This window comes from Zingiber officinale, chromosome 8A (assembly GCF_018446385.1).
Source record: "Zingiber officinale cultivar Zhangliang chromosome 8A, Zo_v1.1, whole genome shotgun sequence".
Taxonomy (NCBI): Eukaryota; Viridiplantae; Streptophyta; class Magnoliopsida; order Zingiberales; family Zingiberaceae; genus Zingiber; species Zingiber officinale.
In genome coordinates this window covers 137,902,474-137,974,562 of record NC_056000.1, presented here as the reverse complement: position 1 = coordinate 137,974,562, position 72,089 = coordinate 137,902,474, and the positions used below count along the sequence as shown (strand labels likewise).

At 38.7% G+C, this 72,089-nt stretch overlaps 3 protein-coding genes across 3 annotated transcripts; 1 reads left to right on the top strand and 2 right to left on the bottom strand.

The window, feature by feature from the left end:
* Nucleotides 1-14,821: 14,821 nt before the first annotated feature.
* Nucleotides 14,822-19,733, top strand: LOC122010399 (EKC/KEOPS complex subunit bud32-like). The gene is made up of 7 exons (XM_042566916.1): nt 14,822-14,959; nt 16,557-16,644; nt 16,718-16,831; nt 17,079-17,357; nt 17,523-17,636; nt 19,280-19,352; nt 19,432-19,733. The coding sequence occupies exons 2-7, from the start codon at nt 16,576-16,578 to the stop codon at nt 19,467-19,469; spliced, it is 687 nt and encodes a 228-aa protein (XP_042422850.1). The 5' UTR covers nt 14,822-14,959; nt 16,557-16,575; the 3' UTR covers nt 19,470-19,733.
* Nucleotides 19,734-24,482: 4,749 nt separating this feature from the next.
* On the bottom strand, nt 24,483-28,926 carry LOC122010397 (probable metal-nicotianamine transporter YSL12). Its single transcript, XM_042566915.1, has 6 exons — nt 28,353-28,926; nt 26,450-26,613; nt 26,276-26,373; nt 26,051-26,185; nt 25,769-25,958; nt 24,483-25,671 (listed from the first exon to the last, which is right to left on the bottom strand). The coding sequence occupies exons 1-6, from the start codon at nt 28,816-28,818 to the stop codon at nt 24,565-24,567; spliced, it is 2,160 nt and encodes a 719-aa protein (XP_042422849.1). The 5' UTR covers nt 28,819-28,926; the 3' UTR covers nt 24,483-24,564.
* A 3,120-nt stretch (nt 28,927-32,046) lies between these two features.
* LOC122010396 (L-galactono-1,4-lactone dehydrogenase, mitochondrial-like) lies at nt 32,047-51,319 on the bottom strand. The gene is made up of 6 exons (XM_042566914.1): nt 50,624-51,319; nt 39,105-39,355; nt 38,810-38,992; nt 38,194-38,596; nt 37,802-37,942; nt 32,047-32,465 (listed from the first exon to the last, which is right to left on the bottom strand). The coding sequence occupies exons 1-6, from the start codon at nt 51,266-51,268 to the stop codon at nt 32,298-32,300; spliced, it is 1,791 nt and encodes a 596-aa protein (XP_042422848.1). The 5' UTR covers nt 51,269-51,319; the 3' UTR covers nt 32,047-32,297.
* Between the last annotated feature and the right edge of the window lie 20,770 nt (nt 51,320-72,089).

Genomic DNA, 72,089 nt, shown 5'->3' with positions numbered 1-72,089 from the left:
AAGCTTCCACTCTGGCTTCTCTTCCCTTAGAAACTCTGCGCTTCTTTCTCATCTGCCAGCGTACTCTTCTGCAGCACCTTGTTCCTTGGACACACCGAGCCCGTCGAATATCTCTCCCGTGTCATCCTTTTAACTAGCTGCATCTTTCGCTCGACCTCTTGTGCTCCTAAGTTCTTGCACACTTAGACACAAGGCATCAAAACACAACAGGATCTAACTTAACTCGGTTGACCACATCAAAACTACCCAAGGTACTTACAGTCTAGTCCACATATCCAACTAGACTTCAGCCAATTGCCAGATCCTGCAGACCCAACTGGACTTCCTACTAGATATCCGGTATATGGTCACACCTTGACCTATCTAGACTTTGTGCTAGTTATCAATTCTTCAGGCCTAACTGGGCTTTAGCCTGATGTCAGGTCCTCTAGACCCATCAAGTTCTGCATACTTGGTAAAAATAGTAGATCTCACAGAATCTAACTTTGACAATTTATCATTAATCAAAACTAAAGTTTAATTATTAGTGCCAACTGCACTAATACCAAGTAGCTTCTACATTTTTTTGACTAAATCCTAATCTTAAAATCTTGAACCCTAAATTTTAAATTCTAACACTATTATATTAAAATACTCTTTACCAACTTGATCAAAATTATTTAAACTTCATCAAAATCATTTTAAATTTATCAAAAGCACTTTAAAACGGTTGTTACAGCTGCATAGTAGCTTCTACATATTATAACAGCAATTAGTAACTACTATAATAATATTGAAAGTAAGGAACAATGTTGTAGAAGCTACTCAGTATTTGTTATATATTGTGGCATCTACTAATAGTTAGTACAACAACATTGAATAAATGATATTTTGGAGATAAACTATCTGATAGGTGCCTTTTTTATTTTTTAATATCTTTTATTTTATGATTTAAATATTAATAGGTGTCATTTGTTGGTAATATGATTCTATGGATCGAGACAACTGGTGGACCGAAAGGAGGAAGAATATTTAGACTGGGTTCTTTGAGTAAAAGCTGTAGAGTCACTAGTATATATTCTTCCACCCCATCGGCAGTAAGGGCAGAAATAAATCAACTGAAAGAAGAGGTTAGTCATTTGAAGGAGTTACTAGTGCAAAGGGACAATGAACATCAAGAGTTTCACACATTACAAAGGCAAAGGGATAAGAAATTCAACGAACTTCACGCAAAACACATGCAAGAAATGAACGAGTTCTGCCAACAATAGATGTTAATCATGCAACATCTTCAGTTAACCACCCCTCCAAGTCATATTCCTTATTCTCTATCTTCTCCCGGTGATGCTCGTGACAGTGATGATTTCTTTGATGATGATGGTGTTAATGATTGTACTTGAAATTGTTGTGTATGAATGTAATTTGACTGTTACATTTGATACTCTTTACATTGATTTTCTTGGTTCTCTATGGTTGATAATATGAACATTAGTAACTTGTTGATGTTTTGCTTTTGTTTATCACTATTATGATGATTTATTATTGAAATTGTAACATGATCTTATTGAACAGTTAGTTTTATTGATTGTACATACAATCAATAAGATTTTGAGTGTATTTAGAAAGAATTGTGATAATTTTTTTTATGGGTGTATTTAGAAAATGGGGTTTATTTAGTAATCGATGGGGTGTAAATAGCGGCCCCCAATTTATGTATTGGTGTTCTTATGAAGTGTTTGCTGGGACATTAACACACTTAATTACTAGTTTAGTTTCATATTCAACATTTCAGTAAACTCTTCTAACTAGAAATTTGTAATCTTGTTTGTTATATCATTCCCGGTATTTACTGATCAGTTTAAATTTTCTTTAGCTTTGCAATATTAATCGTCTACTTGACTTTCTATTGGCTGGATACCATGCAGTTGGAGAATTATCAAGAAGAGCTTGAAGAAATGAAGAACATGAGCAGGCAAGAACATGTTGCACACTTAAGAAGGTAAATCTCCTTTTATCCTTTCACTACTCGTTGTTAGCTGGTGTTTCCTGAAAATTGCTTTGCCTCGACTTATTTATAGGAAAGCAGTGGGTTTTCTCGCGAGGGGTTTCAATGTACCGTGAAGTCACCAGGTTGCTTCAACTCGGAGTGATCTACTGCCATAAACCCCTACCTTCACATTCTATTTGCTGATTAATTTTATATTTCTTTACATGAACTGTGGCAAGCTCGAATTGGTAGGGTTGCTACCTTTTGATCTACTGCTAGTTCTTGGGTTCCACGGAGGACGGAGCGGTCGCGGTCCAGATATATATATATCACTTAATAAAAATTTTTAATTTATGTTTAATTTGTTAGTAATTTCTCATACTAAATATTTAATGATATACTGATCATTTTAAGTTGTGTCTACAATACTAAACAATAATAATAAAAATAAATAATAAACAAATTATATATGATCCTGTCCGAACCAAGAGTCAGCGGACGCTGGGCACGTGGCGCTCTCTGCTGGATCTTCGAGTGCTCCGGCGAACCTGCAACAAACCGGGCCGGGAGAGGTTCCCGGCGACGGTCCTCCGACGCTCAAGTCAGGTATGCTATAGAGAAAGTGGCTGCCAAATCTGTATCATGCGTACCTTTGGCGAAGTAATAGCCTCTTTATATAGGACGGAGAAAGAATTGATGCACGCCCATCGAGATGCGTACGTGTCAGCAACCCATACCACGGTATGCACTTGTCAGAGAGCTTACCTGATCCCATACTGCTACAGTGAGAGAATGTTCTTTGATGGGACGGCAGGACCCCCGTTGTCAGGCTAGAGGTATGGCATAGCTATACGACTTGACGGCTGTCAGAAAATGTTCCCATCTTTTACCCACCACCTGTCTGGGGAGCCCGGCCCACCGGGCGGGCGGTGAAAGTCCGGACGCGGTGAAAGTCGTCCGGACGGCCCTGATTCTTTGCGCCGTCCGGGGGGTGCTTCCTTCCGCTCGGTTATTGTGCACTGCTTCATTTGAGCGTCGGAACCCTGGTCCCTACCAGGGTGTCTTTTTACTATCAGATTTCCCTTTTTTCCGAGTCCGGTCGGCTCGCCCCTTTCGGGTGAGCCACTGGACCCTTTGACCTCCCCTCAGCATTGACTCCTTGTGGGGTTCCGGCTTTTTACCGCCGGATCACTTGCCTTCCTCTCGAGTCTAGTCGAAGGAGGCAAAGTCCGACTGACTGGACTGCCGATCTGCCGAACAATGATTATCGCATTAGGCCGCTCGGCGCGACATACGGCTGCTCATTCATGCGGCGATATCTGTCCGTTCGGCGATACTTTGTCCATGCCTTGTATTTTCTTGGAATCGACGTCCGTTGTTCTCCCACACCTCCCATCACGTGCTCTGCGCACGGTAAGGGGAGTTCATTAAATGCGGCTAGTAACCGGCTGACACGTGGCGATCGTGCATTTGTCAGAGTATGGCGGTTGCGTCACTTCCGATGGGACAGCCGCCGTTTGAAACGGACGATCAGATGACAACCTCGATATCGACGACCTGGATCGGACGGTGGAGATCGCTTCCGGGCGGCGATATAAAGCCCTTGACTTCGTTTCCGCCGCATTTCATCTTCTTCATTTCCAGATTCCTGTCGCTCCTCCTTTCGCCGGCGACCTTGTGCTCAGACTTCCCGACGATCACACGGCAACTTCCGATCATCTCCCTCGATTGTAAGATCCTTTTTCTCGCTCGAGACGCGTTCTTCTTTCTGTTAATCATCCTCGTCAGTCGGTTTTCTTCCTTTGCTTGAACCATCCTCTTCTATCCCGCATTCTGGCCTTTCGATCATGACCAGTACCTCGCAGTCAACCGGCGGTGCTCCGGGTCTTTGGTACTCGAACATGGAAAGTCGGTTCGACGAGGAAGATGCCATGCGCCTTATTCGAGCATATGACCTACCGACCGACCACGAAATAGTGTTAGCCATGCCTTCCGATCGGCCTAACGATCCTCCGTCCGGCACTGTTGTCTTCTTCCGTGATCAATTCCTGGCCGGCCTACGTTTTCCTCCTCACAAGTTTTTCTTAGAAGTTTGCAACTATTTCTGCATTCCGCTCGGCCAAGTAGTTCCCAATTCTATTAGATTGCTGAGCGGAGTGATAGTTTTGTTCAAACTGAACGGCATTCCCTTAAACCCGAAAATCTTCCACTACTTCTACTATCCCAAGCAAGCCGAGTGGGGTACCTTTGTTTTCCAATCTAGGATAGGCTTCGTCCTTTTCGATAATATGCCGAGCTCCAACAAACACTGGAAGGAGCATTTTTTCTATATTCGTTTTCCCGAGCGGCCCACTTTCCGCACTAAGTGGCAGACAGCTATGCCTGCGCAACCGGAGCTCGGCAAGTTTAGAGGTGACGCAGACTATCTCCATGCAGCCGAACAGCTAGTCGGTCAGCGCTACCACATTGACAAGATGCTTCTCCCAGGAGTAATGCATATATTCGGCTTGTCTTCTACACCAGCCGATCTGCCTTGTAGCATGAGTAAGCTTCCCTATCTTCCCCTTTATTTTGTTCTAACTGATTTATTCTCTGCTTCTGCAGCTGAGGTCATGTGGCGGGCCAGAGCCACCGAGAAGCTCAAACTGAAGGCCGCTCGGATTGAGGCGGTGACGAGCCAGGAGGCCGCCGAACGGGGCATTGCTCCGGCTGATCCGGCCGGCGAAGAAGGTGAGGGGACGCCAACGGTCCCAGAAGCCCCGGACGCCCCTGCCCCTCCTGATGAGGCCACGGGCAATATAGAACCTGCGAGTGAAGCTGAAGTGGAGGGCCGTTCGGCCAATGATGTGCCGCTGCGCACTCGGACCGCACCTGCCTCTACACTTGATGAGCCACAACCCGGCAGGTGTAGGTGCGGTCAGTCCCAGCTCACGAGAGTACCCTACCCTCAGATTCTCCGAGGGCTGAAGTTCCGCCGTCCACCCCTTCGAGGACTCGACGACGTCTGCGTTTAGGCGAGCTACCCTCCTCTTCTGGGCCATCTCGGAGCGGCCGAGCGCGAATCTACTTAAATCGCCCGCGCCTCCCTTCGAGGCGACATGGCCGCCGATCGCCAGTATTTCCGAGCAGATGATCACTCGACGGGTCCTCTCGCACAAGCTTGGATAGATGCTCGGAGTCGATAGCCAAATTGACTCAGCTCGGCGACAGCAACCTTCAATCAGCCACTGGGGTATGGCCTCTTCCTTCTTTTCTCTCCTATTTGAAGTTTTTAACCTGCTCGTGTTTGCTAGCGAACTGGGTGGAGCAGATCGCCATTAGCGATCGATTGGCCGAGCTGGAGGAGGAGAAACAAAAAGCAGCGGAGACCAGGCAGTCACGGCCGCTCTGAGAAGGCCAAAAAATCACTGGAAGCGAGCTAATGATCTGGCGAGCAAGGTCGTTCGGCTTGAAACCATGATTAAACAACGAGACAAGGAGATCCAGACGGCGACCACTCAAGCAACAGCCATCAATGATATGGACCACATGAAGGTGGAGATCCGGGTGGAGCAACGCATTAAGGACCTGGATGCTCTGCTGGCCACCGAAAAGAGAGCCGCTCGGTGATCTCATTCGATGGAGACTTGAAGGATCTCCAAGCCGCTAGCGACACTGCCCATGCCGCGCTCAAGGAATATCAAGAGGGAGAGTCGACCCGCTCGGAGGAAGTGAGGAAGGCGTTCCTCCGCTCGGAAGGCTTCGGAGAGAAGTTTACCGACAAGATATCCCTCACGTTCGAGGAGGCAATCAAGGCGGCGGTGGGCTACTTGAAGACCAAAGGTCACCTGTCTGCCGAGCTGACCATCCCCCCCGAGGACTTAGCGAGCGTGATGGATGCCATTCCCGACGCTCTTTTTGATTTTGATGTGTGAAGAGCGTTTTTGTAAGCTTTTTTGAATTCCCGCCGTTCGGCCCGGCTTATGTAATGACTTTTTTGACTTGCATATTAGATAATCTTCTGTTCCTCTCTATTTTAGCTTCTATTTGAGCTAGAAATCCTCGTCTCCAAAGGGGTTTTCGCTGGATTTTCGCAAGACCTCCAGCTCAGGCGTTTATAGACGCGGAGCTCGACGGCGCGATTTTATCGACGGAGCTCGACGGCGCGGTTTTTAAAGACGGTCGGCTCGCTCTCGATATTTATCGTCGGAGCTCGACGGCGCGGTTTTTATAGCCGGTCGGGGCGACGGAGCTCGTCGGCGCGTCCGCTCGGATTATTTAAAGACGCCGGCTCGTCTCGATTGGTTCGGCTCTCGATTTTAACGACGGAGCTCGTCGCTCGGATTATTTAAAGACGCCGGTCTCTCGATATTTATCGCCGGAGCTCGACGGCGGTTTTTATAGCCGGCGCGGCTCTTGATTTTAACGACGGAGTTCGCCGTCCGCCGATTATTTAAAGACGCCTTGCCTCTCGATATTTATCGTCGGAGCTCGACGGTTTTCCGGCCGGCACGGCTCTTGATTTTAACGACGGAGCTCGTCGGCGTGTCCGCTCGGATTATTTAAAGACGCCGGCTCGTCTCTCGATATTTATCGTCGGAGCTCGACGGCGCGGTTTTTATAGTCGGCGCGGCTCTTGATTTTAACGACGGAGCTCGTCGGCGTGTCCGCTTCGGATTATTTAAAGACGCCGGCTCGTCTCTCGATAGTTATCGTCGGCGCGGTTTTTATAGCCGGTCGGCTCTTGATTTTTAACGACGGAGCGCGTCGGTCTTTTCCGATCTGTCTCTCGATATTTATCGTCGGAGCTCGACGCGCGGTTTTTATAGCTGGTCGGCGCTCTCGATTTTAACGACGGAGCTCGTCCGCGGGATTATTTAAAGGCGGCGCGGCTCTCGATATTTATCGCCGGAGCTCGAGCGGTTTTATAGCTCGACGGATTATTTAAAGCGGCTCGTCTCGATATTTATCGTCGGAGCTCGACGGTTTTCGACCGTCTCTCGATTTTAACGACGGAGCTCGTCGGCGTGTCCGCTCGGATTATTCCGACTCGTCTCTCGATATTTATCGTCGAAGCTCGCCGGTTTTATAGCCGGCGCGGCTCTTGATTTTTAACGACGGAGCTCGTCCGCCTTTCAGACGCCGGCTCGTCTCGATATTTATCGTCGGAGCTCGACGGCGGGTTTATCGGCCGGCTCTTGATTTTTAACGACGGAGCTCGTCGGCGCGCTTATGATTTAAAGACCCGGCTCGTCTCTCGATATTTATCGTCGGAGCTCGACCGTCTTCCGCGCGGAGGGTTTATAGTCGTCGGGTGTCTCTCGATATTTATCGCCGGAGCTCGACGGCGCGGTTTCCGGTCGGTGCGGCTCTTGATTTTTAACGACGGAGCTCGTCGTGCTTTTCGCCTTATTTAGACGCTCGTCTCTCGATATTTATCGTCGGAGCTCGACGGCGCGGTTTTATAGCCGTAGCGGCTCTTGATTTTAACGACGGAGCTCGGCGTGTCCGCTCGGATTATTTAAAGACGCCGGCCTCTCGATATTTATCGTCGGAGCTCGACGGCGCGGTTTTATAGCCGGTCGGGCGGCTCTTGATTTTAACGACGGAGCTCGTCGGCGCGGGATTATTTAAAGACGCCTCGTCTCTCGATATTTATCGTCGGAGCTCGACTGCGGGTTTTATAGCTGGCGCGGCTCTTGATTTTAACGACGGAGCTCGTCGGCGTCCGACGGATTATAAAAGACGGCTCGTCCCTCGATATTTATCGTCGGAGCTCGACGGCGGGTTTTATAGCCGGCGCGGCTCTTGATTTTAACGACGGAGCTCGTCGGCGTGTCCGCTCGGATTATTTAAAGACGGTCTCTCGATATTTATCGTCGGAGCTCGACGGCGCGGTTTTTATAGCCGGTTTTGATTTTTAACGACGGAGCTCGTCGGCCGTTTCGGATTATTTAAACGCCGGCTCGTCTCGATATTTATCGTCGGAGCTCGGCGCGGTTTTTATAGCCGGCCGGCGCTTAACGACGGTCTTCTGCTCGGCGGATTATTTAAACGCCGGCTCGTCTCGATATTTATCGTCGGAGCTCGAGGCATGGACGCCGGCCCGTCTCTTGATTTTAACGACGGAGCTCGTCGGTCTGCTCGGATTATTTAAAGACGCCGGCTCGCCTCTCGATATTTATCGTCGGAGCTCGACGGTTTTTATCTCTCGATTTTATCGCCGGAGCTCGATTTTTAACGATTTCGCCGGGCCGTCCGCCGATTATTTAAAGACGCTCGTCTCTCGATATTTATCGTCGGAGCTCGACGCTCTTCACGGCTCTCGATTTTAACGACGGAGCTCGTCGGCCCGCTCGGATTATTTAAAGACGCCTCGTCTCTCGATATTTATCGTCGGAGCTCGACGGCGCGGTTTTTGGCGCGGCTCTCGATTTTAACGACGGAGCTCGGGCGTGTCCATAGGAGATCGCACACCGGCGAACGCGTCGTCGCCGCCGAGCTGGCTTGTATATAATCATCCCCGAGGTAGTCTCGCTAAAATGTACCTAGCCGAACGGCTCAGGCCTTCCTCCAGCGATAATCTCCCTCTATCATCCTGATCAGCGCAGGGTTTTGGTTTCCTTCCTGCCACACTAGTATGCAGCCCGGCTGAACAGCTCGGGGTCTTCGAGTTCGAGCTCCCGGTTCGGACATAAACCTCCCGGCCGATCGGCTCGGGGGCCTTCGGGTCACGATGATAATGCCTTATATTCGCTCTTTTGACTTTTCATCTCTGCATTTCAAGTATTTAGTCGAAAAATGAAGTACACAGGGTGATTTACAGTGATACACCTTTCACCCCGACCGATAAGGTTGGAGGTGGTTCGCGCTCCACGGTCTATCTAGCTGCCTACCGTCCTCGTCTTCCAAATAATACGCGCCCGAGCGGAGCTTTTCGATGACTTTGAAGGGACCTGCCCATGGAGCTTCAAGCTTGCCGACATCGCCGACCGGCTTCACTTTCTTCCAGACAAGATCGCCGACCTGGAACGATCTGGGAATGACGCGCCGGTTGTAGTTTTGCCTCATCCGCTGACGGTATGCCATCAGCCGAACGGACGCCTTTGCCCTCTCCTCTTCTACCAAGTCCAGCTCCATGTTTCTTCGTTCGGCATTGCCATCACCATAGCTCTGGATCCGGGCTGACTCAATGCCGACTTCGACCGGAATGACAGCCTCACCGCCATATACTAAATGGAACGGTGTGACTCCTGTCCCTTCTTTTGGCGTCGTTCGGATGGCCCACAAGACGCTCGGCACTTCATCCGGCCAACTTCCTCCCATATGGTCGAGCCGAGCGCGCAAAATACGAAGAATTTCCCGGTTGGCGACTTCAGCTTGACCGTTGCTCTGAGGATAGGCCACGGACGTGAAATGTTGCTCAATGCCGTAGCTTTTGCACCAATCCTCTTAACATCTTCCCTATGAACTGCCGTCCGTTGTCGGACACTAGTCAGCGAGGGATGCCGAACCGACAAATGATGTGTTGCCAGATGAATTTTTTAACCATTTGTTCAGTGATCTTTGCCAACGGCTCGGCCTCCACCCACTTGGAGAAATAGTCTACTGCCACTAGTAAAAACTTTCTCTGCCCGGTCGCCATCGGAAATGGACCCACAATATCCATTCCCCATTGATCGAACGGACATGAGATGGTTGATGCCTTCATCTCCTCTGCCGGTCGGTGGGAGTGTACTTCTGGCACGAAAGGCATGTAGATACCGTCCGAGGGGCATCTGTTTGTAAAGTTGGCCAAAAGTATCCGCCAAGAGAATCTTCTTGGCCAACGCCAGGATGACCTCCGCATGATCCTTGATGTACTTCCTGAGGATGTAAGTCGAGTCCTCCGAGCTTACACATTTCAAAAGCGCGAGAAAGCTTTCTTGTAAAGTTGATCTCCGATTAGTGTAAACCGACCGGCTCTTCTTCTGAGGAGCCGGGCTGCATATTCATCTGATGGTGTGGTGCCCGAACGGAGGAATTCTATAATAGGTGTCCTCCAGTCATTTGAAAACGCGAGGCCTTGCATCCGGTCGACATGCGCCACCAGCAGCGTTTTTTCAATTGGTTACCAGCGTTATTGAGCTCGCGAGTTTGGCTAACTCATCGGCCTCCTGGTTCTCCGTTCGGGGAATCTTCTGAATAAGCACCTCTCGGAAAGCAGCTTTGAGTTTTTCAAAAGCCTCAGCGTAGAGTTTGAGCCGAACACTGTTGATTTCAAAGGTGCCGGAAAGTTGCTGAGCGGCCAACTGTGAATCAGAATAGAGTGCCACCCGACCGGCTCCCACATGCCGTGCTGCCTGCAATCCGGCTATGAGGGCCTCATACTCTGCTTCATTGTTAGTAGCTTTGTAGTCTAGCCTGACGGATAGGTGCATCTTTTCTTCCTGAGGTGAGAGTAGTAATATTCCGATCCCACTTCCGAGCCGAGTGGAGGATCCATCCACATATATTCTCCACATAGCTTCCGGCTCTGGTCTTTGCACTTCGGTCACAAAATCAGCCAAAGATTGGGCTTTAATCGCCGAGCGGGGCTGATATTGGATGTCAAATTCACTTGATAAGCCGTCCTGACGCTTCTGGATTCAACAGCACTCTTCCGAGTGGACTGTTCGTCCGGACAATGATGGTGTGAGCCAAGAAATACGGTCGAAGGCGCCGAGCGGCTAAAACCAAAGCTAAAGCCAACTTCTCGAGCCCAGTGTAACGAAATTCAGCATCTTTTAAAATGTGGCTTAGAAAATACACCGGCTGCTCTTCGCCGCTCGCCCTCACAAGTGCTGAGCCTACAGCATGCTCAGTTGACGACAGATACATATACAGTGACTCACCCCCGATCGGCTTGGCCAGCACAGGCAGAGAATTTAGATATGTCTTCAATTCTTCAAATGCTCGGTCACACTCTTCATCCCACTGGAACTTAGTAGCCTTGCGCAGGATCTTGAAGAATGGCAGGCTCCGGTCGGCGGTTCTGGAGATGAATCTGGATAAAGCAATTATCCGACCGGTCAACCTTTGCACTTCTCTTGTATTTCTTGGGGGCGGCATGTCTTGCAGTGCTTTCACCTTGCTGGGATTTGCTTCGATTCCCCGCTCGGTCACTATGTACCCCAAGAAACGCCCTCCTTTAGCTCCGAACAGGCACTTCTGGGGATTTAGCTTGACTCCATATTTGCGCAGCGTTCGGAAGGTTTCTTCCACATCTTTGAAAAGATCGGCCGCTCGGACGGATTTGATAAGAATGTCGTCCACATAAACTTCCAGATTCCGCCCGATCTGCTCCTTGAACACTTTGTTCATCAAGCGTTGATAGGTGGCCCCGGCATTCTTCAATCCGAACGGCATCACATTGTAGCAATATGTGCCGTCGGCCGTTACGAAGCTTACTTTTTCTTGATCTTCCCGGGCGAGCGGGACTTGATGATATCCTTGGTAGGCGTCAAGCATGCAAATTAATTCGCAGCCGGCCGTAGAGTCCACCAGCTGATCTATCCGGGGCAGAGGATAAAAATCCTTGGGGCATGCTTTGTTTAAGTCTCGAAAGTCGATGCAGACCCTCCACTTGCCGCCCGGCTTGGAGACCAAGACTACGTTGGCCAGCCAGCTTGGGAACTGCACCTCGCGTATGTGGCCGGCCTTCAGAAGTTTTTCTACTTCTGCCCGGATAATAGCATTCTACTCGGCGCTGAAATCCCTTTTTCTCTGCTTCACCGGCCGAGCGTCCGGTCGGACATGCAATTCATGCTGCGCCAGGCTCGGCGAAATTCCAGGTAACTCATGTGTCGACCAGACGAAGACATCATAATTTCGTTGGAGGCACTGGATCAGCTTCTCCTTCTGTTCTTTCCCCAGATCTGAGGCGATGAAAGTGGTGGCCTCCGATCGAGTCGGATGGATCTGAACTTCCTCCTTTTCATCATAAATTAAAGCCGGAGGTTTCTCGGTTATGGCGTGTACCTCGATTCGGGGGGTCTTCCGAGCGGAAGAAGCTTCTGCTCGGATCATCTCTATATAGCATCGCCGAGCTGCTAGCTGATCTCCACGCACTTCTCCTACTTTGTCTTCCACGGGGAACTTTATCTTCTGGTGGAAGGTTGAAACAACCGCTCGGAATTCGCCGAGCGCCGGTCGTCCCAAAATGACATTGTAGGAAGATGGGGAGTCTACCACCACGAAATTTATTGTTCTGGTCCTCCTGAGCGGCTCTTCTCCCAGCGAGGTAGCTAGCCGGATCTGTCCGACCGGCTGAACTTCGTTGCCCGTAAACCCGTAGAGCGGGGTCGTCATGGGCAGCAGCTCGGCTCGATCGATTTGTAGTTGATCGAATGCCTTCTTGAAGATGATGTTGACTGAGCTCCCTGTGTCAACAAATATGCGGTGAATGGTATAATTTGCTATTACCGCTTTAATGAGTAGTGCATCGTCGTGGGGCACTTCTACCCCTTCTAAGTCTCCGGGCCCGAAAGTAATTTCCGGTCCACTCGCCCGCTCTTGGCTACAGCCGACCGCATGGATCTGCAGCTGCCGGACGGCCGCCTTTCTTGCTCGGTTGGAGTCTCCTCCGGTCGGCCCGCCAGCAATAACGTTGATCTCGCCCCGGGCAGTATTGCTCCGGTTTTCCTCCTCCCGAGCAGACGGTCGTGACCGTTCTCTGGACGCCCGGCGATTCTCCTGCCTCGGAGATCAGTGCCGATCGGATGTCTGCTGATGTCGCCTCTCGGTGTGGGTCCGGTCAGCTTCATGAGTCCTATGTCTCCTGTCGATGGGAGGAGACCGTCGTTCGGCTTTCCTGGGAACGGGATTGGACAATAAGGGAATGCTTCGGCAATCCCTCGTGTTGTGTGTATCCGTCTGGTGGAAGGTGCAGAACATAGGGGTCCACCTCCTCTTTGGCTTGGGCCGAGCGGCAGCCACCTCTTGTACGTGAGATCTGGCCTGGGGGGGTCGGATTGCATCGGCCCTCGGTCCTCTGGGCGGCTGCTGAGCGGCTTGCTGTTTCCGCTCGGCGAGCTGGAGCTTCCTTTTTCCGAGCGGCTTGCGCTTCTTCCACATTTATATATTCGTTGGCTCGATGTAGCATGTGATCATAATCTCGGGGCGGTTTTCGGATGAGCGACCGGAAGAAGTCTCCATCCGCTAGGCCTTGCGTGAAGGCGTTCATCATCGTCTCCGAGGTGGCCGTTGGGATGTCCATCGCCACTTGGTTGAACCGCTGAATGTAAGCTCGAAGCGATTCTCTCGGCTCTTGCTTGATGGCGAACAAGCTGACACTTGTCTTTTGATAACGCCGACTACTGGCGAAGTGGTGGAGGAAGGCCGTTCGGAATTCCTTGAAGCTCGTGATGGATCCGTCCGGCAACCTCCGGAACCACCGTTGAGCAGATCCCGAGAGAGTGGTAAGAAAGACTCGGCACTTCACTCCATCGGTGTATTGATGGAGCGTGGCTGTGTTATCAAACTTACCCAGATGATCATCCGGGTCCGTTGTTCCATTGTACTCGCCGATTGTCGGAGGCACGTAGTGCTTGGGCAGAGGGTCCCGTAGTATAGCCTCCGAGAATTGGCGATTGATCTGCTCGGGGGAGGAGTCCGCTCGGGGAGCTTTCCCCTTCCTGTCATCCCGCCTTGGCATTTCATCTGAGGAAGATCCTATATCTCTTCGGGCCGGCGTGGCTCCAGGGGTGCGAAATAAGGCCCGATGGAATGCGACGGTGGCTGGAGGTGCTTCCGCTCGGCCACCTGACGCAGATGTTGCTTGCTGCTCCGCCCGCTCGACGGATGCTTTTTGTTTTTGCTCCACGAGTTTGGCGGCCCTTATCTCGACCAGAGCGTCGAGTTCCTCCCTTGAAAGCGTCACCGTGTGCTGTCGTCCAGCCTCGTCCATTGTCTCTGCTCGGATGCAGGAGTGTTCCCACAGACGGCGCCAATTTGATCCTGTCCGAACCGCTGGGCACGTGGCGCTCTCTGCTGGATCTTCGAGTGCTCCGGCGAACCTGCAACAAACCGGGCCGGGAGAGGTTCCCGGCGACGGTCCTCCGACGCTCAAGTCAGGTATGCTATAGAGAAAGTGGCTGCCAAATCTGTATCATGCGTACCTTTGGCGAAGTAATAGCCTCTTTATATAGGACGGAGAAAGAATTGATGCACGCCCATCGAGATGCGTACGTGTCAGCAACCCATACCACGGTATGCACTTGTCAGAGAGCTTACCTGCTACAGTGAGAGAATGTTCTTTGATGGGACGGCAGGACCCCCGTTGTCAGGCTAGAGGTATGGCATAGCTATACGACTTGACGGCTGTCAGAAAATGTTCCCATCTTTTACCCACCACCTGTCTGGGGAGCCCGGCCCACCGGGCGGGCGGTGAAAGTCCGGACGCGGTGAAAGTCGTCCGGACGGCCCTGATTCTTTGCGCCGTCCGGGGGGTGCTTCCTTCCGCTCGGTTATTGTGCACTGCTTCATTTGAGCGTCGGAACCCTGGTCCCTACCAGGGTGTCTTTTTACTATCAGGTTTCCCTTTTTTCCGAGTCCGGTCGGCTCGCCCCTTTCGGGTGAGCCACTGGACCCTTTGACCTCCCCTCAGCGTTGACTCCTTGTGGGGTTCCGGCTTTTTACCGCCGGATCAATATATATATATATATATAATAAAAAATTTAATCTAATTAAATTTACATAGAAAAATAATAATAATATAAATAATAGTTAATAAGAAAATAAGTTTATATGATTATATAGAATTTTTTAGATTTTTTAAAAATTTAAAATGATTTTTTATTATATTATATATTAAAATGATTATATTTTTAGAAAATAAATTTTATTTATTAAATTCTCCGTCTCCTCGCTCTTGTCTCACTTCTCACGCGTACCAACCCTAAATTGCCGCCGCCGCCGCCTTCTTCGACAGCGCGCAAGCTTCCCGATCAGGCCACGCCGGAGCGCCTCTGACGTCGTTTTCTGATTCATCAGGAGGTAATCATTTCCGATCCGTTCCGTCCCGGCGTTCCGATCCGTTCTTTTACTGTTATAACGTCCGAGAACGGCGTTTTTATTTACCGGAACTTTGGAACGGCGTGAGGCGTTCCCGTGCCGGAACGCCCGTTCCGACCGTTCCATGCCCGTTCCGACGAACCATGGCACGGTCGGTCGTCGAGCGTGAGCAGCAGCACTGCCGGTCGTCGACTGCGAGCAACGAGGGCGACGCCAGCTCAGCTCCGCCATCGTTCCTTTGCGTGGAAAGCTCGCTAGGGGCTAGAGGTGGCAAGTGGCTCATCGGCCATTCAGCGCGAGCGGTTTGGCCAGTTGTCGAGAGCGAGCAACAAGGATGGTGTCGGCTCGGTGTCGCAGCTGTTCCTTCTTGTCGAAGGCTTGTCGAGGGCCGTATGTGGCAAGTGGCTCATCGACCGTCAAGCATGAGCAGAGGCATGGCTGGTCGTCGAGAGCGAGCAAGGGCGGTGTCGGCTGAGGCAGCGAGCGCACAATCGTGTGCGTGGGGGACAAGACATATTGCTTTTTTTTTTTTTTTTTTTTTTTTTTTTTTTACTTAAGTTTTCTTATTAAAACTTTGGTTCATTGAATCAATCACTTCAGTCATAATTAAGATAAAGTTCTATCCAAAAGCCAAAATACATTTCGCTGAATTACTCATCTCATATGTTCATGTTGATCATGCTCCTCCTTTCTAGGCATCCTCGATAAGCCTCTATCCATAGAGGTTTGCCTTTGAGTTCTACTCAAGTTGGGTTTACCATAGCCAACACCCCTTTAGACACCTAGATGATTTTTAACATACGCTGAAGGTTCCAATAGTTCCATCTCACAATATTTTTTTCCTGCATTATATTGTTGCATTGTTTTTTTTTTTATAATTATCATTATTGATATTTAAATAGACATGATAAGCAAAAGCACTATAACTATTACTAGATATTAGTAAGATCTAAATTTTAGTAGTGAGATATATTAACCACACTATACTCATATGAGTTCTAGAACAAACTATTCTAGAAATTTAAGTTATTCTTCAAACACCTTTTAAATTATGGAATAACATGTGCACAAATTCATAATCATATTATCCTATGTCTAGGAAAGCATTAAATTTTTTTTCTAAAAAAATAATAATTATTGTACATCTATGGTGCCACACTTATATACTGTAGGACTTGACTTAACACACCTAAGATTTGAAACCTATTTAAAATATCGTTGAAAAGATTAAAAGTTGTCTAAGTCATCAAAAATTTTAACTTGCTATATTACTAGAAATAGTTAAGGGCTTTTTAGAATAGTTGTTTTGATTTTTAGAAAAATTAATTAGTTTTATTAAGTCATTATTTATTATTTTTTGAGGAATAACACAAGTGTTATTGGATTAACAAAGTGTCAGTTTGAAAGCATATAATTCCCTCTAATGATGAATGCTCATTCTAAATTTGAAACATTCATTACAATTTATGTTCTTTGGATTGGTACTGAAATTACAACTTATGTTGAATGGCATGTGAATCAATTTATTTGAACCAAACAACAATAAGGTCACTTATATCTTATTCTTTGTTATCATCAGGTCTTCAGTCTTCTGTAATATGGATATGGACATTCAGGGAGTTGAAAATGAAGCCTTTGGTTTCCTGGTTAAACAGGGGGCAGAAGCTGTAAGTACTAGTGCACTTTGTACGTTGGATTTTTGTGTTTATATAATATCTAATGCTTATTAGCCCTTTTCAGAGGGTGTTCAAATCAACTTTTGTGGGTCATTTGTCGATTGTGAAAGAACGTTTCTCCAAGAAATATAGGCATCCCTTACTTGATTCAAAGTTGACAGTGAAGCGCTTGAACATGGTTTGTTTACTTACCCACACATCCTTTATTATCCTGAATGTCTTCAATTAACAGAGGTAGCTATTTAGTGTAGTTTCCAAGATCTAAGCTATCAAAAATTACTGACTTAAGTATTTTTAAAATTTCTTTTGTCAATATTGATCACGACTGATCTGCTAATCTACTTAGATTTATCCAATTTCAGCGCTTTGCACTATGAGATGCGAGTCATGTGACAAAAGGCTCAGTTAACTGTATTTTTGTTTAGGAAGTTCGCTGCATGACAAAAGCCAGGCGTCTTGGTGTCCCCACTCCAGTATTATATGCTGTCGATCCAATTCTGCATACTCTGACATTTGAATACGTGGATGGGCTCTCTGTGAAGGAAATCCTATTAGATTTTGGATTAAATGGTATTGTTGAAGAACAACTAGATGATATTGCTATACAGATAGGAACTGCAATGGGAAAAATGCACGATGGGGGTCTTATCCATGGTGATTTGACCACTTCAAATATGATTATTAGGGGAGAGACTAATCAGTTGGTAAGCCTTGAACAATTCATGTTGCATTTACTTGTTTGAAGTTGCTAATGTAGGAAGTATTTTACATCCATCAATATGATAATTATTGATGCATATGCAATTTTGTAAATTTTGCACTTCAATACGATCTATGATCATTCCTGTTGATACTTTTTCTCTGCACAGGTTCTTATAGACTTTGGTCTGAGTTTCACATCAACTCTTCCTGAAGATAAAGCAGTCGATCTATATGTGTTAGAGAGAGCTTTGTTATCAATGCATTCTTCATGTGGAAATGTGGTTAGTTGATTGTTTTTGGTTCATAGAAGTTAATCTGTTTTTTAAATATATAGGGATGTTGACTCACATGTGATAGTTTTTCGATATTATCTTATCCCTGATGACTTTTTCGTGCTTCTCTATTCTAACTTTTCTTTTCTTGATATGCATATCAAAACAAATCCGTCTCCAACTTGTCTTTCCTTTCCAACATAACAAACTTCTTTCGGCATCTCTATTTGGAGGCATATCAAAATTGTAATTCATTTTCCATCCAATCCTTGTATTAATGGATGATTACTCTTCTTGCGAATGATCATGTGACTAGAGTGCCTTTTAGTGAGTTGTAATAGCTTAACTTTGTCTCAAGGTTGTGGCTTCTCATCCCTTGTATGCTCCTGAACCCTCGGCTCCTCCACATATCATCCTTCATGCTCTAGCTACGTAGTTTATCTTCTCTGGTTGTGGTCCTCATTGCACCTTGATACTCATTGTCCTATGGTCCCTTGATCGATTTGTGTAATCTTCTCCCAATCTCTTCATACCTTAAGGCACTAATCCTCCAACTCGGCGATGCTAAATCATGCTTCAGAGATTTTCCAACACCACCTTAGTAATTATCATCCTAGGGTCCCTTAATTGCGTTGTACAACCTTCTTTAATCTCTATGGACTTCTAAGTTGCTGAATATGTCACCTTGGCCACACCAAATCATCATTCATCATCACTTAACCTGGTCGAGTTATGAGCTCTCAAAATCCATATAAAATCACAAGTCAAAGTTTAACTTACTTTCAAAGTCGCAGTCGACTAGGACATGATTGCACTAGCAATCAATTTTTTCGTGGTTTCATAAAAAAAAATCACTATGTACCCATTAAATAATAGATCAGATTATTTTAAAAAAACTCTATAAAGTTCAATTTAAAATTATAAACAATTCCAAATTTAATTTTATTAAAACAATCATGAATTTAAATTTTGATTTAGTCAATTCAAATTGAATTTTATCAAATAAAATACAATTACATTATCCCATAAAAATATAATTGAATTCAAAATATCAAATACTCATGAATAAATTTTAAATACAATTACATTAGCTCATAAAATTATATAATCATTTCGAATAAAATTATATCATTAACAGTGAAAGCCTTTTGCACCTTTAAACTTGAAATTGCCTCAATGTTATATAATTCAAAAGCAAACTTATCCTAATTTTTTAAATCATGAAAGGTCATTTTCTCATTGCTCATTAATGTGAATAGATTATAAAGTAAAAGAACTATATATTTTACATATATGAGTAAACATAAAAAAGATTAAAACTTAATTATTTGTAAGATTTTTCTCTTTAATTATGGAGGTGATCAAATGTATCAATTAATTGTTAGATAACTAATTAATTTTAATAAACAAATTAAATAAAAGATATAATTTATATGAATTAAGATTAATTATGTTATTAATAATTTAATTAAATAAGTATTGGAATTGTTCTGGAATAGTAAGATACAATATAGATACAATACTAAAACTGTTCATTCTTATTAGAGATTGAAACTTTGGTAGGTTCAATTTTCCTTTTATTACTTTTTTTACTTTGTGCCAGATACCTGACTCCTCAGATGATGTACATGTTAGTTGTTTTGCCTGTACAGATGGAAAAAATACTGTCAGCCTATAGAAAGTCTTCTAAGCAGTGGTCATCCACGATGAACAAGCTAGCTCAAGGTGAACTCTTGCTATAATTCTTCCAATGTACGTGTTCATGTCCTCATAATTACTTGTTATCTCAAACCACTTTCTGCAGTGAGACAGCGAGGCCGAAAACGTACCATGGTAGGATGATACTTGTGAGTTCGAGTCCACCGGCACCAAGTTACTAGGTCAGGTTACACATTGGTGTTAGATATCGAACTGTTTAACTTAACAAATATAAGCCTAAATAGACAATTCATAATGTTTGGTGCCATGCAATCTCAATACAGTGTTGGTGTTCTTGCAAGTATTGTTGTATGGTTTGTCATTCGTAGTAAATATTGTAAAACACCAGTGAAAAAAATTATAAAATTTCACTGCATATCCAAGATTGGCCGTCGATTTTGTTTGGTAGCTTTTGGTAAGATTCCAAAGGAATGATTATTCTCAATGTGCATAGGACCGTAATTAAACTAAATGTTCGTATGTAAACTCATTAAGAGATTATTTATGATCGCCAGCTCCAAGTTAGTAGGTGAAATTACATTTTGCTGTTAGATGTTGAACTCTGTTTTTTGGCAAGTATAAACCTAAATGTGCCACTGGAAACTATCTGATCTTTTAGGAGAAATTCATATTTATTTTTATTTCTGTTATAAGGGTAGTGTTTTTTTTAGTAATTCTATCATGTGAGTAATTTAAGGTGTACATATAGCAGTACCTTGATGAATCATGGAGCTTGGTTTTACAAATTACATCTTGATATGGCATTGTTCATTGTTCATGTATAGTAGAAATGCATATGAAAAATGGTCTTATTTGATTTTTGGATTAGTTTTAGGTTTGTTAATGTTTTTTTTTGGAAATTATCTTGAACTTTAATGGCCTAATTTTTTTATTTGAAATGCAAATAATATTAATCTATAAAATATACATATTTAACTAACTAAAAAGTAGTCAGAGTTGTTTCCTTCAAAATCAAATCAATATGTAATCATTTTTACACAGGATAATTATACTTAGTCACTCTATGAGTGTTAGTTATCTATTGCTCAAATAAGACATGAACATTAGAGTATAAAATAAATATAATTTTATACATTATAAAATTTATTTTGTGAATAATACAAGACTTCCTGATTGAAATATACTCTGTCTGATTGCTTAATTGTGTGAGTCATCTATGTTGATAACTAGTGCTAGCCAGCGATATTCTCGGCCTATCATGAGGTTCCTTCTTTATGCATTGCTTATTTGTCGATTGCGCGAGAACATATATGAATTTGAGTATTCGTTAAGAAAGCTAAAAATACAATCTCAATGCCTTTGTATAATTGTAGGTTATAGAAGGTGCTTTTGCAAATAAAAAGAAATGTGTTTCTAAAAGTTTGAGGATTATAATTATTATGTCATTTATGCTTTTACAAAAGCAGTAATATCAAAATCATTTTGATAACTCTACACAAAAATAAAAGCATATATGAACTTTTAAGAATTCAAAGAGTATAGCAATGGCATTACTTGGGTTCTTAAAAAGGGTAAGACCATCAAAAATGTTTTTGGACAATCACGACTTTGATTTACAAACATCTAGATGATCTTAAACTAATAATGAAAAATTAAGGATAAATACGAGTTTCTTGGAGCTTGAATAGAAGTATGATCCAAAAAACTTTAACACCATTAAACTATTTTTCTTAGATATTTTGGCTAAAAAACTAATTCAACATCTCAACAATATTTCTCTTTTTCTTTTAAAAAGATTATTTTTTACGTGAACAATAGTGACTTGAGAAGAAAACACCTATAATAGAAAAGACAAAATTTAGCAAATTAAATTAAATATTTAATTTTTAAATATAATTAACATAATAAACTTTCTAATGGCATACATGATATATAAATAGCTCCTTGAAGGTTCTTTTGTGGGTTGCTGCTCATAACACATTCTCTTTATTTATAAGCCAATGCTCTTTGCGAGTTTTTTTTATAATATATTTTAGTGTGAGGTTTAGTATTTTTCCCTTCTCTTGCTTTCAGTTTTTGTTTGCATTTGATTTTCCTTTTAATATTACTCTAAGAATTGATGTTGTAAAAGATTTTTTTATGCTTTCAAAAGGTATCTAAGAAAGAAAGATAAAATGTAGAGAATTTTCAAAAGGTATCCAAGAGAGTAAATATAGAGAAGTCTAATGGTGATTAATTATTTTATATAAAAAAAATGGAGTAAGAGTCGAAGGGATTATTGAACCACATTATATTATTTTAAATTTTAGTTTAGTGTTTTTGTTTTTCATTGCATACGAACCATTATAGACATGAGATCAAAGTTGTCAATTCACTCTCCACCTCCTCTAACCGCATTCACGATCCCAATACGTTCCTGGGGTCAGAATATCTAAGTTATCATGTAAATATTCACAGTTTGATCCTCAACTATAACGTATTTATAGAAATTTTTTCTCTAAATGAGGTACGCAATCAAAAGATATTAGGCTTCTGAACTGCAGAACTGCCCACTGCACGCGCTTTCAGATTTACATTAATGACTTGTGGAAAACCATCAACATGCATGTTTTTTTATGCTTATTTATTATACTTGGTAATTATACTAACTAATTGATCTAATACTTAATTACTCTTGAAAAAGGGAGAATATATCACAAGGCTAATTCAATCAATCAACACTTAAAAATTAGTTGGAAATGTTTTTCAAGATAGTATTATATCTTAATGTAAGGTGCTAAAGAAAGTGTAATATATCGTGTAACTATTTTGAAAAATAGTTTTTGTGGAAATCACAACTTTTGAAGCTCTTAATACACTATTACTATATATAGAAAGCTCTTCATTAAGAGTTAGTTATTCAAGTTAATTAATCATTTAAGTTAATTTGAAGTTAATTAATTGGAATTTAATTAGAATAAATTAAGTATTAAGAAATCAATTGCTCTAGTAATTAGTTATGGCTTGATCTAGCAATTGAGTGAGTTTGCATCTAATGAAGGAGGATTTAGAAAGTGTTAGGTGAAATTGTGCCTTAGTCAAGTGTGATCTTAAATTTTGATGTTTGTTTATATTTTGATGTTTGTTTATAGGATTTAAATTAAATTTTATTTTATAATTTATATATAAACGTGCAAGGTCACGTAGGAATACACATGGAGCTTATTGAGCTTGTGACTTGGCTTGGCAAAAGGAGGCACACATTCAGTGGTTGAGAGGTTCATGGAATCAAAGAAGCATTCAAAGGACTATAGGACGAGAAGCATAGATGTGACAATTGGAGCAACATAACTTAACGTAGCTAAGTTGGTAGATCGATGACTTGAGAGTCGACAAAATTCAGAAAAGGATGGCATGGAGCGGGGATCATATGACAAAAAGCATCAAGACAACGATGACGATAGTTGATGAAGACAAATTACGTCGGTTTAGATGTGAAGGATGACATAAAAAAGGAGCTGAAGACTCATGTGCATCCAAGACATCAAATAACCTAATGAGAGGATGACCAAGGGACAAAGTGATTGTAAGATTCTAGTGTGAGCTATGAGAGTTGAGTGACTTATACACATGAAGCAAAAGTAAAACTTAACGTAAATAGACTCAACCTTAGAATTGGTTAAAATAAAGGGATTATAGCCGATTGATGTTAGACATCAATTAACTAGTAGTCGAGACATCCAATATCCTTAGTTTATTCAGGGTTTGTGGTTTAAACAAATGATTTGTGCAAGATTCAATCGACTAGTGGATTAGTTGATTATGTAGTCAATTGAAATTGAGGAGACAATGAACAAAAAGTTGTTTTCGAGAGATTATCCAAGTGAGAAATCGACTAATGGTACATTAGTTTACTGATAGTAAGGATTCATTCTACTAACGTCATGGATATGAAAAGTAGAAGAAAAAAGTCATTGTTAATAGACAATGATGAAATCGAGCGAAGCAGTCAATTGATAATGGTTAGTTAGTACAAATGAAATTACAACATGAGGCTTTGAAGGCTATAAAAAGAAGAAGACTTTGAGGGAGGGTTCAAATTTGGTGAAATAGAGTTGGCAAAACCCTATGAGTAACCTTGTTATATCCTTCTAAAGTTGTCTTGTAATCTTTGATCTTGAGGTTTCTCCACCTCCATTACTTGACCAAAAGGAAGAAGGCTAGCTAATGGCTTTCCTTGAATGATGCATAAGTAGGAGTCGAGGGGAATGTCGAATCAAGTAAAGAATTCAAGTCTTGCAAGAATCAAACAAATTGCAAAAGATACTATTGGCCCTCTCCCCTTCTAATGTATTCATCACAGTCCCAACAAATAGGAGCACATTTGGTAAGGACGTGAAACACAAGAGTAAAGCACACAGAGGATATGCTTGCGAGATTGGAGATGATGCGTCTAGTTAATGTTGCTGCAAAAGAGCAAATAGGTCACTGAATGGGCAAAATACTTAACCAATTCAAATGAGAGTGGGAGAGCATTTCCCACTCTTAGAGAATGTCTCAGTGTAGGAACAGGTATGTGTGAGCAATACTAAACAACACTAATGCATAGGGTAAAATGGAAAAGATTAATCCGCCATATAGTGAAGCATTCAAGGAATGAAGCACGCTGGGGGCGAGCGTATTCGCCTTTTGCCACGATTCAGGGAATGAAGCATACACAGTGAAGTTAGCTTACAAAATGCTAACATATGACACGCCACAAGAATCTCATTAACAACAGGTGTTGTGGAAATGAATATGTAGCTGCCCTCAGGACTGCAACAATTCAAAATCTTTGTTGATATTCAAAGACAGAAGGCATGTAATGGTGTATTTGGAATGCCCAATCCCCTCGGGACTATAGACTTGCTAAAGGTATATGGACAAGAAGATATTTCAACAATCTAGACACAAGGTTCTTCGAATAAAACATGGTTGCAATGAGTTGCTAGAAAATCTAGAGATGAACAATTGATCTTTGACCATGACTTTGAACCCAGGGGAGAAGATAAAGCATCTCACTAGGGAAGTTAAAGAGAGTAAGGTAAGTAGACCCTGGTAACACTATGCAGAGTCAAAAAAGAGGGGGATCGACATAGCTTACTTCACTGTTTTTCAGTGTTTCACTGAAACCATCATCTTATCTAGAAGAGTTAGCATAGGAAGCTTGACTAAGGGTGAAGGCAATAAAATATCATGCAGATTTATTAACTATATATAACAAAGACTTCTTCTACACTAATGCAATTGTTCATCTTATTTAAGAAAGTGAGGAAATGAAATCGTCGACCTTGTCATTCATATTCCTCGAGAGAAACTTCATGCAGATCGGCGGCTTTACTTGAGCGAGGGCGAGCACAGCTTGTGGTAGAGTCCATATTCCGTCGCCACAAATCAAACCAGATGCCACTGCAGGAGCAAAGGCATCTGCCTTGGGCTTACTGACCCTTTCCCATAAAAACAATATCGTACTTCCAACAAACATGTCGATCGCAAAATATGTTCCAATGTAGAACGGAATGGCCATTGCCATTGGGATTGGTATGTACCTAGCAATCTTCTTGCCTGAGATATCTCTTATCAAGTTGATGATAATCGCAAGGGCAAAGAAAATATAGCAGAGGGTGAGGCAGTGTTGAGGCAATGAACTGAAGCCATCCACACCGAGTATTGCCATGTTACGGTAGATGATGGCGTAGGGTGCTGGGTATTGACTTCCTGATGTGCCGATATCTTTGAAGGCCTTGATGAAAAGCCAGAAAATGCATGGACCGATCACACAGCCCATCGAAGTGCCAATGACTTGACTCACAAACATAGATCTTGGAGATGCCAGAGTAAGGTACCCGGTCTTGAAGTCCTGCATCAAATCTGAGGCAGTTGACACAATGCTCATCATGACACCACAAGCTGCGAGTCCCGCAAGGACACCGCCGTGAGCGGAACCAGCCCAAGCACCAACGACAAAGATAGCAAGCTTCCCGTAGGTGGAAGCCAAAGACCAATCGGTAAGGCCACAGCCGTAGGCATTGCAGAATGCTAAAACTGGGGCAATGACATACGCAACCAAGATGAAGTGCCACTTCAGGGGAGGGAAGATGTGAGGGAGAGTAACAATGGCGATTATAGCAATCACCACGTAGCCTACATATGCGACCCATAGTGGAATTTGATCCTTAAGGAAGACTTCGGTTCGCTTTTCATCGTCGTATGATGCAAAAGCAGTGGCAGAGGTGTCATTGTCTGTAATAGGAAGAGTGTTAGAACCCTTGCGTGCAGCAACAATGAAGGTGGAGATCGTTCGACGTAGGACCTTGAGGAAGTTATAGAGGCCATCGCCAAGAATCATGGCTATGCCTATGAAAACCTGATCAAAGAAGATAGAAAGAGGATACAAGAGTGAGCATAGATAGACTGACATAACTTAAAAAACTATGATATTCAGAGAAATGGTTGATGATTACTTTATAGCCATTCAAACCATGAAAGCTGCTTTGCGGGATATCAGCCGGGTACCAGTGACCTTTCTGCTGATCTATAAGTGGCCACATGATTCCCCATGAAAGGATGCCACCAAGGAGGACAGACACATTGACCAAATATGGGCAGATCATTCCCACTCCAACATAAGTAGCAGAAAAGTCGAAGTAAAAACTGAAATATGGATACATAAAGCATCTAATCTATTCGTCGATGTTAAAAGAAAAAAACCATGAAAGAAAACTTGTTCAAGATATTAAGCCTACCTGTTCTCGTAGGCTTTAAGACCGAGTGTAGGGAATGCTGTAAAACCACAATCATCGCCAGCGGTATAAAACCACTGGAAGAACCCCCACAAAAAGCTACCGATAAAGCATTTGCCTAGCATCCATACTTGCCTCCTGAAAAGACACAGAGGTTCTTTGACATTCTCTCGTAAATTCTAAAATGAGAAGAAGAGTAAAAGATTCGAATGTTTATAAGATTGTTACTTGGCAAGCTTTTCACCCTGCGATGTGTGGAAGCCATTGATAAGGTATGCAGTAGCAGTACCACTTGGATAGATCAACTTGTAGTCAATTATCATTATCTGAAACATAGTTAAGTAAGCATGACGCCGCCGATAATCAACCTACTATGATCAAGAGTCAGTGAAATGGATTGACCTTTCTAAGGGCCACGAGAGAGAACAATCCGAGAAAGCTAACGACGAACATGAATCCAATCATCCATCCTAAGCTAGGGTCCTTTATATTCTGAGCATCATTTTGTTCTGTTGCCTGGGCAGCAATTTTTGCGCTCATGCCAAAAAGATAACTTCCGAAACCACCTGTCAGCAAAATTACAATCAAGTTAAAAGCGGCAAGTTGCTTATATCGATTACAATGTTGAAAAAGATATCACAATTATCTTCGTGCAAGAGAGTATCCCATACAATTGATTTCCACCTCAGTATTAAAGGTAGTCCAACAAACTAACAATTCACAAGTAGATAAAGCTATATCAACCAGGTTTACAAGTTAATACTTGACCTCTTGAAGTGTTTACGACAGGATCTCAAAAGAGAATTATTCAAATTACTCCTTCAATAAAAATGTTCAATACACTGACCGACCGTGAGTTTGGTAAAAGAGTTGAGGAAAGTGATTATGTTACTTTACTATTGTTGTAATTTGTAGAATTTTGGATATCTCAACATTTACATTCTCATAGTCTTGAGGGATGAAATGGCTCAGAAAACCATCTATAAACTCATTCCATGATGCAGATCCTCGATTGACTCTAATAACTGATATCATTGGAGATTTTCACTTTGGAGTCATGTAACAATGTAGCATGTTGTGTATGAGAAAAAAACTCTTTCAACTCTTGAAATCCTTCCAGTAGGATCGCTATTTCTCTAATAAAGAAATTCATCTAGTATTTGGTAGGATCTCCAATTTGTAGCTATAGCTATATGAAATCTCCGAGCCACATTTTTTTGGATCAAAATTTTTTATTCTAATAGAAATAAACAAATAAGAAAATTATAAAGAGAGCTTTTCTAATAAAATTGTAACCGTGACGGGGAAATTTTGACTCGAGTTGTTGCCGATTCTAATGCTTGCAATGGATATAGTTCGTATTATGGGATGATGATAATGTTTGTGATAGGGATGGCAGGGCGACAATGGTGGAGGGATTATAATGTAAAGATAATTAGAGATGGTGAAAAATCTCGTTCCGTTACCAAGTTGATCGAAACCTACATCCTATCTTGTTGGGAATCTACCTCTAATTGCCAAAAGATTCTTCAATCATACAAAAATTAACCCATTGACTTATTGCTTGATTTCCTCACCAAACGGATACATATTCATTTATAAGCATTCAATAGTGGGTTGCCAATAATTAAGAATACAAATCATAATAATTATCTTTTTATTCCAAATAAAATAAAGTGATTTGCTTATCCTAATTAAATAAATTATTCTAAAGAAAATAAAAGATAATAATTATAAGTTAAAGTAATTTAAATAATTCTCTTTTCAAGGATCATATCATTCAAGAGAGTTTCCTACATCAAGCAACAATACTCTACCATCATTGACAGCCTGACTTATTCCAACTCCTCATTTGCATTTTCATAATAATTATTAAGACTATAATTTACAACAATATATCCTTCCATCATTAAGGAGAACAACCATCATTGATAACTTCGAAGTAATTCCCTTGAAGCTATATTACTGAACTTACTTCTACTTAGAGAAAAGATGTCATCGGATGTCTTGATGCACTAACAACTGATCAATGAAGTATGGTGTATAATATTTCATAACTCAAAAGAAAATATTGACTTGCTCATATCTCACAATGTTGTTTTAAAAACAACAAACAAGGTTGAGAGACCTAATGATATTTTGAAAAGGTTATTTGAATATGTCTATTTAGGGTTTAGAGTTTCTAGAATGCAAATCCCTAGAGGAGGGCGAGAAGTAATAAAAAATCGGAAATGAAGAAAAATAGTAGAAGAGGGCAGGAAATCGAGAAAGCGTCGATTTTTAGGGTTATCGAAGGGCGGCGTACCGCTGAAAGCGAGGCCGTAGGCGGCAACGACGCAGGTCTGGATGACGGTGTTCTCCTGCCTCGTGAAGGGCGTGCGCAGTAGACCAATGTGCTCGAGCGCCTTGGTCCAAAGCTTGACGAAGAAGAAGCCTAGGAGGCCGGCGGCGACATTGAGCGAGGGGATGATCCCCGTGGTCAGATTCAGCTTCATCACGATGACGCTGAACATGACGGAGAGGAGGAAACTCACGACCAGCGCGCGCGCCGTCAGCTGCTCGCGCCAGGGCGGCACGCGCTGCCCCTCGAAATTCCGCTCCACCGACGGATCTTCTTCCGCCTCGTGCTCTGCGCCGTCCTTATCGCTTTTTTGCCGCCGCCGCAGGTTGCAGTCCTCGGTAGTCGATGTCTGCACCTCCACCTCGTCCGACGCCATCACACGCACCACGAGAAGGCCGATTTCGGGGAGGGAGTGAGAATAGTGAGGCATGGGTAATCGGCGGCCATTGATTGAAGTAGTGAGCTACCTCCGCCTTCCTCCTATTCGACGGCCGGTTGATTCGGAGGAAATGGTCAAATTTCCGGACTCCTCGACTTGCTAAACGGCTATAATTATGTGAATATGATAAACTAATGAACTATCTTAATCGCCAGCTTGTTTTATTTTTTCAAAAATTAAAAGAAGCTTTTATTAAAAAAATATATCATATTTTTTAATTTAATGCAATAAAAAATATTATATATAGGTAGTTTTATATAAAAATTATTTATTAACTTTTTTTAAAAAAAAAAAGTAAAAGAGTGATAGTAACTATTTTGACGAAGTTATTTAATAACTAATAGTATTAGAATAAGTAAATTAGAAAATTGTTTTAATTTTTTTTAAAAAATAAAGAATATTTTTTTGAAAGAATAGTAATTAAGCGGCCATTATATATATATATATATATATATATATATATATATATATATATATATATATATATATATATATATATATATATGAAAAATATTTGTTAGATATTTTTGATAAAAATAGATGGACTATTAAATTTTGAAACTAAATGACCATAAATCATGAATAATGGTAGATAGAGAAAAATATAAAAAATCATCTTACTAATGTGATGAAGTAGTAAAATACTAAAAGAACATAAAAAAAAAAAAAAGTTTTGAATTCTAAATGAGATAATATTTTTAAAGTAAATTGTACTATGAATTTTATTAATAGATGAACTAGAAGGAAGATCATGGATTAATCAGGACACATGAATTATAAAAAAATAAAAGTAAAAATGAATAGTCAAAAATATTTTATTATTACATTTTAACGAATCTACATATATTTAAAAATAAAAAAATAATTATTATGATAACTATAAAACTTTGCATCACATTTATTTTATCTTAATAATGATTTATTAAGAAAGATTTTTTTAAGGTGAAAAAAAATGTCATACCAACAACATTAAAAATCCAAGTGACTTATCATTAATTAACAATTCTAACTGTAAATCATATTGCCACAAAAATCATAAATATTATTTAATATGAAATTTAATTAATATATTATAAAACTAAGACCCATCCAATTCATTGTAACAAAAGATTATCTTCATCAGATATTTCTCCCAATAATTTAAAAATCTGATTCAAAATAACTTCAGTTTTTTTTAGTAATTTTTTCTTTAATTTTTTATTTTTATCTTAATACTTTACTATTATCATGATATTAATACACATAAAAATATCTTAATTTTAAAATAAAATTTAATTTAACCTAAAAATCCACTAAACTTTATATTTAGATCAATCTAGATCAATCTGAGTCAACCTGAACTTGACTTGACCCGATCCTATTCCTATCTAAAAATTTTTAACCCGAAAATACTCCAATCTGATCTTGATCCGAATCCAAAAAATTCAACCTGAACTTAAATTTTTTAGAAACGACTCGAATTGAGTCTTCGGATCAAATTTATTTTTACACCCCTAATTATAATAAATATATTATCATCTAACCAACTGAATTCTCCGTGGGAACCGAACCAACTCAATTCATAATTCCTATATAAACAACTCCAATCACGTTGCATTCATAATTGATTTGTAGATTCAAATAAGAAGCTCAATCAAACAAATTAGATCATGGATTAGCAATTTAAATGCCCAAGCAACTCAATATATAGATAATAAATTTTTTATCATTTGTCCCCTCGAATGGGTCTAGTGGTTAGCACATGAGATGTTGTCACAATGAGGTCTGAGATTCGAATCTCAGCAAAGTCGAGGTAAATACCTCCCTTATATGCTAGTCACTATTCCAAAGGCTAGTAGCCGCCCGTGATTTACCTCCTCCGTGTTGGCCTTGGGACGGGTTGGCGGGGGCACTGGGGACGAGCGTATTCACCTTTACCACCTTTACCGAGAGAATGGCAAGTGGTGTTCACTCTTCTCACTATGAGAGTGTACAAGTAAATCAAAGGGAAATGATTCATTCACGAAAATAAGGGATTTGACTTGTAGAATTGTCGAGAAGTATTTGTCTTTGTAATCTTCTCACAGACAGCAAGAGACGATTTCTTCCATCCAGCGTTTTTATCCTCTCCGAATTTTATCGCAACGAGACATGATTTATTGTTTCGTACAATGAATTTCTATTCTATTATAATTCCTTTAATGAACGACTTTAGGATATCAACTATCCATCATTGTTCATCTCTAGTTCACTAACAACCTTGATTGCAATAATATTGAACAAAAATATTTTTTAAGGAAGATGTCTTTCGGCGATGATAATAAAAAAAATTTGCTCTTTTGATTGGTAAACTTATGATTAAAAGATTTAAATAAACATTGTCATTAATTAATATAATAGAAGCTTTTGCGCATATATATATATATATATATATATATATATATAATCTGATTTAAATTATTTATTTACTTATTAAATTTAAATTTATTTACTAAAAATTTATCTTTGAACTTATGTTTTAAACCGAGTTCAACTAATAATATTTGAGCTCAACTAATAATATTTTTATGTTTAGAAATTAAGTTGAACGTTTATCTAATATAAACTTTTTTTAAAATTTTTGATTTAGTATAAATAACTTAAATTTATAAATTACAATACTTTATATGTATTTGAATAAAAAATATAAAAAATTATAATTAAATTTTAGATAAATTAATAAATTTATATATAAATTATCCATAAACTTTATCATAAATGTTAAAAAACAAATCTCACCAACCTTTAAATTTATTTATTAAATATAATTTTTTTTACTATTAAACATATATAAATGAACTTTTAAAAATGAAATAGTATATATATATATATATATATATATATATATATATATATATATATATATATATATATATATATATATGACTCCTTGTGCAATTTTAAGCATCCACACCCCACACACTCAAATACCTTCCTTATATGTTAATCACTATTTCAAAAATTAGTAATCATCCATTATTAACCTCCTTCATGTTGATCCTGGAACGGATTGACGAAGACGCTAAGGACGAACGTATTCATCTTTTACCACCAAGGAGAGTCGCAAGGAGATCGAGTAATATATCATAACAATATATATATAAAATCTTAACTACGATGCCAACTTGGATTATATGAAAAAAAAAATCTGATTTCTTTATGTAATAAAGAATAAACAATATGGGTAAAGACTCAATGGGATAACAATAAACAAGTAGCATATTGGAAATTATCAATCCAAATATGTTTATTCTGCACAAGCACAGTTTCAGTAGGAGTCTCATGCAACACTAACTTGTTTCTAATATTAAACGCGAGGATTCGATTCACCCACTGAAAAAAAATGGGAATAAAATGGGTGGAATAAAAATTATTTATAACCAAAAGATTTGCAAAACAATAATGCAAATTGTTGGAAACTAAACGAGAGAAGAGAAGCAAGCTTTCATGACTCAAGCTGAAACGGAAGTCTCCGTCGAGGGGAAAATCTTCCCCAGAAATGCGTTTGAAAGGATTCTCTTCGGATCCAACTCCATGCGTGCTTTGTTATACATGTCGACTGGAAAACGCTTCCGCAATCTTGCTTGAAGTTTTGCAAGCTCTTCCTTATTCTTGGGAACCTGCAGAATGGGTTCCTCAACTATTGAAGTTTTCTATAGATGGAACAGAGTTTACATGTATAAATTACTAAGATCAGAAAAAAGGCCTAGGGCTGAGAGTAGGAGTTCAAACACAAGGATTGTAGTGGCACAGTCATCTTTCTTGCTTATATCTATTATAAGTCATTATACCAAAGCTGACCATAACGATGCCATTGGTTTACAATCATAATGAACCTTGTTAGTGCATGGTTTGCGATATCACATTATTCACATAAATTACTAAAACTTGAAACTACTGTCAATGAGTATCGTGCTATACTAACATTCAACACCATTTGACAATGTATTTTTTATATCTTTTATTATGCAATACAATGATAAAAATTACATTCCATATCAGAGTTAGGAATATATAGATATGTTCACTTCTTATACTTCTTTTTCATCTCCTTCCTTCTCCATCCAATTGTCCACCAGCACCATAAATTGGAATACCAATATGATACCAAAACAGAATCATTCTTGTTAAAGCCTAAAACAAACTTCAGGACAATTCGAAATTTCGAACCTTGGCTAGTGCGTTATTGTTTTTGTATTTTGTGCCATTTGGACTTTTGATTATTATGATTTTGAACATTTGATCTCCGTGAATGAAGCTTAAACAGTTAAAAAATGCACCGAGCGTGGCAATGCTCGACTCTTCTACCACATGCCACATGAACGTGCTCTTACAGAATAGTATGTCATTATTTGTTAGGACACAAAATTAATGATCTTTTAGACGTACCAAAGACAAGAACAATGTTGCTAATATATTTCTTCAATTTTGAAAAGTTTCTCTACAATTCCCATCTTATTTACTGCTAACAATTAGCAATGTCCTAACTTTCTGAAATTTACACTAGTTTGCTGACCCAATTAAATCTATTGATTAAATAATTAAATCTGGTTGGTTTTCATTGATATTGGTAAAATCAAATTTAGTCCAATAGCACATAAAAATGTCCCCCATTTTTAACTTCGTGATTCTGTTATTCCATTAATCTCTGTAAATTAGCGAGGGAATAAAAAAATTAAAACTTAGGTTAGTCTCTTCTATAATAGTATCTACAACTAAACCCCTTTATACATTTGTACACTTACTAGGAGGTCCTTTACACTCACAGTGTAGTTGACTCAAAGCAAACAATAAAATCTCAAATTGTTATATATGTACTCAATTGGACTTCTTAAGAACTTAAGCAGCAAATTTACTAATTAATTACTAGAGCTAACAAAATATATACTCTGGTTAGATTTCACTTTTTCTCAGAAAAATGACAAGCAATTGTGTTTTGTCGTCTCTTATGGAATACTAGGTTGATGAAATATGTAATAACTTCATTGGTTCACAAACTTATATATGGTGAGAGTCATTACCCAATATTATACCTGTCCACTTGATCTAGCCACTCCATTTTGTTTTTATTGTCCCTTTATGTTTGAAAATTATCAATTTGCGGAAGAACTCACACCTAACCTACATCAGTCATCAGTGTATATTCTAATTTGGAAGTGACATCACTCACAGTAGCGAAGACCTTTGCCTAGGGTCTTTGTTCAACTACAATTGTTGACATACATAGCACACGTCTCACTGTGACATTGTCATTGAAAGTGATCTTGCCCTCTGGATTCAACATAATTATAAAAAAGAATTATACTTATTTATGAGTAATGAGATATAAAAAAGAATTGACCTTTCATATGATCATCATTCAACTAGCTTCTCCATAATACTAAAATTTACTAAGTTACTGCCAACAGACTAGACTAGCCACAATATTATACTCTGTTTTTTTTTAATAATCTAGGTGTCCGTGCTTTGCTCGACTAATTGGAGGTAGACAACCTTATCCCCTATTTCGCCTACCGGGTAAATTCAGAGCACAACTTATGCACATTCAGAGGCTGACCTCCAAGATATTCATCCCATTTGGGATTCGAAACCTGGTTCAGTTCTTTGTTCCCTTGAGTGCTTTACAACTGCACCATACTCATGGGGGCAAAAAAAAAAAAATGAAAAGTATTAAATTCTATTATTGAATCTGCATAAGTTGGTTTATAAGAGGGAGAACTATTGTAGATATCATTCATCTAGCAGAGGAATTGCTGAGACAATACTGCAAGGAGCACATATCATTGAAACGCATGATAAAAGTAGATTTGAGGAGAGCATATGACACAATTAGTTGGGAGTTCCTACATGTTGTTCTACAAAGTGTTAGATTGGATGGAAAATTTGATGATTGGGTGATGGAATGTGTGGATACACCTACTCAGTTAAGATCAATGAAAGCTTGCATGGTCACATCCAAGGCTAGAGAGATCTACGACAGGGTGACCCTTTATCCCCTATGCTATTTGTCCTATGCCTAAACTACTTTTCTAGATTGGTGAGAGTATGGACAAAGGATTCAGAGTTCAAAAATCATTCCAAATGTAAAAGTTTTGAGGATTATGCACCTAGCTTTTGCTAAAGACCTGCTAATCATAGTACTGGAACTGGAAGACATACAAACATCCGAAGGGGTACAATGCCTTTTAGATATTTAGTTATTCCGCTAGCTACAACCAAGCTTAAGATAGTGCATTATGCACCTTTAACATATAAGATTGTCACATATATAAATGCTTGAACAAGTAAATCTTTGTCATATGCAGCTAGAGGAGAGATGATTCAATCTGTTTTGCAAGGTGTGGAATGCTACTAGTTGGCTATATTTCCAGTTCCAACAACGATTATAGACATCAATTATGCAATGTTCTTATGGGATCTAAGAAGGCACTTGTAGCATGGAAGGATATGTGCTCTCCAAAGACAGAAGGGTGGTTGGCTTTAAGGAATACTAGGAGTTGGAATCAAGCTCTTATCATGAAGCTTTTATAGAATATACATGCTAGCTAAGGACTCTTTATGGATACAATGGGTTCATGATATATACCTCAGGGGATAATCAGTGTGAAAATGGAAACATAAAAAGGGGGACTCTCTATTGTTCAAGCAGATAGCCACAATTTGGGACAGGATAATTGGCATGGAGGTGATTTGGAGGTCTTGGATACTGCTGAAGTGAAGAATTCATTCATATTGTGATTAGGAGCAAAGGGCAGACTTCTCACTCAGGACTGTATCACTTTTCAAGAGACAATCGGTCTCTATGAGGTTTGCAACACAAAAATGGAAACTTTGGAGCACTTGTTTTTCTAATGTGAGACCAGCAGATTTGTATGAGAGCGTATTAGAGATTGGATGAGCATCACATGTGGAATGACAACCTTGAGCAGTTCACTAAAGTAGCTGCAGAAAGAAACCCAAGGGACGGTATGACGAAACCAAGAGAAGAAGGTGGCATTAGCTTGCACAGTGTATCAACTATAGAGCGTACACAATAAAATGATGTTTGAAGATGTGTATACACCTCCTATCTACATCATATATACAATTAAAGTGCAAATTTACAAGATATTATTTGTATCATATTCTGATGTTCAAATAATGTTTGAACAATAGATAGTAGAAGAGGGCATAATAGGAACATAACTAATTGATGTAGTGGTGACAAGCCACGGGCTATCTTTAAGGGGTGTTGAATTGTAACAGTATTAGTTACACCTAATAAGATGTGTATGCCATATTAATGAATTTACATTTACTAATAATTTTTTTTTAATAAATTAGATAGATATTATATTTTGAGTAATTAGATTACATCAGAGCAGTATCTTTTCTAAAGTTCCGATGATTTTATGCTTAGTCTATCAACACAATGATTTACTTTTATACGTCAAGCTCTATAATACTTTAATAATTGATTATTTCACTTAAGTCATCCTAATTATCTAATGAATCATGCCGGTTTAAAGTACTTTAATTAGTTTAAAATGCTTTAAATTGGAAAGAATTTCATATTAAATAGAATAGTTTATAATTTTTAAAATGTATATTTTTATTAATCCCAAACAACCCACCACCTTATGTCAGCTAAAAAGTAAAGAAAGTCTATTATTAAATAATATAGATAAATCGTGTTAGTTTAAAATGCTTTAAATTGGAAAGAATCTCATATTACATAGGATAGTTTATAATTTTTAAAATGTATATTTTTGTTAATCCCAAATAACCCACCACCTTATGTCAGCTAAAAATGACATGTTGCATTTTCTTCATTGGTCATGTGGCACACAACCCCATTCTCTCCTTCATTGCTACCTTCATAGAAGGGCAAGAGCATCCGCCACCTATGTTGACTTTGCTACATCACATCATTGGCAAACTACCCCATCATTCTCCTTGATAATTAACATAAAGACAACCATTGTGACGAGATTCGACAAGAACCCCAATAGTCTCAACTTCAATGACAACGTCGGCCTGGAGCAAGTCCCTAATGCTGTCAAGGCTTACAAATTCCATGATCCCCTCCACCACTTGTATCTCCTTCTCCACCACAGTGTCCTTTACAACATTGACACCCTTCTACATGAACTCCTCCCCCTCCATGATTTCCTCTGCCTTTGCCTCTATTTATCCTCTTTCCTAACCCTGAAGAGTGAAATATCTTCTAACTTGACTAAGGAAGAGAGGATACAAAGGAGAGGGTGAGGAGAAGACACTACCTTTTCCTTCTGAGGACTTGCCAGGGAACTGTCAGTGGAGAGGAGGTGGGACTAGCGCATGATAGTGGAGACACCACTAAAAGGGAAGGCGAAATAGAGAGTCATGCAACTACTCTGACAATGCTGAGGAGGAGATCCAGCCAATGTGCCACCTCAATGACACCTAGCGAATGACAAACTTCATCATTAGTGACAGCAAGCACTACCTCCAAAACTACTCATCTAGTCACCACCATCGATGAGCTCCTCAGAGATCAGAACTGGGCCATCACCACCTAGCATATATATAAAGGAAACAACTTTTGAAGTGATGGGGAAATGCTTGGCCAGAATCCTTGGCAAAGGTACTAGGAACTTAGTTAAATACTTGGCTTTGCAATCCACCACTAAGATTCTCAACAACTTGATCTCATATTTGACTGTTGACCATAGGCTGGTACCTAAGTTTAGGTCCACTAGCTGAACACAGTTAAGCTCGACTCGACGGCTCGTTTACACCCCTAACCCCAAGTACCATGAGTCTACTACAATCCATACGTACAACCTTAGTCATTCCTAGTGAAACATATCTATTAGAGAGAACTCTCACAACAAGAAACTAGCTGCTACTCCAAACCAAAACATAATAATTACCAATATTTCGACAAGCAAGTAGTAGAATAAAAGAATAAAAACATTCAACCACCATTTATTACCTCAATTTTAGCCCAATGTTCATAAGCAGAATATTTATCCCACAAGCTAGCTTGTGTCAAATGTCTGTAACTGAAGAACTCATCAGTTATGTCCTTCCTTTGGCGAGGATCTGTTGTCGGCAGGTACATGATTATGCCAACCTAAGAAAACAGAGAGGACATAACTAGGTGCACATAAAATCAGAGAAATGTAAGACAATAGCAAGAAAACCAAAATAGACCACATAACCACTACCTACTAAAAGAATATGCTTTTGCAGTGCCAACTTCAAATGGTTTCCATTTTAGGAAAACAAATATAAGAAAGCAAAGAAAACTATACATGAGGTGGAAATGATATATCATTGAATAACTAAATATTGATGAAATTGGATATGACAATTCTGAATTACCCAAGAAAATATATCTTCATCACCGGTGGATGATGCTGGGCTCATCAGACTCTTACTGGAAGCAGTCCAACGCTGCTCAATGGGAGCAGGTGCTGGCACCTCTTCCTCTTCTATGAGCTTCTTCAGTTCTTCTATAAAGTCCAAATCCTTCATGCTAGGACTTTTCAGAGTACCAGCTGGGAAACAGGTTTCAGAGACCCATTGCTGTCCACCACAATCAAATCCCAATATTTCATCACTCCAACCTACACGGTATCCTTCAGACTTCCTCCAGTAATCAGCTTCTGCCTGATTGACTTTTTTGACATGACCTATATTGAGAGGATCAAGAGCAAGAAGTTTATCCCTCAACTCTGTGAATGATAGTTGATCGATATCTTGTTCAGCAGCAGCATTTCCAGAACTGCAATAATCTATGTATCAAAATAAATATACAATAATAAAACAGTTCATTGAGAATAAGACCAGGACAAGGAACTCAAGAATTTGGATGAAGGAAACCCACAAAAGTCAGTCTTTCATGAATCACTTGCTTGCCTAAATGATTAGATAGAAAAACTTCTCACAAGTAACAAATGATCAAAGTGAAGAAAAAAAGATCAAGTAATGCATCTACCTGTACTTTTCCAGTGAATCATGGTAGAGAGCACGAATTTGCCTCAACGCTTCATCCTTCCCGTACTTTGGCTTATGCTTTGGGATTCTCCCCTTGGAAAGAGGATTACACTGCACAACAACAACGGCATCTGTATATGGAATCCAAAGATACTTTATATGCTTGTTTTCGGCCAGCCACTTCCTGGATATTAACAACACAGCATTTACTATAGTTTTATTTTTTAAGGCCGTAAAGACTAATAGCAAAAGGTAAATGATGCTTTGAAAAGCCCACGACAATCAGATTTCATTACTTGTGATTTTTCCTTATCTCACTGGCATTAGAAACAAATGTGTGTTCTACCAATTCATGTCGTTCCACACACTGAAGGGTGACTTCTGCAACTACACCAAGGCCCCCAAGGCCACAGCGAGCAAGATAGAACAGTTCAGGATCTTTCTCTTTCGAGACTTCTATTGTTCCCTTCGTAGGAGTCACCAGCTTCATGCTTACGACCTGCTCATCAATTGGCGGCAAACGTGCACCAGTACCATGAGCTCCAACCTGGAGATGTGGTAAATAAATGTGAGAGATCTTATAATGATTAAAGAAGAAGAAATAATATAGATATTTGACAGAATATAAGATGAAAAATGAAGCTTAAATTTAGGATATAGCACTCAATATGGCAAATAGAGTACATCCGAAAGAAGAATGAGTAAACACAAATTCAGTATCATGAGCTCCAACTTGGAGATGAGTCAAATAATTTCTGAGATCTTTAAACAATCAAATAAGAAATAATATATTTTTGTCTGAACTCAAGATAACAAATACAACCAAAACAAGCATGAGTTCGCACCATGGTTTGAAATCTCGTACCAAGCCAGGTAAAATGGTCGAAATGTTTCATTCCGGTAAATCACCGAAACTCTATACCATTCGGCATCAAGGTTCAAAATCCCAAATCATGTCGTACTTTCAGTCAAAAGAAAGATATTGTTCTAATATCATGCCGACGCTCCAATGTATGGTGTTGATGATAATTAGAGGTTGAACTTTGAAGGAGGAAGAAGATGAAGCAAAAGAAGAAAACATTTTCTATGTTGAATTGTATTGAATTTATGTGCTCGACAAAGATAATGTCTCCTTCCTATGCTTCATCTCCTTCCTTCTTCAACTCTAATTCATTATCGGCGTCATACATCGAAATATTGGCACGATATTGAAATAGTATGATTTTAGTCAAAGATCGAATCTTCAACACGGCTCAAAATTTTGAACCTTGATTCACCCTAATCCAAAGATGGTTCAATTATGAAGATTGACGGCGTTAACTAATCATTGACAAGCTCAAGATGTTTCACCTTGTACTGACAGGAAACTAATGTGGAACTCTTCAATCATTACATGATTCCAAAAGTTCCGAACAAGTTACTACTCGTGATTAGGAATTTCCTTTCCAGTGACAAACTACCTAGAATAAGATAATTAAAAATCAACTAAATAGGGAATTAGGTTTCACCATTTTCTTATATACCGAGAACAAAAGCAGCAATTGTTTCTACCACCTCACACAACTTGGAGCACAAGCCATGCACTTATCCCTTTCCTTCAATTACTCCTTTTCTCCCCTGGTGATCCACACTTTTCTCCTTATTCTTCTCAAATCTGTTCTCTTTTCCTCCATTTTTTCTACCACCCCTACTTTATCACGACCCAAATGGCTCCCTTCCCATGGATGAGATGGGGCTCACCCGATCCAGGTTGCATAACAATATAAATTATTCACATTACTCAACCAAAAGTTGAACATCAGTACAGCATATAACAATAAATTAGCAATACAACTGAATGCTCAAATAATCATACACCAAACTTAAAGTGTTTATAGTACACTTTCACAATTGAAAAGCAAGCATAATGCATCAACTAAGTGAGATCAACACAGCTACGACTGTTATATCTCAACAACCCATACACTTATCGGTGATCGATAGTGTGCAGGCTGTTGGGCTATAATAGTTGTGCTCATATTAGACATGCACAGTGTACTTCTCTAATGCTTTAGAGTGGAGGAAGACAACCCACAGGTCCATTAATCTCAAACTTACTTAAAAATAAAGCGTAATTGTAGTTAAAGTGATAATAATACCTCGTTGCAGATGTTTTTTCTTGTTGCTTATCTTTTTTCTGCTAACCATACTGCTTTATAAATATTGATATATGATCTTACTGGTTAATTCACTAGTTAACATCTTACTTGTCTTGCCTCAAGCCAAAGGTGAGAACTTTTGGTGTAGAATCAGGACAAGTTAGCATCGCATAAGACAAGTTGTTGCTGCAGGGATCATAGGAGTTTTGTTCCTCATCAAGAAATCCTTTGTTTTACCTTTTTTTTTATATATTTCTTTCTCCATTAGTTGGTATATTTGTTAATCTTTATTTTTAGTTGTCAATGTGTACTTTAACCAAGTTATATCTGGTATATGATTATTTGAATGTTCAATTGTTTTATTCTTTCGCGTTACAGGGTCCGATTGTAACGTCTCAGCAAGGACCGCTACATCTCCATGAGAACTTGGGTGTAGTATTAAATAGGCAAAATTTCTCACATCATAAGTTAGATAAGAATAAATATGATAGGAAAACTAATAATCTAAGATTTGGAACATGGAATATAGGAACTCTCACCGGTAAATCAATGGAGGTAGTAGATATGATGATTAGGAGAAAAATTAGTATTTTGTGTGTACAAGAGACAAAATGGATAGGCGAGAAGGCAAAGATGATAGAGAACTCGAGTTTTAAGTTATGGTACACTGGAAAGAGTAAAGCAAGAAATGGAGTGAGTATCATTGTAGATAATTTGTTAAAGGATGAAGTTGTAGTAGTTAGAAAAGGAGATAGAATTATAGCCCTTAAGATAATAGTGGCGAAAGAAACTATGAACATAATTAGCGTATATGCACCACAAGTAGGATTAGATGAAGCTACCAAATCAAAATTTTGAGAGGACTTAGATGAAATATTACAAAATATTCCACCAAATGAAATGATTTTAATAGGAGGTGATCTAAATGAGCATGTCGGAGTGAAAAATGAGGAATATGAGAGAGTACATGGGAGTTATGGGTTTGGAACGAGGAATGAGGAAGGGAAAACTATATTAGATTTTGCGATAGCATATGATCTTATATTAGCTAATACGTTTTTTAAAAAAAAGAGAAGAACACTTAGTCACATTCAAAAGTGGGAATAATAAATCGCAAATTGACTTTCTTATGGTTAGGAAGAAGGATAGAAAGATTTGTAAAGATTGCAAAATCATCCCAGGAGAAAGTTTAACTACCCAACATAGGGTAGTAGTGTTGGATATAAGCCTCAAACATAATATCAATAGAAAGAAAATATATACAATTCCTAGAATTAAGTGGTGGAAGTTAAAGGATGAGAAATAAAATATATTTAAGGAGAAGGTAGAAGTACAAGCATTAGGTGAAATATACGATGACTCTAATACAACATGGGATAAGATGGTATCAAAGTTGAAAATAGTAGCTAAGAGTGTACTTGGTGAGTCAAAGGGACATGCACCACTAAGTAAAGAATCTTGTTGGTGGAATGAGAAAGTACAAGAGAAAGTGAAGGAAAAACGAATAGCTTATAAGGAATTATATATTTCTAAGAACGAGGAAAACTTAAAAAAATATACAATAGCCAAGAAAGAAGCTAAGAAAGTAGTAAGTAAAGCAAAAAATGAAACTTTTGAACGGTTATACCAAAAATTGGATACAAAAGAAGGGGAAAGAGATATTTATAGAATAGCTAAAGTGAGAGAAAGGAAAACAAGAGATCTTAGCCAAATAAAATGTATTAAAGATTAATGTAATAGGGTATTAGTAAATGATGGAGAAATAAAAGAGCGGTGGAAGAGGTATTTTCATCAACTTTTTAATGAAGGTTTAGGTGACCAACTTAACTTAGGTAATTTAATTAGGTCAAATGAGCATAGAAATTTTAATTTTTATCGTAGAATTCAAACTTCAGAAATAAAACAAACTTTAAATGAGATGCACAATGGAAAAGTCATTGGACCAGATGATATTCCAATAGAGGTATGGAAGTGCTTAGGGAAACAAGGTATTGAATGACTTACAAAATTATTTAACATGATATTGAAAATGAAAAAAATGCCAGATCAGTGGAGGATAAGTACTCTAGTTCCCTCATATAAGAACAAGGGAGACGTACAAAATTGTGCAAGCTATAGGGGTATTAAACTAATGAGTCATACTATGAAACATTGGGAAAAAGTAATAGAAAAAAGATTAAGGAGACCAAAGTGACAGAAAATCAATTTGGGTTCATGCCTAGAAGGTCTACATCTTCTTAGACAATTAATTGAAAAATATCGGGAGCAAAAACAAGATCTACACATGGTATTCATTGACTTAGAAAAAGCATGATAAAGTCCCAAGAGAAATTATATGGAGAATTTTAGAAAGAGAGGTGTTAGCGTAACATATATTGAACTAATTAAGGATATGTATAAGGATGTAACGACTAGAGTAAAGACTTCAAGCGGAGTAATGAAGCATTTCAATAAAGATAGGGTTACATCGGGATCAGCCCTAAGTCCCTATCTTTTACACTAATTATGGACGAACTCACTGTGCACATTCTTGCTGTGGTGCATGTTGTTTGCAGATGATGAGACACGTGAAGAAGTAAATGCTAAGCTAGAATCTTCGAGGGAAACACTAGAAGGGAAAGGTTTTAAGCTTAGTAGATTAAAGACATAATATATGGAATTTAAATTTAGCAATATTAGAAGTAATGAAACAATTGTTAAGATAGGAGAGGACGAGTTGTCTGGAACCGAGAGATTTAAATATTTAGGATCATTTTTACAAAATGATGGAGGGATTGAGAGAGACGTCTTACATAGAATACAAGCAGGATGGGTGAAATAGAGGGGAGCGTCGGGTGTTTTATGTGACCGTAAAGTACCTCTTAAACTTAAAGGTAAGTTCTATAAAACCGCAGTTAGACCTGCTATGTTATATGGAGCTGAATGTTGGGCACTCGAGCACATGAGCATAAGATGAGAGTTGCAGAGATGAAGATGTTAAGGTGGATGTGTGGACATACGAAGATGGACAAAATAAGGAATGAGAGCATTAGAGAGAAAGTCGGAGTTGCATCTATTGAGGACAAACTCCGAGAGACACGTTTAAAATGATACGGACATGTACTTAGCAAGGTTCTAAAATTCGCTAGGCGCTAGTCGGGCGGCGGACCAGCGCCTAGCGCCTAGGCCGCCTAGGCGAGGACTAGGCGGCGCTAGGCGGATTCCTCAGTATTCCTTGTTTCATGTGGACTGTGGATAATGTCATATACAAATCTAAATGTTGTCTTAAACAATTTCATAGCAATGGAGATCTAACTATGTATGCTGAAATAAATACATACTTTCCAATACCAAAAAATGAAAAACTATAAAAGAAAATTAATAGTTTTGTGCAAAGGAAATATACTAGACTTAGTAAATATGAGTTAAAAAAAAACAGTTAAACAATAGAACATGCAGTAAGTTATCATAATCATATAGCAAACAGTAGAACATTGGAAAATAGTAGCAATAGTTCAATTCAAGATTACAATGCATTGTGAATCAGTAACCACTAAGCAAAATATAATTGTTAAATAACGTAAATCATGTCTTAACAAAATGAGTTCAAAATTACACAACTAATAATATCTCATAAACTCGTATTTATTCTGCTTCCTCTTCTCCATAATTTTCAATAACTTGTTCTTCATCGGACACAAACTCAATATCATTATTGTGATCCTCGTCTTCTTCTTCAGATTCAAAATCATCTTCATGAAGTTCTCTCACTCTAGAGCTTCTTCGGGGTTGTAGATTTTCATCCGCTCCACTTGCTTCATCAACCATTTGCCAAGTGAGCCCAGAACCTAGTTCAACTTCATCATCTTCCCCACCGTCCACAATCCAACCTTGTGCATTTGAGCATCTTTTGCAAGAAGGACATCAACATTTCTTTTTTCTCTTTTTTGTTTGTTCAACAATCTAGCATTAAATTGACAAATACTAGATTGTTCAACTGTTGGCATCCAACCTATTTCTTTTCTTTGTATGAATCTAAAAAAAAGAGAAAGTAAATATTATAGTTAGTACATGAATATAGACATTAAAAATTATAACTAATTTAATTAAAGAGTAGACTGAAAGTTTAAAACTTACTCCTTCAAATGTACTCCAATTTCTTTCACACCCAGATGAACTTGTAGTTAATGAAAGTATCCTCAATGTCACCCTTAGCAAGTTAGGTGTGTGAGCACCGTATGTACTCCACCATGCACATGGATCAAATGTATCATCATTTTTTTCACATGCTTTTGCTGCCAATGTTTTTTCCAAACAACCCAGTCTTATTTTTATATTTTGGAAATTCCTTGTTAATAATTGTTTCTTGTAGATCTAACTCATTGGCATGCAAAGTTTCCATGCATTCAAAAATTCCCATTGCGACCTCCTCATAAAGAGCAATAGAACTATCTTTATAGTAAAAATAAGGATTCAACAAAAAAGTAGTGGTATGCAATGATGTATCAAGTCTATCCTTCATTTTTGACTCAATAATGACTATGATAGGCTGATAATTTGATTCCACATTATTCAGAGCCACCTTGATATCTTCTTTAGCTTGTAGTAGCTCCCCATATAGAAACCCCATCGATGGCTTTCTATCTCCATCTACCAATCGAAGAACTCTTACCAAAGGAGCAAATATTTTCAAACAAAGTGTCACACCATTCCAAAAACTCATGCTCATCACTGTAGAGTAAGCCAATTTTCCTTTGTTTGTTTTTGACCATTTACATTTCTCCCACATATCACTTGTAAACATGACCCTTAAACTAGCTTTTTTTCAATCAAACTTTGCAATGTGAGGAAATTTGATGCAAACCTGGTAACTCCTGGTCGGACTATGTTTCTCTTCTTCGTGAAATTTCTCATCAATGAGAAAGTCTTATGGTGAGCATAGATGAAAATGGTAAAAGTCTTGGATTGCGCAATCACCTTTTTATATCATGGAAGTTTACCAATACTTTTAAGCATGAGATTAACAGTGTGAGTTGCACATGAACTCCAAAAGATCCCGGGTCGTTTTTCTCTCATCAATTTAGCTGCAGCCATATTGTTGGTGGCATTGTCTGTTACAATCTGAACAATATTCTGAGCTCCTACTTGTTCAACACACTTGTCAACATACTCAAAAATAAGTTCAGCTGTATGCGCCTCCTCTGAAGACTCCTTAGATTCTAAAAATGTAGTACCCTCCTTGCAATTAACACATAAATTTAAGATGCTTCTTCTTTTTCTATCACTCCATGCATCTGTCATAATTGAGCACCCATTCTTTGCCCATTCTTCTTCATGTTTCTTCAGCAATTGTTTTGTTCTTTCAACTTCGGCTTTCAATAGTGGCTCCCTAAGTTGATATTGAGTTGGAGGCTTGAATCCTGGTCCAAATTGACCCACTGCCTCCATTAGTTGCTTGAAGCTATCATTATCAACAGCATTGAATGAGATTCCATTTTCATAAACCCATCTCCCAACATATTGTTGAACTTGTTGAGTTCTCTCTTTGAAAAGAGCCTCATTTATATTTTTTTGGCGAAGTACTTTACTTCCACTGGAGCCTGCATTTTCTGGAGCAATTGTCGATGCATATCTATCCATGGGGCCAAGTGGAAGAGGTTTTTTAACTCCATCCATCCCTTCAATTTCAAGACCTTCTTCATCTACGGAAATAGCCACCTCTGCTCTACAACTTTGTTCTTCCATTATTTTGTTCTTCTTTCTGTTCCTCCCTTCTAAAATAGCCTGTTTGCACTTATTTTTGTCTTCTTGAGATGCTTTTCGACAACCAGATACATTTCCAGGTATATTTCCAATGTGCTCCTTTATCCTATACACTCCCCCTGACATTGCTTTTCCACATAACTTATATTTAATTTTGTCGAGGTTCTTAGGATCAATCAATATCCCAAACTCCCATCCGATGTCATTTGACTTTCTTCTAAGAATCTCGGATTCGGGTTGAGTGACAGATGCTGTCAAAGATGGATTACTTGCCATTGATAATAGATATAATCTGAAAAAATTATATATATTAATAACTAACAAGACATAACATGATAATAAAATTTAAATATTTAATTATACTATACAGATACAGGCATACAATACAAAATATTTTAATAACATTAAGTCATTAACCAGTCTGAGAATATTTTTTTATATATCTTAATCTAATTAATAAAATTTATTAGATATGTGTTTAAATAAATTAAATTTTAAATATATTTTTTTATATTTTTAAATCTGTTTTATACTGTTATATATAATTATAAATTAATAATATTTATTGGAATTTTTAAAATTGTAATTTAATTTTCATATTTTTAAAACTGATTTATATAAATTAATAATATTTATTAGAATTTTAATATAATTTTAATATTTATAAATTCGATTAATATAAATTAATAATATATAAAATTTATAAATATGATTTATATAAATTAATAATATGTATTATATTTTTTTAAAATTTAAATATTTTTTATTTTTTAAATCTGAATATCTGATAAATGATAATATTTATTATAATTTTTAAATCTGTTAATATATAAATTAATATTTAATATTATTTATTAAAAAAGTTAAATATATTATTTATATATTAAAATCTGATTAGTGATTATATAAATAATAAATTATAAAATTAATAATGGAATTTTATATATTTAAATTTGTTTTATATAAATTAATAAAATTTATTAAAAAAATAAATCTTAAATATATTTAAATTTTAAAGGAATTGTTTGAATTTATTAAATTAAAAAAAAAACAAAAAACGCCGTGAGACTCGTGACTCGCGCGACAGCGTGGACGCCACCGGCCGCCACCGGCGCCTCGCGGGAGGCCTCCGGCGCCGCCGGAAGCTCCGCCGGACGTGTCCGGCGCGTCCGGCGAAGTCCGCCGTTGCTTACAGCGGCGCCGGAAGCGTGGACGCGTCCGGCGTCGCCGGAGACGTGCCGCGACGATGACTCAACACTGTTCTTTTGTTGATGTATCAAGTCTAAACGTAAAAACTTAAAAACGTAAAAACTTACCGGAGCGACGAAGCCTTCGACGCAACGATGCAGCTACGCAGCAACGATGAGAAGACGAAGCGGCGCTGAGAGACGACAAAGGCGTAAACAGGAAATTTTGAACAAAATACCAAAACAGTGAAACCTAAATAACGTGTCGCGGAGGCCCGACGAGCCCCGCCGAGGGCCGCCGAGAGCCGCCTAGGCGGCTGGGCCGCCGAGGTCACCCGCTTGGGGGTTTTCCGGCGCGGCTTGCTGCCGCACAGCGACTAGGCGGCCGCCTAGCCCGCGTTTTAGAACACTGGTACTTAGACGACCAATAAATGCTCCAGTTAGGCGATATGAAACTATGATAAACATGCATATCAAACGAGGAAGAGGAAGACCAAAAAAGACTTGGTTAGCAACAATAAAATAAGATAAAATTTATTTAAATATAGATGATGATATAATAGGAGATAGAGCTCAATGGCGTAAAAGGATTCATACAGCCGACCCCACCTAGTGGGAAAAGGCTTGGTTGTTGTTGTTGTTGTTGTAATTATTTTATTCTTACTGTTGTTATATGTTTGTACTGGTGTTAAATCATGTGAATGCGAATACAGCTTATGATGTTATGCATGAGCTGACACATTGTAGAGATTATAGCGATGGAATTGTCTGACCACATGCATTATCTGAACCATAGAAAGAGAATTCTTTTGGTTGTGATAATTATTATTAAAATTACATACTCAGCAACATGAAGTCATTGTCTGACCGATATCCCATACTATCGGCTTCATAGTTTTGTTCCATGATATAATTTGACTTCAGGCCACGGGTTTCCCGAATGGGCATCTATCTTGTAATTGCTCCTTGCCAAGCTCACTTAACTATAAAGTTCATACAAAGATCAAAAACAATTCCACCAAAAAGCACCTTGTTGTTTAAAGTACATATTTAATCAATTTAAGGCATTTTATATTTGACTTGGACATACTTTCTCTACTTCAATATGTGTTTCACTTTATTCCTGCCCCCAGCGGACAAGAAGTTCACCAAGAGTCACAATTGTCGAGCTCTATGCCTTAGCAAGCACTCCCTTCCCTCATTAGACCATCACAACTAGTCCAACCCACCAGCTTTCACTTGGTTCTCAAGCCACATACCTACTAGAGAGGTTTCACTCTAATACCAACAATATCAAAATGTTGTCCACTTTGGCCCATATCCCTTCTTATCAGCCTCATGGTTTTGCCTCATTGATTTCAAAGTGAGGAGCTTCTCTAATGCTCATCCCTCCTAGAATTGCTCCACACTATGCACACTTATCTCTGAAGTATTTATGAGAACTACATCAATTCCACCATAACAAATCGTATATTTGTTCAAAGTACATAATCCATTTCGTTCCTACCTCCCATGGAAGTTTGTGAAGAGTTATGTCTTGCCAAGATTTTTGCCCCGGAAATTACTTCCTACCTCCTTCAACCTCGTTACAACTTTCTTCCTCCTCTTCTCTTCTTCTTCTTCTATTTACTACTAGCTCATTGTTCTCTTAGACCTTCCAACTTGTTGCTTCTTCTTCTTCCATGAACTTTTATTCTCTTCCCATATATCTGCCTCCTAATCAATCAATAACTCTTCTATCTTCTTCTTCCAATAGTGGAATCCTCATTTTCTCATCTTCTCTTCTCTTTTTCTAAATTGCTTCTCCCTCTTGCTACATCAACCTGAACTCATTAGGGTTAGTAAAGAGACACTTAACGACTAAGCCTTCTTAAATTGGCAATTCAACTAGTTAGTTTTTTTCACTATTGGGGAATTAATAACCTGCTCAAGGACTTAGTTGATTATTAGGTGTAGTTTAGTACTTTAGTTTGTTTCAGTTTGCATAACTTAGCCTATATATATATATATATCAATGGTGCAATGCATTCTTCCTCTTCCCTCCAATTATCAACCTTCTTCACCACTCTCCTTGCATTGAATCTGCTCCACTTAGGATCAAATTAGTACACTTTTTGGAAGATTGTTTTGAAATTTTATATAATTGTGCAGAGACGATAATATGTTGATTTAGAATGAAACATGTGATCACTTGTAAATTATTGTCATTGTTGGTATTTGGAAAAAGAAGAAGAAGAAGATGGGCTGAATGTGACAATCCGCATTTGAGCTTTGAAGAGTCATACACATCGACATATTATAAGGACACCAATCTAGCTTCATAAGTTTCCTAAACCACCACAAGCATCAGCAGTCTTAGTCATTTAGATAAAGTTTTGAAGGTTAAGTGAATGTTAGGATAGAAACAAAATTTAAATCCCACACTGAAACCTACGTCAGTCCCTCCTACTATACAACACTTTCTTATATCACTCAAAGTATGAGACATGTGGGAATCTCTATGTCAATCCCATCTTGCTACACGAATAAGGTTCAAGGAATTCCATTCAGAGAATGGCTCCGTAGGATAGTAAAGATCATCGATCAGGATATGGCAAACGTAAAGCAGTTATTATGATCAGGGAGGAAGCCTTTTCTGTCATGGACTAAGAAATAGTAAACTCAAGTGGAAAGAGACGCTCCAATGCGTGAGAAAAGGTTCTCAATTTTCCTTTAATAAAAATAAAAGGAACCAAAAAATGGACCAACCTGTATGATTCCCCCAATCTGCTGCTCTCTTATGGAGGCGAAATTCTGCAGCGTGAGGCCATGCTCCTTGAGAGCATCCACGAGCTGCGAAACCCTGATCCCGGCCTGCACCCTCACCCGCTTCGCCTTTTGGTCCACCTCGAGCACCTTGTCCATCAGGGCCAAGTTGACCATACCGGACTTGGCAAGCCCGATCCCGTTAGGCGAAAGGCCGGAGCCAATAGGACGTATTCTATGCCGTTTCTCGTGGGAATCCCGAACGACGTTCTCGAGGGCGGCGAGAGTCTCGGGCTGGTGGAAGTTGCGAGTGTGGACCTCGTGGGTGCCGCTCCAGTTGGAGACGGTGTGGAGGTCCTCCGGGAGAGGCGCATAGCGAAAAAGCTGCGCCTTTTTGTGCTTGGCGTCTTCCGGTAAGGGGAAAGAGTAGTACGTGGCGACGCCGCAGCCGAGGAGAAGGACGAAGTAACCGGCGTACTTGCGGAATTCAGCATCGGAGATGGAGGAAGAGGAGAAAGGGGGGGAGGGGGAGGGGGAGGAGGAGGAGGAGGAGGAGTAGGAGGAGAGGATGGAGTTAGGGTTTAGGGTTAGGGTGGCACGGGGGAGGAAGGGAGGAGAGAAGAGAAGGCGAGCAGAGCGCCGCAACATGGTAGCTTTCTGCCCTCACGGTATCTTTGCGCTACGCGGCCGCGCCAGACACATAGTGGCAATAAATCCATATAAAATCTTTTTAATTATCTCATTACGGTTTCGTAAAAATAATAATAAATTTCGGGATGCTCAATTAGGGATGTAAACGAGTTGAACCGAACCGAATGATAGTAGGCTCGAGCTCGGCTCATTTAAGTTATATTCGGGCTCGAGCTCGAATCAAGCTTTTATCACAAAGCTCGAGCTCGGCTCATTTTAGAATTATCAAGCTCACGAACAGTCCGAGCTCGGCTCGTTATTAGCTCGATTATCAAAGTTAACGAGCCTAACTCGTTAAGCGAGCTCGGGCTCATTTTCGGACTTGTTTAGAGCTCATTTTTGGCTCATTTTAGAGCTCATTTTTTTGCTCATTTTAAGGCTCGTTTTAGAACTCGTATTTTTTGCTCGTTTTAGAGTTCGTTTTTTTTACTCGATTTAAGGCTCGTTTTAAGGCTCGTTTTTTTTTACTCGCGAGCCTATAAACGAACATGTTCGCGAGCTCACGAGTCGAATATCCTTAAGCTCGAGCTCGGCTCGATAAAACCGTCGAGCTTGAAATCGAGCTCGAGCTCGGCTCGATAAGATAAACGAATGAACTCGAACGAGTTTTTTATCGAATCGAGCTCCAAATAGCTCGCGAACTGTTTGGTTCATTTACATCCCTATGCTCAATCTTGTCACTGTATCACAGTCCCGACTCCTTAGAGCATCCGCAACGCTAATGCGTTATAACATTCACCACCTCATCAAAAGATATGGGACCCACTGCCACATATTCATTATAACAACATATCTCTTTTACTCACATCCCTTTTAACATTAATATGGCCCCACCATCCACTTATTCATCCCTTTTATTAGTTTTTTAAATAATATTAAAAAATTTATAATTTAAAAAAGAAAAAGAAAATATTAAAAAATTAAGAGAGAGGGTGTTCAAAGGTGTTCAAACCTTTGAACACCCTCTCTCCTCTCTCTTGTGAGTGGGCATTATAATGCCCACTCACAATGGAGAAGGGGTGTTAAATGGATGTTATAACACTCATTTAACACCCCATTGTGGGTGCTCTTATTTAAAAGATGTATTTATCTTGACTTTATCGAAATTTGAATTTCATATTTATGATGACAACATCTCATGCACTAACCATTAGATCATCCTGAGAGGACCCCTAATTTACTAAATTAAATTAGATATAATCACGGGTAAATTGGCCTCAAATGTACACCTCATGATTTTATCCTCCGCGTGATTTCCTTGTTTGTATGATTTTATTTTGTTTTTGTTTTTATTTTAAAGTGATGGATACATTACTAAGGTACCCTTCATCAGTCTGGATCATAGTTTATAAAATCGCGATCCGGATCATAAAATTATACGATCCTACGATCTGAAAACCCAAAATTGATCCACGATCGTGCAGAATCGCTTTTTATAGTAGGATCGCAACAGGATCGGTAGGATAGGAACACGATCGAAGCAGAATCAGAACATGATCGGTGGAAGATTTGAGAGGTCATAACTTTTGACTCGGATTGAACCACGGGGCCAATAATATATTAAATCAAAGCTCGTTCAGAGATCTTTAATAAATTTCAAAGTTTATCTTTAAATGCCCTATTTTAAATTCAAAAAATATCATTTAAATCTTTTTCAGATATGTAGAAGATTTTATTTTTTTATTATCTTTTTTTCATCTTATTAGGGTTTTAAATTATTTAAACATATGTTTAATTATTTTTGAGTTAGTTTTTTATCAATAATATTCTATCATTTCTTTTCCCCAAAATAATGTATTTTTGAATGTCTATTGTCTAGTATTGTGTGGTATCAACCAGTTTTTAGAAGATTATTTCCGGCGTTCATATTTGAATCAAAGGATTTAATAGCTTCTGTTATATACTTTAGGTGATTTGTTGGCCTTTAAATTAAATTATCTTATAAACCAAGGAAATATTTTTGACATTGAATGTGTTATTATTATTGTATTAATAGAAATTTTATATTCTTTCATTTTATGATATCAAAATATAAATATTATTACTATGTGAGAATGATAATTGAATTACAAGTTAATTTAAATTTGTACATGTAGTAATGTAATTTGAGGTGTTGAGTGTAAATGATTGCATATATACTGATCCTGTCCGAACCATGAGTCAACGGACGCTGGGGATGTGGCGCTCCCTGCTGGATCCTCGAGTGCTCCGGCGAACCTGCAACAAAACCGAGCCGGGAGGGGTGTCCCGGCGACGGCCCTCCGACGCTCAAGTCAGGCGAGGAATAACAAAGAGGTGGCTTCAGAGATTCAGACCAGCGTACCTCCGGTGAAGAAATGGAGACCTTATATAGACCTCTCGAAGGAGCCTGGGCGCGCCAACGAAAGCAATCACCTGCTTTCGACCATGCCCAGGTATGGGTCTGTCAGAAGGGCATCCATAAGGTCATACCGCTACTGTATCGACCTCTCCACCTGCTCTCGACCATGCCGGGGTATGGGTCTGTCAGAAGGGCATCCATAAGGCCATACCGCTACTGTATCGACCTCTCCATGATGTGATGGCAAGATCCTCTATCGTGAAATCTTGTGTACGGCATAATCATCAGACATGTCTTTGCTGACATCCCATATCCCGAGCCGAACGAATAGGCCGCTCGGCTAACCTTTGTATCCTCACCCTTATCCTGGTCGAACGGACCACCCGCTCGGCCCTTCGGTTCCAGCCGGGCAGACACCCGCTCGGCCATTCAGTCCTCCCGCCTTGGCGTCGGAAACCCAAGCCCATGGCTGGGTTATCTCTGGCTCCGCTCGGACCTGCTCAACTGCCTGACGCGGCCATTACCCGCTTAGTCAGCCCTTCATCCGTCCTCAGGTTGGAACCCTTCAGGAAGTGGGTCCCCCATTCTTACCGCCGGATCATATACAAAATTAGTTATTTATTTACATGTAAATGAGTTTTTAAGATGTTTTTTCTAATTATTAATCGTGTATGATAAGATTTTAAGGATTTTTGGTAGTATCGTACGATTCTACGATCCGATCTTGATCCTAAATCGATTCTGCGTAGAATCACGATTCTACGAACTATGATCTGAATCAAATCCTTTAAGTCAACTTAAGAAATTTACTTCAAAATAATGTTTACTTAGAAATATAGCACATGAGCCCTCGCTAAGCTCGAGCGGGGCTTACATTCAACTACTGTTTCTAACACTTTTCTCTGACATCCCTTAGATAATAAGGACTCATTTAGAGCTTTTTAATCACGTGAAAAAGCCCACTCCCACTTGGGGCCCAGATTATTCGTCTCTCATCTGGTTGGATCTTCCATAATACTAAGTTCCCCACTTAAAACGATCAAGGGATCATCCTTGTATACCTAACATATACGATTTTGATGCTTTTCCATTTTGAGAAAGGTTGTTGCTCCCTTATGCTCTACCAGACCAAGCTTCCAACTTCTCTACACCTTGTTGTTCGTCAAATTGTAACCTAGGACCAGAGCGGTTTCAACTCTTATTTAATTTGGTAGGGAGGATTGCCTCATCTATATACACCATGTTGAACAGAGTCTCTCTAGTAGTCGTATAGGGTGTCATTCGAAAGGACCAAAACATGTTAGGTAACTTTTCTACCTGTCCCCCGACATGCTCTAGTTTTATTTTCAACTTGTTCCCTATTAGTAACTTTCATCATCTGCCTATTACTCTAAGGTTTAACTACATAGGTGCAGACTTATTGAATCTTTAACTCTTAACATCATACTTGTATCCTCCTACCCTAGAACCATCACCAGTTAGTGGTAATCAGCCATCACAGGATTCCTAATCAATATACTATATTTTGCCACAGAAACTTCATTGCTATCTCCTTTGTGATTCGTGTAAGAGGCTCGGCTTTCATCTATTTGAAAAATAGCTAATAACAACGATTAGAAACTTCTTCTGGGTAGGATTGTTACGCTATGTTCCACCCAATTTGGGAAGACCTTACAATGTTTACGCCCTACTAGTAGGGCAGGCAAGTCGCGACCACCGCCTTCATACAGTAGGGCAAGTCTACCAAGGATGATGCCTTTGGCATGTTTGACAAATCTTTACCATTTAGTGTGCATTTTGCTCCATGGTTAGCCAGAAGTCGCTTACTAATAGTCTTTCAAGTGAGGACTCTTCCTCCAAAGTGACCACTACAACACTTTTTTTCATGTATCTTCTGAAGTACGTAACCCTCCTCTTGCCCTAAACACTATAGAAGAGGTCTAGTGAAGGAATTCTTATTTAGGGCTTCCACCACTTTTATGAAGCGAGTTGTCCTATGCCATAATTGTTGAGCTCGAATGGGGTTGATGGGGAGTCTACCCTCTTGGAATTTTGCCGAGAACTTTATTCTCCGATCTATCAATGCTTCCTCTTGGGGTCATTTTGTCTGAGGGAGCAACTTAATCTGGGCAATAACCTCTCTAGCATTCTATGTAAGTACCCCATGGTAGTTTTGATGTGATCAACCAAGTTAAGTTAGGTCATGTGTATTTGATCATTGTGTCTAAGTGTGCATGAGCATAGGAACACAAGAAGTCGAGCGGAAGATGTATCTAGTGAGAATGATGACACGGAAAAAGAGTCGACGAGCTTGTGCATCCGAGGGACGAGGTGCTACGGAAGAGTACACTGATAGATGAGAAGGACGTGCGTGGTGTTTGAGGAACGAGAAGTCGGGAAGGAAGCCTACTTGAGGAGAAGGTCGGTTTAGTTTGGGTGAGCTTAACTCCGAATAATCAGATCATCAGCCACACGAAGAAGACCAACTTGGTCTACTTTGTGGAAGGCGCCTTCACTAGCTGTTACCCGAGGATAAAATTTTATCCTTGGAGGATAAAATCTATCTAATAGAAGGCACCTTGGACCACTTTGAAGGTGCCTTCAAGTTGTGGATAATATTTTCCAAGAGCTATAAAAAGGCTCATGGAGTTAGGAAATATTTAACAACTCTTGTATTAATTTCTTAGCACATTTCTAAATGCTCAACGAGTATAAAAGGCTCTTCCTCCTTCAATGAAGGAGACTTTATAGTGTTTTTATTTACCTTGGATTAGCAACCATCTAGGTTGTAACCAAATTATTCTTTCGTCTCTTTTATTTTTAGTTGTTAAATTAATTTATTGTAATTATGCGACTAATCTATGTTGAAAGATCGAGAAAGGAGTATTTTTATTTTACAACCAATTCACCCCCTCTTGTCGACCTACCTACGTCAACATTCTAGTCTCCCAAGGAGTTGGCCATCCTGGCCGATTCATCCACACTACAGTCCTCTTGACACCTACTTCATCACCACCTCTAGGAAGTGTTCCTTAGCCCGCTCATACACTTCTAAATGCCTTTGGAGCTTCTCATCCTTGATCTCAAATGCTTCCTTCGCTTGTTGAGCTACCAATTGCAAGTCTAAGTGGACTAAGACTCATGTGGACCTTACATTCCTCATCACTTAAAACTCTATTAGTAAGTTCTCGTACTCAACTTCATTATTGGAGGATCGAAAGTGAAGTTGCACAGCCAACTTCACCTCATCTCCCGAGGAAATAACTTCAACCAGACTCCACTTCTTTTTACTGTTCAAATATTCATCCACAACTATAACTCTATTTTTTTAGGATGAGCTGCTTCCACTATGAAATCCACTAGTGGCCGCACTCGGATACTCTACTATGGTTGATATTTAATATCATACTCATTTAACTCTGTGTCCCATTTGATGAGTCTCCCTATGGCCTTCGAATGTGTCAAAAAGCACCCCCAATTAGAGTGTCCATCAGGATGGCTATATGATGGAATAGGAAGTATGGACACAAACAATGGGTCATCAATATAAGCACCAACGTCAATTTCTCCAAGCTTGTGCAACAAAGCTCTGGACCCTTCAACAAGTAACTTAACTAATGTAATAAATGGGGTTGGTCCCCTCTTAACTAACAAGCACTGAACTCACTATTGCCTCTGATGTTGCTAAGTATACTCATAGTCATTCCCCCAAAATTGACTTGGACAAAATAGAGAGTTGCACCAAATAAACCTTGAGCTCCTAAAAAGCTACTTCACACTTATCGCCCCATTGGAACCGTGCAACCTTCCTCAAGATCTTGAAGAAAGGGAGGCTTTTATTTGTTGATCGGGAGATGAAATAGGAGAAGCCAATTACCCAGCTAATCAAATGTTAAAGCTTTCACACATTTTGAGGGGACTGTATGTTTCACACGACCTCTATTTTCTCAGGGTTGGTCTCTATTGCCCGCTTCATTGCCATGTCGCCTAGGAATTTATCCTTCTTGACCCCAAAAATACACTTCTCTAAGCTCAGTCTCATACAATACTTTTATACTGTGGCAAAGATCTCTAAATCTGATACCAAATTAGCAGCCTAAGCTGACTTGACAAAAATGTCATCAACATAAACCTCTACTTTTCACCCAACTTAAGCAGCAAACATCTTATTCATTAACCGTTGGTATATGAGCCCAACGTTTTTCAATTCGATGGTGTTCTTAGTAAGCATCCATCATAGATATACATTCATGTCTCATTGTAGAATCCACCAGTTGATCAATGTAGAATAGAGGATAATAGTTCTTCAAGTATATCTTATTTAAGTTACGAAAATCCATGCACATCTACAATTTTCGTATGGGTAGTAAAGTATACTATGCAAATGTGTCTAGCCTCTAGTAATTTTTAGGTCTCCTCTCGAATGACCAAATCCTTATCTGACTTGAAATGATATCTCTTTTGCTTCACCAAGTGGACAATAGGCAAGATATGCAAATAGTGTTCCATAACCTCCATCGATATCCCCACTAAGTTTTGAGGTGACCACACAATTACACATCACAATTTCTGATAAAGTAATTGATCAACTATTTTCTTTGTTCAAGATATAACTGTTGGTTGCTACTCAAAATATCGTACCGGTTCCTCTGTACAAAAATTTTGTACAAGTCTTGAACCATTCCTAACAACCTATTGTGTTCTTTAGAAATTAAATTTAGAATCGCAAACGGAACTTAATATTATTGATCCCAAATTCAACTTATCTGTTCTTAGAGGTTTAGACTTGGATCGCAAATGATGCTTAACATTATTGATCCAAATTCACCTATATTACAAATTTGATTAAATATTTATTTCAGAGATCGGCTTCCAGGTTAAACATGGTGAGACACTAGGCCTTCTTGGTTATGGGAGCATCCACCACTTCCTAGACAAAACCTTTCAACGAAATTCAATATTTAATCTCCTTATAGTAATCCTAGGTTTAACCAATAAGAACAATCGAATCACAAGATCGAAAAACAAAAGAAACACAAATCGAATCATAAATCCGAAAACCTAGAATCACTAGTATCTTGTGTTTGGTATTTCAAGATCTAAACAAAAGGATGAACTAGTTATGATGCGGAAACTAATAACTAGTTATACCTTTTGTTGCTTATAGACCTCACGATCTTTTGTCGTATTCCTCTTCTTATCTCGGACGTCGTGTGGGCGACGATCTACCAAGACGAGAATCCACCCAAGCCTCCTTCTTCTCCTTGCAAGTTTCGGCCACCAACAATCTCCTAGAGATGAAGAACTTCGGCCACCAACCAAGCTCCAAGGGATGCTAGGAAACAATGTCTCCTATCTCTTCTTCTTCTCCAAGCAAAATCCGGCCACCAAGATCTCTCCAAGAAGATGATGCCGCCGGCCACTTAAGAAGAAGAATAGGGGAAGGTTAAGAAGAGAGGGCTAGCCATCACCAAGGAAGAGAAGAGAGGAATACTAGATGATATGTTATTGTTGTTATGAGGTGAGGTACCTCTACCCTCTCTTTTATATTCCTTGGTTTTGGCAAATAAGGAAAAATTTTAATTAAAACTTCCTTAATTTCCTTGCCAATGAAAAGAAAATTTTAATTAAAAATTCCTTTTATTTATTAATGTGCTACAACTCTTCCAAACAAGGAAAGTTTTAAACACAAAATTAAAATTTCCTAATTTGTTTCCGAAAATTTTTAAAATAAAAATTTCTCTTTTAAAAATTTCCTTCATGGTTGGTTATAAAAGGAAACTTTTATAAATTAAAATCTCTCTATTAAAACATGTGGATGATTACAATAAGGAAAGTTTTCTCTAAAATTAAAATCTTCCTTTCAATCTACAAATAAGGAAAGATATCAAATCTTTCTCTTAATCTTTTGTAGAAAGCTATAAAAGGAAAGATTTAAATTTTAAAACTCTCTTTTAAAACCATGAGGATGGTTAAAAAAGGAAAGTTTTATCAAAAATTAAAATATTCCTTTTAACTACAAATAAGGAAAGATATCAAACATTTCTCTTAATCTTTTGTAGAAAGCTATAAAAGGAAAGATTTAAATTTTAAACTCTCTTTTAAAACCATGACTTCCACATAAGGAAAGATTTTAAAATAAACTCCTTTTATTTTTTATGTGGTCGGCCACCTAAACTTGGTTTCAAGCTAGGGACGACCACATACTTGACCCATCTAACCTTGGTTTGGCCGGCCCTAGCTTGGGCTCCAAGCCAAGCTTGGTCGACCACCTTAAGGTGGATAAGAAGGTGGGTATGAGTGGATATAACACTTTATAATTAAGAGGCTACAACAGGGACAGAGAGGAGGAATTGGTTTTGGTCTCCCGATGAACTTGAGCTTCTCGTGTTCGCCCCGAACACCTAACTCGAGTTCATCAATAATATCTCATTCCACTAAAGAGTTATTATTGAACTATCGCACCAATCCCATATTACTATATGAGCTCATTCTTATCATGAGTGTGTTAGTCTTCATGTGTTTAAGATATAGAATGTCCACTAATTAAATGAGTTATTGACAACTTACTTAATTAATATCTAGCTTCAAGAGTAGTACCACTCAACCTTATCGTCATGTAGGACTAAATCCACCTGTAGGGTTTACATGACAATCCTTATGAGCTCCTCTTGGGGGCATCATCAACCTAGATTACTATGACACAGTTTCATTCTATAATCAACAACACACCATATAAATAATATCATTTCCTAACTTATCGGGCCTATTGATTTATCGAACTAAATCACACCCTTTGATAAATTAAATAAATGAATATTGAGTATATGTGTTTGTTATTATATCATGATTAAGAGCACACACTTCCATAATAACAAAAGTCTTGTTCTTTTATGTCATTAGTATAAAAAGAACTTACCTTAAATGGTCCTGCTCAATACACTCAGAGTGTACTAGTGTAATTTTATAGTCAAGATAAACTAATACCAAATTACGCTACGACTATTCCAATGGGGTGTTCCTATTCATCTTAGTCATGAGCTACTGTTTATAATTTATAAGGAATTGATAACATGATCTTCTGTGTGTGACACCACACACCATGTTATCTATAATATAAATTAATTGAACAACTACACTTAACATGTAGACATTTGACCAATGTGATTCTTAAATGTTTATACAAAAATTAGACTTTTAGTATACACTCTAACTACCTTATAGCTACTCAATTAACCCTTTTTTTACTTCCTCTAGAATAATAGGGTACCACTTCCACCTCCTCTTCAATCGTGAAAGTGGGTGTTGCTCCTTGTACTAAGTGAACTTCATCCCGCCTACTCCTTGTGCTAGCTCGGTTTATCTTTTTCCGAAATCTCTTCTAATCCATTTAGATAATCTATACATAACACTTGTGGCAGGCCTACTAATCTCCCCTAATATCCCCATTTTCTTTCTTATAAGAAACTTGATCTTTTGGTGATAAAAGGAGGCTACAACCTCGAAGGCACACCCAAAGTCAGGAGGGTGTGCCCACAACTATGAAAATGACTATGGTGGTCCTCCATCTTTAGCTTCTCACCTAGTGAGACAGACAACCTAATTTAGCATAACAACTGAACTGTATGCTCAAAAAATTCAAACAAGGGGATAACCATCGGTTGTAGATTCTTCATCCTCATCATCATCTATTTTAAAACTTTTTAAAAGAATACATTTACAAAACTAACTACATCGACAAAAACCTGAGTTGCATCATAATTGATCACCATTTTTCGGATGACCAAGGTATTGTTGTGGGTCATCCCACTCCTTCCGGGCCAAATCTGATCATAGGTTCGTCCTAAGCTCTCAAGAAATTGACTACTAGGAATTTTCGTTGGATATATATTTTTCATGTCTAGTTAGAATTATTATCTATTATAACACTTGAATTCATCTTGATGACTCCCTAAGTGGTCTAGTTTCGTTCCTTAGGCTCCCTATCAAGCCTTCACTCGATAGGGGTGTTATACCTTCGCCTTTTAGGTTACTTAGGCGCCAACCCTATTGGCTCCCCATTACAAGAAATTTGGGATTCAACAATGATTTTTTACCGTTGTTGTAGGTTATAAAAAATTATTGTTAAAAGTCGTAATGTTAAAATGAGTGCTCAAAGACAATAGTGAAAAATCATTGTCATTGACAAATGATAATAGTGAAAATTTATTATCTTTTTACTCAATCGACAACAGTTTAATAATAGTTTTAAATGGTTTTCTTTGGGTGCTTTAAACAACAGTTTGACAACGTGTTTAAACCGTTGTCTTTAGGTGCTTTAGACAACAGTTTGACATGTTTAAATCATTGTCTTTGGATACTTTAGACAATAATTATTTCACAACAATAAAAACTATAGTCTTTTGTTTTACGTAGACAATAGTTTGACAACAACAAAAAATCATCGTGTTTTCAATTGAAAGACAATGGTTTCACAACATTTTAAACTCATTATCTTATTTAAAACACCTTGCATCAAAAAAAAATATTGAAATCAATTCAACAACAACAATAGCATCATAAAAAGTGCACCTCACATTAATAAAAAGTGACAACGGTACTTATCCATCTTATACTGCAAGATATTGTAAATACAAATAAACTTGGCAAAAGTTGTGGCTTCTCTTGCAAAGACAAATTGGAAATCATTCTCAATGTCATGTCTTCAAGAGTAGAGTTGAGCAAGTTGCCATGCATGGCATCGCAAAGCTGGTCATGAGTGGCATATGGACCAACTGCCTGAAATAATAAATTGAATCATAAATACTCATTCAATAATTATGATGAGAAAGGAGAAGAAATATAGGGTAAATTTGTAGGCATGGATATATTATTGCAGTACAGGCAAGCTGACTAAAAGTGGCACAATCAATATTAATCTAACATAGCAAATATATATATATATATATATATATATATATATATATATATATATATATATATATATATATATATATATATATATATATATATATCTTTTATTAAAGATTTATTTTCTGTTTAAATATGCAGAAATCATTAATATTATGTGAGTTTATTTGCAAATATGCTAATGGATTACTAATTCTTTTATTGAGAGTTATTGTTCATGTGCCAGTGCTTTATTTACTTTTTGGCTCAAATGATATGTCATCTATGTTATTGGAATTCGAATATAACTAGCCAACACAGATGTGGATGTAAGTGTCTAATATAATTATTTCTATTTTTTTTTTACCAAGGTCATAGAGATGATCTTACACTAGAGTGCAACATTCAATATATGTTAAAATAGCCAGAGATTGAACTCATAGATGGAAAACACTGAATTGTATAAATTCCTGCACCAAGCTCATTGGGCTCTGGATTCAATATAGGAACCATTCCAAGTGACACAAAGAATGGTTAAGCCAAAGACTATGTAGAGTAATTGGGTAAGCCAAAGCAAAATGTGAATGCAAGACATGTGAGGGCAAACAATCCTCATCGATGCATGTCACTCTGTCTAATATCTGATCAATTCATAGTTCCCTCTGTTAATTCCAAACGAACTAACATAATACAAAAGATGCTGAACAGCTAATTCAGAATAGAGATTCTCAAATTCCGATACCTATCGATCAAAACCATCGATCTAAAATTGAAGAGATGAAATCTATGCATCAAATTATGAGATACAATAATTACAAAAACAAAAATTATAGCTAGCTTGGTCCTCAAATAGATATATAGGAAGAAAAACCAAGATCCAATAAACTGTTCTGAACTATCAAATTTAGGACACGGAATCGCAGGGACGCCAGAGATCACAAGGACTTTAGATTAGTTGTCTTTTTTGTTGTCAACATGGGAAACCTTTAGTTTCTATGGCAAACCCCAAGCTCCACTATATGAATCTCATTCTTAGTTGGGATTATGAATCTCATTCAGTTTCTATCGCAAAAATAATAAAACTCTAAACTACAACTTAGTGTGAGGCTTGCACGTGTATCATTATGATTAACTAATGAAAATATAGAAATTTACTAAGCTAAAATTAGAAAAATATATGCAATTCATTTCAAATGCAATAAAATGAATTCATGTACATACCTATTTATAAATATGATCTTGTATACATTCGGCTATCTCAGAGCGCACTTCATCAATTTCTTCTTGAGAGTACTCTACTTTTTTTGAACTGTGAACACACATAAATTATATGATCTTAAAGAGAAAAACATAATTAATTGAAAAAAAAATGACAACTAAATAACTTATAATTATTTTAGATAATAAAGATACTATTACTATCGATCGCAGTGCATCTCCTTCGATAGTTGCAATTTTTTCTGTAATTTGTCTCATAAATATCATCATATAATAACCGCATTGTTTTGCATCTGACTGCTTAGGAGCCTACATTAAAAAATGTCGAATTGTTAATGACTAATATGTTAGATTATATAGTTAGAATTATTTGTTTATAGCCTTGAGGGCAATTTAGTCTTTTACCTCTTTAATTTAGGGTTTATGTTTTCTGATAATTCTCTATATAAGACTCTGTGCTCTTTATTTTCTGTCAATTGGATTCATCAATAAAGATGACTACTTTTCTTTGACATTAATTTCTACACAATATACACATTAAAATATTTGATTAAATAAAAGTACACATAGCTTGATTACTTCCCATTGTACATTCTTTCTTCCTTTTCTTCCTTTGTTCGAATTAAACAATCTTAACATCCTTCATATATACATTCAACATAGTTGACATATGAGTGTTTTATGACTAAATCAAATGGATAATAAAAAATCATATATGAACTCACATTTCCACAACATATTTCTAATCTTCACTATGAATGCGATGACTTAGAGAATCCAACAAGTAAACAATCTCCTTATGAGGTTCAAGGACAGTGAGATTCCAATGGAAATTATACACAAACACATAATCAGTGCATACAATTCACTAAAAAAAGCAATTGAAAATGATTTAATTACTCGTTACAACTTGGCACCAAAACCAATTGATTAACTAATGCACCAATCATCCTATCCGCTAAAAAACTTGCCCTTTGGTTCAACGTTTTAGTTTTATCTATTTTGTCGTGTGTGGTTTTTGAAAGTTTGGAATCGGATTTACAAATCTGAATTTATCAATCTTGTTTTCTTTCACCAAATTTTTATAAAGATGTCTACCATTTGAAAGAAAAGAAAAGTAGAATTATATTAAATACTAAATTCTAAACTAATAAAGTATGTGCTTCTTATATACTAAATTAATAAAAGAATAAACAAAGTTTAAGGTAATTTGAATACTTACCATATGTAAACAATCAAACAATTTGCTGAAATTGGCTCCGAGCGATACAAAGATCTAATGTCCACAAGGTGCAAGTTCAGTTCATAATCATCTTGAAATACCTCATGATCTAACAAAATCGACAATTTCCTTCCATTCTCAAGAGCACGCTTACAAGTCCAGTTCAATTCATAATCATCTTAAAATATTCACATGATAGTCTATCTTTTGACATTCATTCTTTGTTCATTTTTATTACAAGTACTAATCAGCTAGAAATGAGCCAACACCTACCTTCAAAACAATTGTACATCATACAACAAGATCTTAACACACAAAGAAATATCACATAATCATAGCATATGACTGTATCAGGATAATGAAGTAAGTTAAGCCTACTTCAACAGCTCACGTGTTGGCATGTGTAAAGCATGATAGCACTAATAGAATAAAAGGGATGATCGGTAGTTGGTTTGTAATGGGTGTTAAAAATATATAGTTTCTTTATCATGTCTTGTATTTCATCTAATTGAGTTACAACAGAAAATATAGATTCAGTAACCAATCATGTAGCCTATTTATGATCTAAAATTTTTTATAGATCCCTTGTTATTGAAGGTCAACTCTAGAACATGCATGTTATAGATCCCTTCATATCATCAAAGATGGTGTTGGCTCATTTCTAGCTATACAGTGTGGGAGAATGAAAATTCATGCTTGTACTACTTTAGACATCCACAAAATACAACAGTTCTTCAAAGTAACTAAAGAACCACACTGACTTATTAAACCCAAACCTTTAATCTTGTTTGACTTATTGTAGAATCTCCTATCTCAAAACAAGAAAAAAGGTGTAAAAACATTAGATCACAATCCAAACAATATTTCTCACTTAGCAATTAATGAAAGCAATAGAAATACAATTTTACTGGAGTGAAATTTTGATTTTTTTTCCATAGATTGTTAATCAATGTTATTAGGATAGATTATTACCTTCTCCACAGAATTAGCCCACCAAGAGAGCCCGAGGAAGATGATGAAGAAGAAGAACCCCAAAGATCATATTCTCTCTTGAATCCCAAGAACGATCGGTGCGGAGAAGTGGTGGAGGAGGCGTTGAGGAGACACAGAGGAGGGTTCTGGCGGAGGAGGCGCGGAGAAGTGCAGGCGGCTAAGTTTTGGCGGAGGAGTCATGGAGGAGGGGTTTTGGTGGAGGAGCGGTGCTTGGCAAAGGAGAGGAGGAGTCGCGATGCTTGGAGGAGTCACAAAGGAGTGATGTTTGGAGGAGTAGCAAAGGAGGAGGTCGCGAAGGTTTTTGTTCGTGGAAGAGTTGTGGAGAAGTTGCGAGTCGCGAAGCTAGATTTTTTGTTTTGTTTTTTTTTCATGAAGTTTAAAAAGACTATTGTTTATTATCACGTTTTTGGGATTCAACCACATCTAATAGACATCAGTTTAATAAAACTATTGTATAAGCAACGTTAAAAGACAACGATTTAAAAAAAAAAAACATTGACTTTGACATACATTAGACAATAATTTTTTAAAAATCATTGTCATTTAAAAAGAAATATAGTGAATAACAACGATTTTTAATAAAATTGTTATTAAATGGTAAAAAAATAACAGTTTCACAAAAAATTGTTGTCTATTAGATGTAGTTAAATCCAAAATTTCTTATAGTGCCCTAGGATGGGGAGGAGGAGGCTCTATAGGGAATAGTCACCACCAACATTAGAGTACCCTGATGGCCCTGTTTATCTCTTGGTTAAATTTGAGGTGTGTAGAATGAACATTCTCATGGTGGAAAGAACAGAAAGTGATCGATTGGGGGCGATGAGATTCTTGGGCAGTCTCCTTGGAAGATGCTACTCATCGCAAATTTACATGGCTTTTCCTTGAATATCCTCAAGGGGGTAGGATACAAAGGGAATCGTGGAAGCACAGACTGTGATTGGGGTCAGTGCTTTAGTCAACACTCTTTAGCTTCCACTTGCCAAGACAAGCACTGCTCTCATCATGCCTTCTAAGTCTCATCCACAATAATATACTTTTCTATCGTGTGAGCAACTCATCATAGTCTCATGGGGGCTTCTTGGCTTAGAGTTGGAAAAAATTATCCTCCCTTAAACCCTGGATGAATGCTCCAGTTAGCATTTTTAGAGCGGATGAAAGGAGGTCCAAAGCTACCCGATTAAACCTCTAGATGTACTCCCGCAAGGGTTCCTCTGTCTTTTTTTATATTAAACAAGTTAAAGGGCATTTGGGGTACTTCTTAGAGATGAACAATTGATGTAGGAATACGACAAAAAAAATCTTCAAATGACTAAATAGACTCGAGCTTCAGGGGTGTTAAACCACTATTGTGCAGATCCAACAAAAACGGTGAGGAAAATGTGACAATTAACTCCTTTTGAGCATCGATGTAGCAGGTTGCATTCTCAAACCGTCACAAATGCTCCTCTAGGTCCATAATGTTATTGTTGGTGTAGAAAATACCATATAATCAAATCTGAATTTTGATGTTGGTGTTATAACCTCTAGTGTTGTTTTGATGTGTTATAATTTTAAGTTATGTCCTTGTTGAGTTTTAACATGTGTGCATAAGTGTACAAGGACTTAGGAGAATAAACATATACTCAATAGCTAAGGAGCATCAGGGATGACAAACCTTGGCACAAGATGTAAGCGAGCGAGAAATAAGACACAGGAAAGGAGTCGATGGGCTCGGTGCATTTGAGGTATGAGTATCTACAAAAGAGTACTCCGACAAAGCGAGAACGACGCACAGGAGTGAGCCAAAAAACTTGTTGTACTCAATTTCTACAAGTGCACAGTTGTCATTGAGTAATAAAATATCGATCCTACGAGAACTGCGATTAAGCACATATTGATTTTGTAATGTTGGTTATCTTGACAATAAGAATTGGTTGAGTTCATTAGAGAGAGAGAGAGAGAGCCATTGAGAGAAGAGAGCGGGTAGTAAGATGTGTGTGTGTGTGGGTGAGAGAGAGAGAGAGAGAGAGAGAGAGAGAGAGAGAGCAATTGAGAGAAGAGAGTGGTTTGTGAGATGTGTGTGTGTGTGAGAGAGAGGGAGATGTTGTAAAGGAACTAATTACGCTAATACAGTAATCTATAACTGCACCAATAAATGACGAGCATGCAATAAACGTTAATAACAGTAAGGGTTAAGAAATTGTGTATCTCCGGTCGAAGCGTCAGACGTGCCGACTGTCTTTAGAGAATTTATTGCCGCCCATGGTGCAGAGGCTCTCCGGCAAAATCCTCCCAAGATCCGACAACCGCTCGCATTGCTCGTAGGTGCACTCCAAAACGAGCACCGCACTCGGACCCAACCTCAGATCGCGAACCAAGCGTCAGAACAACTCGAAAAGAAGGAAGAAGTAGAAAGCAAGGAAGAAGGAATGCTTTGCTTTCTGGAGTGAGTTGAGAAGGAAGTGAGGAAGTGTATTTATACACTTGAAGCAGTGCAGAGGAAGAGACGCACACTTTGCTTCTGCTTCCTCTTCTCACGCGCGGATGCGCTGGATGCGTTGCTTCGCATCCTCACGCGACACGGACAGAACCGAAGCGCCGCTTCGCTTCCTCACGCGGACCAAACCAGGTGTGAACCAAACCGGCTAACAAAAAACGAACCGGTTGAACCGAACCGGACTGGCAAAAACGAACCGGGTCGCCCGTAAGAGCGAGGCCCACGAGCTGGGGATTTGCACCCCCCTGCGCGCGATGATCGCGTGCGTCGCACCCGGTTTATGGATTTCCGGTTCGAACCCCCTGAAACCACCTGATTTGGGCTTAGCCCGCGCATGCGTGTAGGTCCTCCTTAACTTGACTAAGCTAGCATGGAAGCCTTCCATATATAAAGGCTTCTAAGCTTCTTTAGCTTAGCAATGTGAGACTAAAGGGAATTGAATTAAAAATCCCAACAATCCCCCACTAATTCAAATTATTTTAGTTAAAAACAAAGATATGTTCTGAGCCTTGGTTGCAATGAGCTTTCAGTGAAAATACCTTCCGGTTTGAATTTTTACCTAAGTACACCAATCTTATTCACATAGGTTTGAAGAGAACTGAGTCTTGATCTTAGGGTTTAGGGTGGAAGCTAATGCCAAGGCAACCTGCACCCTCCAGTGCGGCCTATCAAAAGAAGAACTCAACCGCGTCGGCCCTTCAACAGTGCCAAAGAGTTGTGGGAGAAGCTCATTGAACTTCACGAAGGGACATCCGACACCAAAGTAAGTAAAAGAGACTTAATTTTCAATAAATTATTTAACATCAAATTGCAGGAAGGTGAATCAGCTGCCCAACTCCATGCTCGGATTCAAGATCTGCTCAATGGTCTTCATGCAATTGGACAGAAGGTAGACAACCGGGACATCATAAGGTATTCTTTAAATGCGTTTCCAAGGAACACCTTGTGGGCATCCATGGTAGATGCCTACAAGGTCTCCAAGGACTTATCTACCATTAAGTTAGATGAACTTTTTGCAGAATTTGAACTTCACGAACAGACTAATGCACGCCCGACCGAGAAAGGGTTGGCTTTGGTTGCAGGAACAGGGAGAACGCGCGAATCAAAAATCACGCGCAGAACCGAACCTGAGTCAGAAGAAGAACCAGAATCGGAAGACGACGATGAACTTACAACCGAAATAGTCAACTTAGTAAAGAAGCTCTGCAAAAAGAAGGGCTTCAACAAAAAGGATTTCAGAAAGGCCATCCAGTCTAAAGAAGCCCAACCAAGCTCGAAGGTTAAATTCGAAGTGACCTGCTACGGGTGCAATCAGAAAGGGCACATCAAGGCTAACTGCCCGAACCAGAAGGATCCAAAGAAACCAAAGAGAAAGAAGGCATTGAAGGCAACATGGGACGAGTCTTCTTCCAAGGAATCTGACGACGAAGAACTAAAGCAGACTAACTTTCTCGCATTGACAGCCCGGGACTACACCAATGAATCCGGAAGCGAGGACGAATCGGAAGCCGAGTCCGAGAGAAGCCACGGATCCGCATCCGTTTCCGAAGGGCCAAACCCCTTTGTAAGTCAAAATAGGTTATATTGCATAATTAATTATTTAATGCATAAAGTAGCTAAGTCCAAAATTCGAATTAAGTCTCTTCTAAAGGAGGTAACACTCCTTAAAGAGACGACTAATAACGAATCCTTGACTGATCCAGTTCAGACTGGAACCTCAACTCAAGTTCAAAAACTTGAGGAAGTGAATTCCAACCTGAAAAGTCAAGTCAAGGATTTGAAAACAACCTTAGAACGATTTTCCTTGGGATCCAAGAATCTTAACTTGATTCTTGGAACACAAAGGGCAATCTACAATCGAACTAGACTAGGATACAAAACGAAAAACAAATATAGGTCATACCTATCTCTCATACAAAGAACAAATAGAAAAATGGTCCAAGCATGGGTTGCTAAGTCCAACCTGATCAATCAAGTTTGACTTGGACAGTATTGGGTCCCTAAGGATCAAATACATTACCTCAATAGACCTTATCGAGGCTATGATCCAGGGGGAGCTAAAACAATAAAAATTCGTAATTAATTATTAAAATTCAAAATTCAAATTCGAAATTAATAATTATCATTCAAAATTCAAATTCAAAATTAATAATTATTATTCAAAATTCAAATTCGTAATTAATTATTAATTATTCAAAATTAAAATTCGTAATTAATTATTAAAATTCAAAATTCAAATTCGTAATTAATTATTAATTATTCAAAATTCAAATTCGTGATTAATTATTAAAATTCAAATTCATGATTAATTATTAAACTTAAAATTCAAAATTATTAAAATTCAAAATTAATTATTAAACTTAAAATTCAAAATTATCAAAATTCGAAATTAATTATTCAAAATTCAAAATTCGAAATCAATTATTAAAATTTAATTTCAAAAATTCGAAATTAATTCAAAAATCCAAAAATCAAAATAGAAGGAGGGTCCAGAATAACTGGCAACTCCGAAATCTATTTACCCGACTGGGTAACCGAACTTAATCTACCCGAAATGGGTAAACAAGAGTAGATTACCCGACAGGGTAAGTAAGGATAGATTAAAAGGGTTAGATTTAACTTGAAACACAGTACTGGTGAAGTTTTTGGATGATAGTACGTTGGGGAAGCTTGGGCATCACATGTCTAGGAAGATATGACTTCGACCTGGTGCATTTGGCCAAGTGGAACTAACCGAAGCTACCCTTAAATGGATCCTAACTAGTTAGACCAAGGTTCAGTATTAAGTTCAATGGGTAGGACTATTTGGAAAACCTCAAATGCATGGTTACTTTAATGAACTCCTTGTGACTCACCATAGCCCAGAAGTTTATCCAAAGAATGCTTACTTGTTGAACCCAAAGCTAAACCCGAATCTAACATAAAGTTAAACTAAACCCTAAAAATTGAACAAATTCATCTCACAAAATGATAGGATCCCCTGATTGAAAACATACATCGGGTGAGATGACTAAGCAAATTAAAATTTAAATATTTTTCCAAATTAATTAACTTAATTATTTTTCAAAATCAAGTAACTTAGAAATTTATTCTTAAAATTAAACTCCTTTAAAAAAAAAGGACCAAAACAGGGGTCAAAAACCAGGGGCGGGCGCCCCCGGTATACGAACCCGGGCGCCCGCAGAGGACCCGGGCGCCCCGCCTAACACGACCCCGGGCACCCGGAACAGGTCCTTTTATCTATTATGACAGCATGTAGCAGCACCTTTTATCTATGTTGATTATTACTTCAGACTTGATTGATTTTGCCTTAATTTAATATATCAGGGAAGAATAGGTATCTTCAAATTAGTCCTCTTAATGTTTTTTGGTTTAACATTACATTTCTAAAATTCTAGGCAAAATTTTTCAAAATCCCCACTTTACTAGACTTTCTAAATTTAGACTTAGCCTAGGCTTTTCCCCTAGAAATCATGTTCCCCCAGGACTCAGTCAGAGCATCTCACAAACACCTAGGTTTACCTTGATTGTGTTTGTAAAACATAGAACGGTGTGAGATGCATAGGGTAAAGCCTGGACTCAAGAATGTTTATTTCTGTGCATCAATATGAGTCTGGGCGTTAAATACTTTATTAACAATAATCAAATCAAGTCTTCCAGC

Excerpts from the sequence above, each read along its gene's own strand:
- LOC122010399 (XM_042566916.1), top strand. The coding sequence starts at position 16,576 with ATGGATATGGACATTCAGGGAGTTGAAAATGAAGCCTTTGGTTTCCTG. Across the intron at positions 16,645-16,717 it reads TTAAACAGGGGGCAGAAGCT|AGGGTGTTCAAATCAACTTT; the intron begins GTAAGTACTAGT and ends AGCCCTTTTCAG. Across the intron at positions 17,358-17,522 it reads GGGGAGAGACTAATCAGTTG|GTTCTTATAGACTTTGGTCT; the intron begins GTAAGCCTTGAA and ends TTCTCTGCACAG.
- LOC122010397 (XM_042566915.1), bottom strand. The coding sequence starts at position 28,818 with ATGCCTCACTATTCTCACTCCCTCCCCGAAATCGGCCTTCTCGTGGTG. Across the intron at positions 26,614-28,352 it reads CTACGGCCTCGCTTTCAGCG|GTGGTTTCGGAAGTTATCTT; the intron begins GTACGCCGCCCT and ends TTTTGCTGACAG. Across the intron at positions 25,959-26,050 it reads CTTAAAGCCTACGAGAACAG|TTTTTACTTCGACTTTTCTG; the intron begins GTAGGCTTAATA and ends TCCATATTTCAG.
- LOC122010396 (XM_042566914.1), bottom strand. The coding sequence starts at position 51,268 with ATGTTGCGGCGCTCTGCTCGCCTTCTCTTCTCTCCTCCCTTCCTCCCC. Across the intron at positions 38,993-39,104 it reads GAGATAAGGAAAAATCACAA|GAAGTGGCTGGCCGAAAACA; the intron begins GTAATGAAATCT and ends GTTAATATCCAG. Across the intron at positions 38,597-38,809 it reads GATTCACTGGAAAAGTACAG|TTCTGGAAATGCTGCTGCTG; the intron begins GTAGATGCATTA and ends AGATTATTGCAG.